The sequence below is a fragment of the Juglans regia genome, chromosome 3, assembly GCF_001411555.2.
Source record: "Juglans regia cultivar Chandler chromosome 3, Walnut 2.0, whole genome shotgun sequence".
NCBI lineage: Eukaryota > Viridiplantae > Streptophyta > Magnoliopsida > Fagales > Juglandaceae > Juglans > Juglans regia.
Genome location: NC_049903.1, coordinates 27,538,859 through 27,599,806, shown reverse-complemented (window position 1 = coordinate 27,599,806; position 60,948 = coordinate 27,538,859). Strand labels below are relative to the sequence as shown.

General features: G+C 35.7%; 3 protein-coding genes across 3 annotated transcripts; 2 read left to right on the top strand and 1 right to left on the bottom strand.

Moving 5' to 3' along the window:
• Positions 1–16,617: 16,617 nt before the first annotated feature.
• LOC109011169 (syntaxin-71-like) lies at positions 16,618–27,991 on the top strand. Its single transcript, XM_018992253.2, has 9 exons — positions 16,618–16,960; positions 17,167–17,292; positions 24,880–25,039; positions 25,168–25,253; positions 25,364–25,432; positions 25,515–25,559; positions 25,650–25,712; positions 25,813–25,889; positions 27,646–27,991. Exons 1-9 carry the CDS (start codon positions 16,805–16,807, stop codon positions 27,659–27,661), a joined length of 798 nt encoding a protein of 265 aa, XP_018847798.1. The 5' UTR covers positions 16,618–16,804; the 3' UTR covers positions 27,662–27,991.
• A 1,368-nt stretch (positions 27,992–29,359) lies between these two features.
• Positions 29,360–30,768, bottom strand: LOC109011176 (NAC domain-containing protein 2-like). The gene is made up of 3 exons (XM_018992270.2): positions 30,594–30,768; positions 30,185–30,471; positions 29,360–30,031 (listed from the first exon to the last, which is right to left on the bottom strand). The coding sequence occupies exons 1-3, from the start codon at positions 30,766–30,768 to the stop codon at positions 29,360–29,362; spliced, it is 1,134 nt and encodes a 377-aa protein (XP_018847815.2).
• An 18,434-nt stretch (positions 30,769–49,202) lies between these two features.
• On the top strand, positions 49,203–52,090 carry LOC109011168 (zinc finger protein JACKDAW-like). The gene is made up of 3 exons (XM_018992251.2): positions 49,203–49,732; positions 49,846–50,242; positions 50,463–52,090. The coding sequence occupies exons 1-3, from the start codon at positions 49,597–49,599 to the stop codon at positions 51,577–51,579; spliced, it is 1,650 nt and encodes a 549-aa protein (XP_018847796.1). The 5' UTR covers positions 49,203–49,596; the 3' UTR covers positions 51,580–52,090.
• The last annotated feature ends 8,858 nt before the right edge of the window (positions 52,091–60,948 follow it).

The following is a 60,948-nucleotide window of genomic DNA, read 5'->3' as shown; positions in this document are numbered from 1 at the left end:
TTTGAGAATTGCCTAAGATATGTGGAACCAGCTGTAAATTGCCTAGGGGGACATCGGCTATTAGGCTCTGTGCTCCTACTTTGAGGTTTGAACAGTATGTTATGGACCCTAAATATACTATGACTAAGCATTTGAGATCAATGTCTGCCTTGATTCGTAAACTAAAAGCTATTGTCAATAATCTTACTAATGAACAACAAGTTATCGCTATGATACATCTTTACTTGAGCTAACATGAGTGCAAATAAAACTAATTTTTGACACAAAATAAGAATATTAAAACTTTTTCTTATATATCTCGTCATTTGGAGCTAGATGTGGAAAGTATAGATGTGCATCGTAATACTCTTTTTGTTGCCCAAGCTGGAAGTGCAAAGCATTTAAGCCCAAGCACAAGCAACATAGGAGATTTGATAGAGTGACAAATAATCTTAGGCCAAATGATAGAAATGTAGCAAAGTGTAGTAGAGGTAAGCGTGCTAGCAAAAACAAGTCCAAATTGACATGCTATAACTGTGGAAAAGTGTTATACTTTGCTCGTGAGCGCACTGAGCAGAGAATGTATCCACTAAATACAACTACCTCATTACTTATGTTTGTTCACATATTTTTGTTGCTCATTGAATCCCTGAATGCATTGTAGATACAAGAGCAACTAAACATGTAACTCGAGATCGAGTTGAGTTCATAGATTATAAAAAAATACCAATAGGAAGACAATATGCTATATTGGATAATAAAACTTGAGAGGAAGTGTTTGGAGTTGACACATACTAACTCAATATGCTTCTAGGGCACTTGTTAATTCTTCATGATGTGATTTATACAACTAGAGATCAATGTAATATATTTTTCAGTTATTTTTATATTGGGACTTGGTTTTATTTTTCATTTTGATGGCCCTTAGCTATTTATTTGGATAGGACTTTGTATGGACACAGTTTTATTTCAAATGGTTTATTTATATTGGATTTAGATAATTATTTATTTTCCTTTATGGTTTCAAATAATGATGTTATTTCTAATATATTGAAATAACATGATAGACTAGACCACACAGGAAAATATATAATGACTAGACTAGATAGAAAATGTCTATTGAGATTTTTTGATAATATAAGCCTACTTGTATGTGAGTTACGTTTAGCTGAGAAAGCATGTAGGAAGTCTTATAAAAAAGCTCATAGGACATCTTATCCTTTTGTGGACCTATGAATGTGAAAGTACACTATGATGCCTCTTATTTTCTTACTTTTACGACTACGTACGTTTAAGTTGTCTATTTGATCTCTCATCACTTTGAAGCATTGGATTACTTCAAGCACTTTGTAGCTAAATGTGAGAACCATAAATAAAGGAGTTTAAAAATCATGTGAGCAAAATGAGATACGCAGGAAATTAACGATTCCTGACACATCAAAACAAAATGATATTGCAATGATGAATAGTATGTTATTGGAAATGGTTCGATCAATGATGTTGAAAACTAACTTTTTGATATAATTTTGAGGATATTCTTTTAGCTACTGCCTATATTTTGAATAGTGTGTCTTATATGTCTGTTCCTTTAATCCTATATGAACTATGAAATGACAAAACCAAATTTGAAACATTTGCAGCCTTGAAATTCTGTGGGTTATGTTCACACCACTTCTCATAAATATGAAAAATTTGGCCCTAAAACAAATAAACATATATTCATAAGATATATAAAAAGCTCAAAAGGATATATAATGTATGGTGAATATCCTAACGGAGGAAATAAGGATATAGAGTCACGTGAATTCCTATTTATTGACAATGATTTTCTCAATATTTGTGAAACAAAGAAAGATCTTGCACTTTTTGAGTTACAAAAACTTAAGGGAGTTCCACCATCGTTTGGTGAGGGTGGAGAGTTACCACATATTGGAATCATAAAAGATACTAGGAGTGTACCACTAGAAAGTGACTCACAAGAGTCTTAGTTACGTATAAGCGAACTTGGAACCATTCGTCATCATCATTTTAAGATTAAAATTAAATCTTTCATGTGTACTCCATGTGATCTTGATGAGAGTGCTTCTTATGAGGAAGCACTAAGTTCATTTACTTTGGATAAATGGTTGGCTGCTATGAGAGATGAGATGAGTTCTATGACAAAGAACCAAGTTTAAGAGTTAGTTGATCTCCCACATTGATAGAAATATATTGGAAACAAATGGGTTTTAAAAATTAAGTTAAGCAAATGGATCAATTGACAAGTATAAGACATATCTCATGGCGAAGAGTTATACCCAATGTGAGTATAGATTATGAAAAAACACTTTTTTCTATGGTGAGGTTTGCTTCCATTAGTCTAATTTTAGTTATAATAGTACATTTAGATTTAGAACTTTTTCTAAATGGATGTGAAAATTCTATTTCTCAGTGGAGAATTAGAGAGATTTACATGGATGAACATATTGGTTTTTATATTGAGGGATAAGAGTGCAAAGTATGTAAGCTGAAACGTTCCATTTATAGCTTTAAAAAACCGTCTAAACAATGATACTTCAAATTTCATGAGACCATTACTTAAATTGGCTTTGATATGTTAGAGGAAGACTATTGTGTGAACGTCAAGCGTACAAGAAAGAGTTTTCTGAATTTGTCGTTGTACGCAGATGACATCTTATTCGCTGAAAATGATATGAAATAATTGACGGCACAAAAGTGTGATTATTCTCTACATTTGAGATGAAGGACAAGAGTAAAACAAATTATGTGCTTGGAGTTAAATTATAAAGGATCGATATAGGAAACTTCTCGATTTGTCTCAAGTGCCTTACATTAAAAAAAAATTTAGAACGATTCTGTGTACATAACTCCAAACCATAGACATTCCAATTCAGAAGTTTTATACATTAAGTCTAGAATATTGCCCTAAAAATGATGAGCAAAATAAAGAGATGACCAAATTCCTTATGCAAGTGCAATTGAAAGTTTGATGTGAGTTATGTTGTGTAAATAACTTGACATTTATTTTGCAGTTTAATTGGTTGGACAAGCAGCTAAAAGGATTTTTCAATACCTTTGTGAGACAACAGACCTAGTTCTTTGCTATCAGCGTGGAGTCATAAGACTAAAATGTTATATCGATGGGTTATGCATTTATGCTTAGTGGGGGAGCTGTTTCTTGTTGTAGTAAAAAATAATCATGTATTGTTTTGTCTACGATAGAGTTAAAGAATATTGCTTGTTCATAATCTATACAAGAGGCTATTTGGTTGGAGAGATTTTTTCAGCACCTGAAAGTTATGACTCTTGCAATGAAGTTGTTAAAATATACAGTGATGATATAGTAGTTTTGGTATATGCCAAAGACAAGGACCCCAAGTACCATAATATAAGCAAACATATAAATATTCGGTTTAACCACGTTTACGATGTTATTGTACAATGTGAGATGATTTTATAACATATATTTTCTAACAAGATGGTAGCTGACCCTCTTACTAAGGTCACTAGTAGAAATATTTTTCAAACTCATGTTAGGAGATTAAGACTTTATCGGATTTAATATTTGTTGTATTAATGATACCTTAGACTTTATTATACATTTGACACTGTTAGTATCTATTGCGTCAACGAGATTATTGTGTTTATCTTATATTATAAGTTAATGATATTAAGTGAAAAGCGCATATTATAAAGATTTTACCAAGTAAAGATTAGTCTACTGATAAAATGTTAAAATTGCATGATTAAGTTGCTTAAGTAAATAAATTGTTTAACCAAAAATGAATTAAACACTTAATTATACAGTAGATTATAGTACTTGAGTAAATTGATGATTTCTAATATTTTACACTTAAAACGATTCATAATGCTGTTGGCTGAACACTTAATCATATTTACTGTAGGGTATTTTTAGAAGAGAGGCTACCAATTGAAGTAAGATCATTGGCATTGGATTAGTCAAATGCATTTTCATCTTTAAATTTAGCAAATATCATCCATATTTGCTCCACATTGAATTAGCTAAATTGTTTTCATCCAAACTATGAGTTACAGTAAATCCATTCTTCTTTTCAAATATGAAAAGAACTATAGTAAGTCTAAAAATATTTTTTTAGATTATTATATTATAGATATGAGATTTTATTCATATGAGATTTTACCATCTATATACATATGAGATTATTATATTATAGATTGTTAGATTGTGAAAATAAAAATGAATATGATTTGTTGGAGGTTATTGAAGATTATGAAAATAAAATAAAAATTAATTAAAAAATATAAATAATAAAAAATAATAATATTTTATTATTATAAGAGTATGATGACTAATCCAATGTAAACTTCAAGTTTTGAATGATTAGTTAAAGTTGAAAAAGTTACATATTAATCAAAATTTTAAGAATAAGATAGCCAATCCAATGCTAATGCTCTAATACTCTTTTTTGAAAACTCACTCGTGTGCCTAGTAGAAGATGTTAGCGGCTGGAAAAAGGGAGTGATCCCTGTGAGTGATACAGAATGTGCGCGCGAGACAAGTTAATGAGTAGTAGATAGGTGAAGGAACCAGACACGAGAGAGGGAGGCAGAACATGGGCTAGTGAAGAATACATGAAATTGAAGTTGAAATTGAAATTGGAAAAAATGGTCCCTGGAATAAAAACGATTTGCGGCTGGAGTGTGGTCCCAGGGGAGGGGGGAGCAACACGGAATTGTGCCGGGGAGAAAAAGAAAAGAATTGTGGCAGAAAGGCACAAAATGAGATTTTAGGGAAAGAGACGAGGTCGCGAGCAGAGAACTGCTTCTTCGTGTGGGGTAAATACAGATAATCGCTGCAGAGAGCTTGTTCTTCGCTGAGAATTTCCTCTGTGAGCTATGACTCTTTGTTTGATTATTTTCATTTCTAAAAAGAATTGTTACGCTAAATTTATAAGCCTAGATTTTGGGGAATAACCCAAATTTGGATTGGAGTTGATTTTTCATTTTTCCATTGATTTCATTTTCATAATCTTATTGTTTTGTGAGGCATGTTATATCTATGAAAGTTTAGAGTTCTACTTTTTAGTCTTGATTTATTGTTGACGTAAGGCACGATTGATGCTTGATTGTGATATAAGACTTCATAATTTTTCATCTTACATTAACCAAAACTTGCTCTGTAACTTTCTACGGAAGTCTGGATAAACTATAAACTGAGCTTGAAACGTCTTATTTTCTTGTCATTATCTCTTTGAATGAGTAAATGATTGAGTAGAAAGGAATTTGAGAATTACACAACAATAATCCATGAATGGGTGAAACCTGAAGCTTAGATGTTTGATAAATTGCTTCTTAGATTTTATTTCATTTTGAAATCATAAGTATTTTCTGACTTCATTTTGCTACATTTAATTTCATACTTTGTTTATCTTATTTTCAAGGGTTTTTACATGGTAGTAGGAATGAACTTGATACTTCATTATTTCGATTTGGACTCAAATGTAGATATGTTTACAGCTTACTTTTGCAATTAGATTACATAAATCCTTTCATATACTTTCTTTATACATAAACCATAAGATTTTACATAGCATTTTCAATATTGTTTTAATACTCTTTTGTTCCTGTGGAATACGATTCTGGATTTATCCTTTATACAACTTGAAATTTCTACACTTGGAAGAACACATATGAAACAATATCAAGTTTTTGACGCCATTGTCGAGGACAATTGGTGTTCATTGAAGCAATTTTGATTGAGGTTGTTGAAGTTTATGATGTTGTAAACCTCTTCACAGTTTTGGTGATATCTAAACTTTTCTTTTTATTTTCAGTTGATTTTTCTCTTTATTTTACAGATTTTTTTACTGTTATATATGTCTGGTTGGGTTAGAAATCATTCTGGTCATCTCATTAGAATATTTAACAATACACACTCTAATTCAACATTTTTTTATTCAGTATCTGATTTAGCATCTGTACCTTTTGAGAACATATCTTAAACTCAAAGCAATATGGGTGAAAATGAGCATGCCGAGAGGGAGATTGTGAATCCTAATAGGACTATTAGGAAATATTTGCACCCGATTTGAATTAGTACACCTTCATGCATCATCCAACCTCTAAATGCCAACAATTTCAATTTTGAACCCGACATTATACTTCTACTTCCACATTTTCATGGTATGGAGTCTTAAAATCCTTATTTACATGTCAAGAAATTTGAGGAATTATGTTCTACATTTTTGCATCATACATGCACGGAAGAAGTCATTAAGCTTAAGTTGTTCCCATTTTCTTTAAAATATAAAGTTAAAACATGGTTAAACTCACTTAGATCTCGATCCATAGGCACTTGGCAGGAGATGCAAACAGAATTTTTGAAAAAGTTTTTTCCAATACATAGGACAAATGCTTTGAAAAGACAAATCATGAATTTTTCTCAAAAAGATTCTGAAACTTTTTTATCAATGCTAGGAAATGTTCAAAGATTTATTAAATTCATGCCCACACCATGGTTACGAGTATTGATGTGTGATTAGTTTCTTTTATGAGAGTTTGACACAAAAAATGAGCCAATTTATTGAAACTATGTGTAATGGAGAATTTTTCAATAGAAAACCTGAAGAAGCATTTGAATATTTTGATTATTTGACTGAGAATGCCCAATCTTGAGACAATGCCGATGCTTATGATAGATCTAAGAGTGTTGAGTCTAGTAGTGACAAGTTTAATTTGAAAGAGGATGATGATATGCATGCTAGAATAACATTGTTGTCCAAAAAAATTGATGCCATTGAAATGAAAAAGGTTAATGAGGTGCAAGTTATTCTTTGAGTGCCTGAAAGATGTGGAATTTGTAAAGAGTTAGGGCATTCCCCTAATGAATGCCCCATTATTCTTGCTTTTAAAGAAGTGCTGTTAGATCAAACAAGTGATGTGAATTTGATTTCTAAACCAAATGCTGGACCTTATTTTAACACTTATAACGCAGGTTGGAGGAACCATCCAAATTTCAGTTGGAAAAGTTAACGCATCTCAATAGACAAGCCGACCTGCCCCCAGTTAAAAAAATGGGACTTGAAGAATCTGTCCAGTAGATGGCTAATATGTTGCAGCAGTTCATGCAAGGACAAACAACAATTAATAATCAGAATTCTCAAACTATAAACGATATGAGGAGCACACTCACAAGACTGACTACCACATTGAGCATTCAAGAGAAAGAAAAATTCCTTGCACAGCCACAACCGAACCCTCAAGTTCAACCTCAACAAGTTCAAGAAGCAACTGAATGTTCCAACATCAAACCAGTGAAGGTCATCACAACCTTAAGGAGTGTATCAGTGGTAGACATTCTTTCTCAAGGGGCAGACATGGTAAATAAGGCTAGTAAGGTTTCTAACTCAACTCAAATTGTTAATGGAGAAAATGAGACTAAAGTAGAGGCAAATCCCTACCCTGTTCTAGTCTCTTTTCCTCAAATACTTGTTCCTTTGCATAAAGCGAAAAATTATTCTGACATTTTGGAAATCTTTAAGCAAATTAGGGTCAACATTCTTTTATTAAATGCCATTCAACAAATTCATGTATATGCTAAATTTTTAAAGGACTTGTGTACTATTAAGATGAAACTAAATATTCCATAAAAGATTTTCTTAACTGAGTAGGTCAGCGCCATTATACAAAACAATACACCACCAAAGTATAAAGATCCTGGGTCTCTCGCAATTGCTTATATAATAGGTAGCTCAAAAATTGATCAAGCACTTTTAGACTTATGTTCAAGTGTGAATTTGTTGCCTTATACCATATATGAACAGTTAGGATTAGGAGAATTGAAACCAACTTCAATTATTTTGCAATTGGCTGGCCGTTCCATTAAGATGCCTAGAGTTATTATTGAGGATGTTTTAGTTCAAATTGATAAATTTTTTTATCTGGTGGAATTTGTGGTACTTGATGTTCATTTGACAAGTCTCTCTTCTTTTCAAGCACTAGTAATCATTGGAAGATCTTTTCTTGTAACAGCCAATGCATTAATTAATTGTAGAAGTGGTGTTTTGAAGTTGAGTTTTAGAAATATGACATTGAAACTAAACATTTTTAATACTTGCAGACAGCCACATGGCTTGGAGAAGATTCAAGAAGTAAATTTGTTGGAGGCTACTCTTGATAAAGAAACTTATTTAGAAAACCATTGTACTAATTTAGAAGCTGATTTGGAGGTTGTTAGTAATTTTTTTGGCAATAATTTTGACCAGTTTAATGTTTCTTTAATAGGGAATCAAAAGGAGACATGCTGGAGGCAAAAATTCGAGCAACTTCCATCCATAGTAGTAGCATTGAGGCCCTCTTCAGATGAGACCCCAAAGTTGGACTTGAAACCACTGCCAACAGATCTTAAATATGTTTTTCTGGGCATTACAACAATTTTTCAGTCGTGGTTTCTTCCTTACTGAAACACAAGAGGGGAGGCTAGTTGAAGTGTTGAGGCAGCATAAGAGAGCTATTGGCTGGATTATAGCAAATATCAAATGTATAAGTCCCCTTATTTGTCCTCATAGAATTTATTTAGAAGAAAATGAAAAAACTTTTAGGAAAATGCAAAGGCAATTGAACTCTACCATGAAAGACGTTGTTAGAAATGAAGTTTTCAAATTACTTGATATTGGTATCATTTACCCTATCTCGAATAGCAAGTGGGTGAGTCCAACTCAAGTAGTTCTAAAAAAATATTGTTTGACAGTTATGAAAAATGATAATGATAAGTTGATTCCTATAAGAGTGACCACTGGTTGGTGTATGTGTATTGATTATAAGAATTTAAATGCAGTCACTTGGAAAGATCATTTTTCCTTTTATTTTCTTGATCAAATTTTGGAAAGAGTTGCTAGTCATGCTTTTTACTGTTCTTAGATGGTTTTTAGGGCTATTACCAAATTAAAATAGTCTTAGAGGATCAAGAGAAGACCACTTTCACATGTCTCTTTGGTACTTTTTTGCATTTAGACGAATGCCCTTTGGTTTGTGTAATGCATCAACTACTTTCTAATGATGCATGTTAAGTATTTTTAGTGATAAGATTGAAAACATTTTGGAAGTGTTTATAGATGATTTTTTTGTTTTTTGGAAGTACATTTGATGATCATTTAGCTAACTTACAAGCTGTGTTGGTTAGGTGTGAAGAAAAAAAATATGCTCATCAATTGGGAGAAATGTCACTTCATGGTTCAAAAAGGAATAATCCTTGAGCATATTATTTCAGCTAAGGGAATTGAGATTGATAGGGCCAAGATTGATATGATTTCTAAGCTCCCTGCACCTAAAACAGTAAAGTATGTTAGGTCATTCTTAGGTCATGTCAGTTTTATAGGAGATTTATTAAAGGTTTTAGTTCCATTTATAAACTTGTGTCTTTTACTCATGCATGACATTGTTTTTAATTGGACAGCTGAGCACCAAAATGCTTTTGACAAACTTAAACAACACCCTGATTGGTCCCTCCCTTTTGAAATTATGTGTGACGTTAGTGATTTTGTCATATGGGCTATGCTTGGATAGGGGCGGGCTAATCGTCCTTTTGTCATATATTATGTAGATAAAACTTTAAATGGAGCCCAAAAGAACTATTCCACAACTGAAAATGAGTTACTTGCTGTTGTTTTTGTCTTGAAAAAAATTTGGACTTACATACTTGGTTCTCCTGTGGTAATTTTCACTGGCCATGCAGCTTTGAAATACCTTTTGACAAAGAAAGATGCCAAACCATGCCTCATCCGGTGGATCCTTCTCCTTCAGGAGTTTGACATCACCATTAAGGACAAAAATGGTGTAGAGAATGTGGTTGATGATCATCTCTCCCGACTCCAGTTCACATAAACTGAACCCTCTTCTTCTATATTTGATTCTTTTCCTGATGATCAGCTCTTGTCTATTAATGTTTTACCATGGTATGCTGACATTGTAAACCTTTTGGTGATATCTCAGACTCTACCATATTGGACTACTCAAGACTTGAAACGATTTAAAACTGAGGTTAAGTATTTCTTCTACGATAACCCTTATTTGTTTAAATATTGCTCGAGTCAAATCATTCGAAAATGTGTCCCAAATGATGAAATATATGTTGTGTTAAATGCTTGTCATACCAAGGCATGTGGTGACCATTTTTCTGCTCATAAGACAGTAGCTAAAATTTTACAATTTGGTTTTTATTGGGTTATCATGTTTAAGGATGCATTTAATTTTTGTAAATCTTGCAAACCATGTCAGAAATTGGGTGGAATAACTAAAAGAAACATGATGCCTATACAACATGTTTTAGTGCTAGAAGTTTTTGATTGTTAGGGCATTGACTTTATGGGGTCATTTCCTTATTCTTTTGGTCATTTATACATTCTAGTTGATGTCGAATACGTGTCAAAATGGATTGAAGCTATTCCTTGTAAAACAAATGGTCATCAAATTGTGCTTATGTTTTTAAAAGAAAACATTTTCTCTCGTTTTGGCATGTCTAAGGCTATTATAAGTGACAATGACACCCATTTTTGCAACAAACCATTTGTTGCCCTCTTACACAAGAATGACATTCACCATAAGGTTTCTACCTCATATCACCCTCAAATAAATGGTCAAATTGAACTTGCTAATAGGTTAATTAAAACCATTTTGGAAAAAAAAAATGTGAATCCTAACTGTAAGGATTGGACTTTGAGATTAACCGATGCATTGTGGGCGTATAGGATTGTATATAAAACTATTCTTGGTATGTTCCCTTATCGATTAGTCTATGATAATGTCTGTCACATTCCTATTGAACTTGAACACCGTGCCTTTTGGGCCATTAAGAAATTTAATTTTGATCCTGACCAGGCTGGATCTTTAAGGAAGTTACACCTTTCTGAATTAGAGGAACTTAGGAGGGATGTTTACGATAACTCTAAGATGTCCAAGGAACGCATGAAGTCTTTACATGATAAGCATATTCAAAGAAAATTATTTGAACTTAATCACAAGTTTTACTTTACAATTCTCGACTTCATTTGTTTCCTGGCAAGTTAAGATCCTGATGGAGTGGCCCCTATCTGATTAAAACAGTTTTTCCTCTTGGTGCTGTTAATGTTGTCAATCCTCAATTGAAAATGCTTTTAAGGTAAATGGCCAAAGACTCAAACATTTTCTGAAAAATTGTTCATCTGAGGCCACCACCAGTCTTTTGTAAGATCCTACTTACCCTGCTGCTGCTTAGTACTTATCTTTGTTTTATTTTATTTTTTTATTTTTGTTTTGCTTAGTTTCTTTTGTTTTACAAATTTTTGTTTATCATCTTTTGCCTTTTACTGTCATTATCCTGCAGCTCAGTCATGTAACCCTCTTCCATTTTTCCTGCATAATTCTTTTAGCTTTTACTTATTAAAGACAATGCTCATTTCAAGTTAGGGCTGGGAGCATAAGTGTTTTTTTTTTAATGATTTTTCTAGTGCTAGCATATTTTATGTGAAATACTTTTTATCGCACCACCAAGAACATTTGAAATGAGCTGATTTTATTTTATGGCTCAACAGGTTTTAAAATTGCTATTTTTCAAACTTTTATACCTGTGAAAAGATCGGTTGGAATTATGAGCTACTTTAGCATTTAAGGATCCAGATTTTAGCTCAAAATAGAGGTTTATCCCATTTTTAGTCGATTAGACCAGGGGTGATTTGCTAAAAACTGCTAACTGCTGCTACACATACACTCAGAATATCTTAGTTGACACTATTATAACATGAATTGGAGATCAACATTGTTGTTGTATGGAACTCTGATGAACCATATCCTAATAGCTTAGAAAGAAACTCCATTATGCTTAAAAAAAAGTATGGAAAGGGAGAATCATGAAAAACAAATGAGAAAAAGGACAAGTTAGATATCAAGAAAAGTTGTGTGTGATGGAAAAGGCTGCCTGTTACCGGGGTTATTACAAAAGGGAAAAAAAAGGACATTTTAAAGTGTAAGAGCGTGAAAGCCGCCACTACAATAGTTTTGAATTAGAGTAAGACCAGTTGGTCATTCTTGGTTAGATACTAATATTGGAACCTTTAAATGGATTTTGATAGTCAAACTTAGAAATCTGACCACACATTTGCACACGCTGGGTTAAGCATGCTTTTTGCATTTTTTTTCCTTTGAATGATTAGCTGGATATTGTATAAACTTCTGTAGAGAACTTATGTTTGATTCACATTAGCTCTAATGCTCTAAAGCCAATGAATTTGACCTGTGGCATAGATTTTTGAATTGAGTAATTTTGAAGTAAAGTTGAATCTACTTACTCTTTTGATTGCTCAATTTGTTATAGACTAGCAAAAAACTAGTTGAGAGTGTGATAAAGTGTTAAAATTGCATGATTAAGTTGCTTAAGTGAATAAATTTTTTAACCAAAAATGAATTAAGCACTTAATTATGTACTAGATTATAGTACTTGAGTAAATTAATGATTTATAATATTTTGCACTTAAAATGATTCATAATGATGTTAGTTGTAACAAGGATATACATGACACTTATATTGTTGAGCCACATCAAGTTTAATATTTCAGTTTTACCCTTATAGTGCTGAGCACTTAATCATATTTGTTTTAGGGCATTTTTGGAAGAGAGGCTACCGATTGAAGTAATACTCTTTTTGGAAGACTCACTCGTGTTCCTAGTGGAAGATGCTAGCGGCTGGAAAAAGTGAGTGATCTCTGAAAGTGATACGGAATGTGCGCGCGAAACAAACCAAGGAGTAGTGGATGAGCGAATGAATCAGACGCGAGAGATGGAGGCAGAGCACAGGCCAGGGTAGAATACACGAAATTGAAGTTTAAATTGAAAAAAGTGATCCCTCAAATAAAAACGATTTGCGGTTGGAGTGTGGGGGAAGAAACACATAATTATGCTTGGGAGAAAAAGAAAAGAATTGCGGCTGAAAGGCACATAAGGGAGATCCTAGGAAAGAGACGAGGTCATGGGCAGAGAGCTGCTTCTTCGTGGGGGTGGAAATATAGAAAATCGGGGCAAAGAGCTTTAGGCTAAATTTCTAAGCTTAGGTTTTGGGGAGTAACCCATATTTGGATTGGAATTAATTTCTTATTTTTCTATTGATTTCATTTTCATAATCTTACTATTTTGTGAGACACGTTATATCTGTGAAAGTTTGGAATTCTACTTTCTAGTCTTGATTTGTTGTTAACGTAAGACAAGATTGATGCTTGATTGTGATATAAGACTCCATAGTTTTTCATCTTATATTGACCAAAACTTGCTCTGCAACTTAGTAAGGAATTTTGGATAAACTATAAACTGAGCTTAAAACGTCTTATTTTCTTATCATTATCTCTTTGAATGAGTGAATGATTGAGTAGAGAGTAATTTGAGAATTACACAACAATAATCAATGAATGGGTGAAATCTGAAGCTTAGATGTTTGATAAATTGCTTCTTAGATTTTATTTCCTTTTGAAATCTTAGGTATTTTTTGACTTCATTTTGCTATATTTAGTTTCATACTTTGTTTATCTTATTTTCAAGGTTTTTTACATGTTAAGTAGTAGGAATGAACTTGATACTTCATCATTTTGATTTAGACTCAAATGTAGATATGTTTACAGCTTGCTTTTGTAATTAGATTACATCAATCATTTCCTACACTTTCTTTATACATAAACCATAAGATTTTACATAACAGTTTTAAGATTGTTTTAATAATCTTTTGTCTCTGTGGAATATGATCCTGAATTTATCCTTGATATAGCTTGATACTTCTATACTTGGAAGAACACATTTGGAACAACATCATCTACTCACATGAATGATCACCTTGGTGCTTGAATAGTGAGCAAGATGAGACAAATTGATTACTTTGGCGCTTAAAAAGCGTGCAAGTAAATATCTTAATGCTTTAGGAGCACTCAAGATAAATTTAGAGAATGTCGTTTTAGCTTGGCTAAAATGAGACTCACAAGATTCGTACATAAAGTATTTGCATAATTTCATGAAGCGTGATTAAAGCAAAACGTGAGATCTTAGGCAGGTGCTAAATGAGTGATTGTACTAAAAAACTCAAGTTTGGCACCTTTATGACAACTAGACTAAGACTCATATGGCGTTTGAATGTGACAAGCCCAATTAAGTGAGAGTTTCACCATAAAATACATTTTATACTGTATGTACTATAGACGATCATATGAGAGAGTGATTGGATGGGTCTATGCTCCATCACTATGTGAGTCATAATGGATCAATGGACGATCTATTCCTATTCCATTGAACTTGGAACTATGTCATAAGATTAAAACTTGACGTTGCTACTTGAGCATGTTATCTTAGGATTACGAATGATACGGTCTCGTAGGCCATGTCTAGAAAAGCAGTCAAGAGTAATTGAATTGACATGAATGTCTAGTGAAGATTATTGAGATTCTTGTTATTTTATGTCTCATAGCCCATATAATTATGTAATTTTGACTCGATATAATCATGAGCATATTACATAACATGAGGTCAATAATTGCTTTGAATTATAAACTCGTAAGGGATTAAGGACCCTTGACCTTGACCTAGTGAGATTAAATAGTCTATAGCATATATGAGATATTCTGAGTAATGTACTATATTAGTAAGATGTTGACTTAATATAGTACTACCTTTCGCTTTATCGTCAACTTTATTTTCTATGGACAAGTGGGAGATGTTAGTAATGGGTACCCCATGACCAACATAGTGTTCACATGGGTGGAGAAGTTACATTCAATTAATTAACTCTCTACAACTAATTAACCACCACATTAGAAAACTCTTTAAATCATAGTTTTTCGTATGTTTTTTAAGAGCGTGAGAAAAGTAAACGTATAAAAAAATTTATTACCTTTTTCTCTACAATTTTCTAGAGCAACTATTTTAAGCTTTTGATCTTGATGTGTGTAATTATTTTGGGAGACTCTAGTAGCATTTTAAGTGACGTAGAAGTGTAATCACAACAATTTGACATGAGATGTAAGACAAGCAAAGATCATGACTTATGAAAGTTTCGGTCTGATTTAAATTAATTTTATTTCACAGGCAACTACCCATAGCACTAGAGAATGCACTTATCATTTTTTGTTTCAATTGATTTTTTGGGCTTTCCAACTAATGAAAGATTCAAGAATGGACGAGATGTCCTAAATGATTGGATCAATTCACCAATTTTCAAATATTTTTAAATGAAAAATGCCAAAGGCAACCGGCTAGGGAAACCATGGGGTAATCTCCACCCACGTGACATAAATAAACGCCACTGTTTCATGTTTTAGCCCAAAATAGATATCATGGAGAAGAGAAATGTCTTGAAGTAAACAAGAAAATCTTACAGTGGGAGTGATAAGGTTTAGAAAACAAACCAACTTGCAGAAAAGGAAAAGAAGTGTAACTAGGAAGAACGTGTACAGAGGAATCAGGCAAAGGCCATGGGGCTGAAAGAGCGAGGGAGATTTGCCAAGGGCTAGATCTACGACGGATCCAACCTCTAGAAGCCTTTGCTCATGGCCATCAAGGGCCAGATCTATGATGTCAGATCATGATGTTTTATGGACCAGGTGGACCTTATGGCCATCAAGTTTATGAGGCGTTTAATTCAGGGGGTTTGTTCTCCTCTTTTTGAGATGGCGAGGAGTTGGGTTTTGGAATGGGAGTTGGAAAATATTTTGGCTGAATATTTCATTGTGGGTCAACCTGTGAAAGTCGAGTCTCTTTGGAGAGATGGTTATAGGCTTCACGCCTTTCTTCCTTTATCTCTCAATCTCTTACTTAGCGCATTTTAAAGACGGGCAAATCGATAAATTTTCTTTGTGTTTGTTATGAGGATCGTGGTTGGGTTGATGCTGCAACAGAAGTTGCCACAACTGTTGGGATGACAACAAGAAGAGGGGGCCTGAGGTACAGTGAAACTGATTCTCTTGAGACCTTGGTTGATGAAGCGACGAAGAAGGAACTGCAATTCGGTCTTTCAAGAAATGAAGGAATGGTGCCGTTTCCATTTAAAGCCACGTGGGACACGATTACGCCATGGTTCTCCCTGTGGTTGCTTCCAGCAGAACTGTTTTTAAATTTTAGATCATTGAGCTAAATGTCCAAGAAATTGAGTCACATTCGGTTATAAATAATGATACTCTACTAACTAGTTTACAAGAGAAATGATACTTGCAGTCGTGAGTGTGCAAGCGCCGTGCAGTCGTTTTAAAAAAAATGAATAAATATGGGATCCATATGAAAATAAATTAATTTTTTAATAGTAGATCCCACTCTTTTTTCAAAGTGAATGCACGACGTTTGCGCATTCTATGACTATATGTAGCATTACTTGATTTATAATCTGCTCACATATATAATAAAAAAAATAAAAATTAATTATATTAAAATTATTTTATAAGTATGAAATGTAATTTTTATTCCTAGATAGTAAACTGGTTGGGCCAGTTGGAATGCTATCATTCTCCATCTCTTGCCCCCATCAAGAGTGGCTGTCTAGTTTTTTATTTTTTATCTATATGATATTTTTTTATTTGTTATTTATTTAATATTTATACGATAAACCAATTTAATATCACTTTTTAAAATAAAACTGATCCCAAATATTGGCTTCTTAATATTTCAACTTAAAATACATAATTCTCCAACCAATATACATTGATATTAAATTTCCTCTTGAAACTGCTTACTGGCGTGTGGTTCTTACCCTCAATCTGACATCTCGAAGGAATCGATCTCTCTTTCCAATTCGTTTTCATCCTACCCTTTGATTGGGATTTAAGGTGAAAATCATAGCGAGTAGAAGATGAGTGTGATTGACATTTTGACAAGGGTCGACGCGATCTGTAAGAAGTACGATAAATACGACGTCGAGAAGCAGAATAGTCTCAATGTCGCCGGCGACGATGCCTTTGCTCGTCTCTACGCTGCCATTGAAGCCGACATCGAAGCTGCACTTCAGGTCCCTTTCATCTCGCGCACACACACCCACACTTTCTAGATTTTACTTAATTTGGCGCTCGTTTGCTTGCTCGGAAAACTTGGTGAAAGAACGTAATTCGGTGGCTAAGTAGCTGATCTAGTCTTAAGCTGAGTGAAGACTATTGGTTTTTACGTGCACTAGGAAGATTTAGGGTTTTTTGAATTTTAAATCGAATTGATCTGCAGAAAGCGGAGACTGCTTCGAAGGAGAAGAATAAGGCATCGACCGTTGCGTTGAATGCGGAGATTCGTCGAACCAAGGCTAGATTGCTAGAGGAGGTCCCCAAGTTGCAGAAATTCGCTATTAAAAAGGTTGGTGTTTCACGCTCTTTGCGATTTCATTGATTCCTATACCGTCTTTTGTAAGTTTTGGTAGAAGCAGTCACTGAAGATTTTTTTAATCATAAATGTGGAGCTTGTTATGTTAAATTCAATTAGATACGGATTTCGTTGGGCCGTGAGGGTGTGCGTACTCGAGTTTCTAGTTCTGGATCTAAATTCTGTCTTTTTTTTTTTTTTTTTTTAAATTTTTTATTGCTTCGTTTCGCAATTTTGGTGAATGCTTTCTGGGATAGCGATGTTTAAGAGAAATAAAATGTATGGCGTTGAAATATTCTCAGTGTTGCCACTGATTACTTGAAATTTCGTCTTCCTGTCTTTGGTACAAACTGTAAAACTGAACTATTTTTTGGATCGGTAAACAGAAATATTTATTGATAATCAGAATAGGCAAGAGCTCAAGCACACGGGGCATACACAAGAGCGATACCTATGCATAATAATCTAGTCATATAAGAAATTCATGAAAGTTTATTCCCTTCCCAAAACTTCATGGCCTAGAAACCTTATTTCCTCCAACCAGAATTCACACTTGCTAAGTTTGGCGTACAACTAATGATCCTAAAGGGTCCTTAACGCTATCCTTAGGACCTCAAGTGATCTCCGTACTCCTCAGTGTTTCAGGAATATATCAGGATATCATCTATGAATACTACTACAAATAAATCCAAATATGGTTGGAACACTATTCCTAAGATCCATAAAGGCTGTTGTGGCGTTTGCCAACCCAAAAGGCATTATGGTGAACTCATAATGACCGTACCTAGTCTGGAAAGCTAACTTAGACAAATCACCTTCCTTAATCCTCAGTTGATGGTACCCAAATATGAGATCGATCTTGGAAAAGATTGTAGCTTCTTGCTATTGATCAAATAGATCTTCTATCCTGGGTAGTGGATACCTATTCTTGATGATCATCTTGTTCAACTCCCGATAATCAATATACATCCTAAGGGTTTCATCTTTCTTCTTCACAAATAGTATCCGCACTCCCCAAGGCGAGGTATTGGGTCTAATGAACCATTTTACTAATAACTCCTGCAATTGACTCTTTAGTTCCTTCAACTCCGTTGGGGCCATCCTAGAGGGTGCTTTATGGACTGGAATAATCATAGTTCTAAATCAATTGGGAACTCAATTTCCTTGCCAGCGGGCATCCTTGACAATTCTCCAAAAAACTTATGAGAATTTTCTTACTACTAGTATGTCCTCCACTTCCTCATGCATCCCTTTTCTCAAGGTTAGGTGTACTAGATAAACCTTAGCTCTTCTAAAGACCTTAGCTTCCATTCCTGGAACCTGAAAAGTTACCGTTCTCGAATGACAATCTATGCTTGCAATGTGCCCAAACAACCAATCCATCTCCAAAATAATGTCGAATCTGAGTATACTGAACATGATTAGATTGGCCTCCAAAGGTACTCCCTCTATCTCCAATGAACATGCTTTAACTATCTTAGTACATAATACTGTTTCTCTGTTTGATAGAGCCACCGTGACTCCTTGGCTCATCGGTTGCGTCTGAAGGCTAGCCATCTTAACCAACGTGGTAGATGCAAACGACTGGGAGGCTCCCGAGTCGAACAACACGCTTGCATAAACAAGCGACACTCTAAATCTCCCTATGATAATTGCCACTACTTACTATATGTAAAGGATTCCTATGAAAGAAGTTAACTAATGCGAGTAATAACCTCATACCTGTGATAACGCCAACTTCCTACGCTTCTACGATGTCCTTATTGACTTCTCCTGGGGTAAGTGTGTATACCATGGCTTCCACAAGCTGCCTTAGACCTCCACTTCCTCCTCTTGGCATCGTTTTTTGCACTGAGGGTGCTTAGGGAAAATCTTGTGTGAAATGTCATGTCTGTCCACATCTGTAGCACACATTCCGGGATTGACGATAGTCCCCTTTGTGAGTCCTATGGCAAACGTTACACATCGACATCCTTTCGCCTGCTCATGAACCTGGAATGACTTGTGGTCGCCCACCGACCCTAGACACGAATTTTTGTGGAGCTCCCGAACTGTTCCCTTCGCCTATTACCGTATGTTTCTTTAGATTTGGGGATACAACCAACGAGCTTCCCCGTTCTTGTTCGGCTATGGACACCTTATGAACCAATTTCTGAAAGTCTGTAATCTCTAGGCAAGCTACTTGCGTCCTAATGTGGGTTTGCAACCCATCCAGGAATTGCCCCGCTCTCATGGCTTCCATAGAGATAAAGGTGAGGGGGAAACCTCCCTAAATTCATAAATATGACGACATACTTGCGTCCTAATGTGGGTTTGCAACCCATCCAGGAATTGCCCCGCTCTCATGGCTTCCATAGAGATAAAGGTGAGGGGGAAACCTCCCTAAATTCATAAATATGACGACATACTGTTCCACCTTCATATTTCCTTGGATCAAGTTAGCGAAGTCCTTTGACCTCTGCTTCCTTATAATCTCTGGGAAATACTGGCCGTTAAATTCTTTCTTGAACCTTTCCCACGAAATCCTTCCCATGGCTCCTAGTTCCATAGTAAGGAGTTGCCTTTGGGTATCCCGCCACAGAGTTGCTTCTCCTTGAAGTAGGTAGCTCGCATATAACACTTTCTGGTCCTTGGTGCATCCGCACACCTCAAACGTCTTCTCTATGTTGGATATCCACCTTTCCGCTCTCTCCGGCCCTCCATTTTCGAAGAATCCTAGGTGACGATGAGCCAAAACTCACTTGTACATACATCCCCTTCCTTCTTTTCTGGGGGATCCTATTGACTGAACTTGCATGTCACGGGAACACATCTCATACTGCTGTTTCAACATATCCAATATCCATTTTCTAGCTTGTTCCTCGTCCCTTCCTCCACTAGATGATCCTCCTTCATGACCACTCGGCGTTCGCTCTCCTCGCAGAACTCTTGGTTGCAGCATTGTAAAATCCTGCCGCATAACCCAAACCTATTACATACTATCCCACCTCACCATCCTAAGCATAGTTCGAGCTTAACACTAGAGTTTTCAACTTATCACACTATATCAACTCCTATTTTCTGGTACTGTCCTATATTTCTAAGAGTTACCCAGAGTCACGCATAAACACACCTCTGATACCAAGTTGTGGCGTCCAGTCCCTCATGAAAGACTAGGTGAGGTTTCGTGATGCCAAGAATGCTGGCCGATCGGTCAACACCCTAGAGAAAAGTTAGGCATGTAGTAATCCCGAGGGAAGTATGCGTGTAAGATATTTGGTTTATGATAATGCAATGGAATCTAAATAGAACACGTGGTAACAAAGTTAGCAAACACGTACTAGAATACTAAACTTCATGAAAAGGGGCATCTCGCTCTTCATTAACCTCAAAATATTACATCGTCCAGAGTACATAAAGTTATTTGACATAAGTGTCTGACTGATTACAAATGAGCACTAGGCTCAGTGTTATACATACTATGAAAGGCACGGGGTAGCTATGGTGAGTATTGGAGCTAAGAAGGGTCCTAGTCTCCTTAATTAGGACTCGAGCAGGATTGATTCCTCTTCCTCAGATGTCATGCTAAGGTCTGTATCTGCATCAAAGTCTATGGTCTCGAGAACGAAACCATAGGTACGTTAGGCGGCTATGACAAGACTGCTAATGAGAGATAATGCCACTGAAGATGCTATAAAAACATTTCATGTAAATACTAGAAGAACATGTATATACATAGAGATGAATCAACCTCACTCTTACAGTTATGTGCATCCTCAAAATCTGGCGAGGAATCACTCTCTCAGTGAAAACATATATATATAGGCATGACGAGAAATCATCTTCTCGGGGTATTGCTCTCTCTTTATGCAAAATAAATAGAAATGCAATAATAATATTATGGCGAGAAGTTACCCATCTCCATATAGTATAAAACCAGTAAAAATTAGTAGGCTTGCACATTGGCATGCCCAATCAATTTTTTGGCCCGACTCGACTTGGCCCGCAACCATTGTCATGGAAAAATAACCCGAACCATTTGGGTTGGGTAGAATCTATCGTGTGTGTGTTTGTTTTTTTCAAATTAATTAATTATTTTTAATTTTTAATTTATATATATATACTGCTTGAAAGCCTTTCTCTATCTCTGCCTCAGCCATAAAACAAGAATTGAAAGAAATTTGAAAATGTACAAACAACAACATAGATCATTTTGAAAAAATGAAAATCACTTTCCGGTGTCTTGTTAGAGCAACTAAACAAACACTACATAGAACCTAAAGAGCAGAGAGACAGAGAAAGGGAGAGTGACTATGAATTTTGCAGTACGTGCTGATAGCATTAGAAAATCTGTCGACGACGAGAACAGAGAAGCTTAGCGTTGGAGAAAGAGAGTGCCATTTTATATGATCAGAACTCGGAGATTTGATTGCACGAACGCTGCCGCAGAGTGAATTCTTGTCTAATGAAATGGATTTGATTGCCAAGAAATGATCCTCACAAACAAAACCCATGATCTCTTCCACCAATTTGTCACATTCGACATACCAACGTACCCAGGAGGAGAGATCCCAACTTAAGGGGCTGGAATTGTCACGGATGTCGGAGAGCTTTAGGTAGCTTTTGTCGCCAGTGGAGGGGTAGACAAAGAGCTGGTCCTGGAGGATGAAGTCGTCGTGCACGAGGACGAGATGAACAATGAAGAGGCACTGGGCGATGGAGTTGATGATTAGTGCAACCGATGTTAGCCCAGTGTCTGGTGCAGATCAGTCCCCAGACACTTCCCTACCTCCTTGATGCAAACTTCCTCACCTCCACCCTAGTCGAAAAAATGGTGATCGTGAAGGAGATGATCCGAAACCCTTTCACCTGCAAGCCCGCCAATGGGATGACGACAGTGAGCAATTAGATGGACTTAGAAGGCAAGGGCTATCATCCATGGGACTTGGAGGCTAGGGTTCTGAGAAAAAAAAGAACAAATTTATAGAGGTCGGTTGAATTAACACCCGAAGAACAAACCGGCACTAGGTGGGCTGGGAGACCGACCTTATAATGACCCGTCATATGTTGGACGGATCAGATTGATTAAATCGGGTCAATCGGATCGTCAGTCCATGTGCACAGGCCTAAAAATTAGTATTCGGCCTATTTCAGCCAAGTAACACTCTTTCACCACATGGTTGCTCGTCTCATAGATATTTGCTCATAGGCTTGCACGTAGGAATACATAGTTGCTCATACTCATAGGCAAACATTTGCTTATTGTGATACCCTATATGATATGGATACGAGTAGGTAGTATATGAGATCCCACATTGCTTAGAAAGGAGAAGTTCTTGCTCTTTATAAGGTTCTAATGGGGCTCCAATTGTGTCATTGACTAGTCATTTTGGAGCATAGGCTATGTGGTTGTTAAGGCCTTTCATTGGAGCGTTACAAATGATATCAAAGCCTATCCTTACTAGAAATTTGGGACTTGAGCCGTGCCACCTATAATGGACAGGCCTGACGAGGACATCGGAAATTAAAGGGGGGTAGATTGCGATACCTCGTATGATATGGATAATGGTAGGTGGTATATGGGATCCCACATTGCTTAAGAATGAGAAGTTATTGCTCTTTATAAGGTTCCAATGAGACTCCAATTGTATCATTGACTAGTCCTTTTGGAGCATAGGCTATATGGTTTGGGCCTTTCATTGGGGCGTTACACTTATAGGCACACATTTGCTCATAGGCGCTCGCACACACACATGCCCTGAAGCTTGTTGCCCTAGGGATGTTGCTCTACCTGGCTGCAACCAACTCGAAGACACATCACGTGATATGCCAAGAGATCCCACATTCTGACTATTAAGTGAGGCCAAGTACGACATCGTTCCACCCCACTTCCAACAAGGCATTATCCTTCTTGTGTGATGTACGTGGTAACGCTTTGCGGAATGGTTTTTGGGAATTCTCCGTCCCGTACCATGAATAGAGGCTTGTGCTGACTACACACACACACACACACACATACCGATATCCAGGGTTCCCACATAGGGTCTCATCATTAGGTATAGAAAATAGTTAAAAACATCGAAAACATTGAAAATATCGGAAATCAATGAGTAAATATAGGTAAAAACATAGTGCTTGAAATATTTATTTATGCTTGAAGAATGGGGGAGAAGTTCTAGAAATAATGTAGTGCCTCTTACACACAACATTCATCCCACATTATCCAGTACTGTCTTAGAAGCTAACCTACCTTCATACGTCAGAAGTTCTCTCGTTGCCTCTCTGCTCTTTGCTTTCTGCAGCAGTTGCCTTCTTGAGTTTTTTAGCGAATAAAGTCTCAAAAGTGAGATCGTCCCACATCTAAGTCCTTTAAATAGAGTGCGATTGTCAGATGTCCTTTTTGACGTATCTCTAACTCCATGTATGCTTGGATATGAGTCCATCATCCTTGTCTTGTCATACTGTAGGATGACAAAGATAGGTGACTAGGGTATGGTCCGCACACCCTACGATCTGTCAACTTCTTAGTCCTTCCTTGAATAATGGTTCTCCACGTGGCGTCGGACCATACTTCTGGGTCTTGACGATAGGACTTGTCGCGTCTTCACCTTTCATTGCAGAGCCATTTCAGATGTGACCTTTCAGATGTGGTGTGACTTTTGCGTATAGTGCTGACACTTTTCCGAGCCCTTGGGCTCAAAAGTTCCCATGTTTGGTTGTGTTAGACCTTGACCGTTGCTCCTCTTTTGCGAGTGATTCTATCTCACCTTGGGCAGGTAGCTCGTAACTCGCCCGAGCTCATTAGTCCCTTAGCTTCTCGTTCTCATCTTTATGCTAGGCAAATTCTGTAACTCGCCTACCTTGGTCAAGAAGCTCATCTCCACCTCGCTCTAAGACATGTCAATCGGCTTTCCACAAGGTGCTTGCTTGCCCAGATGTTGGACAAGCTGCACTCTGTGTCTCCTGCTGCTGATTTCTTAGACCATTGGAGTGTTTCTCATTTTGCCTTTCCTTCAACTCCATAAATGGCCTGTCTCCTTTCGCGTTAGGTGGGGCTCTCAGGCATCATCCATGCTATCCCACCCTAGCAAATAATTTGTTCCTTATGATCATGGCACTCTCATAGTGGAGTAATAAATGATCAACTGACTCCCACTCTTTTTGCATATGCAACACCAATTCATGACAATGATTTGGCAGTTTCTTAGGTTGTTTAATGTGAGAATCTTACCTAAGGAAGCGGCCCATATAAAGAAAATTGCCTTTAGGGGAGCCTTTGTCTTCCAAATGCTCTTCCATGGGAATGAGCTTACATTTTTCATAATAGAGACTTGTAGAATGAGCGAACGGCGAACTTCCCTTTTTAGAAGGTTGCCAAGAAATCTATCTTAATCTCCCCCTCTCATATGAATAGAGTACACAAGATTGTAAAAGTCCGAAAAGGTGTTGACTTCCCAATCTTGAGCATCTCTAGAAAATGTGGGATTCCATTGGGGAATGCAATTGGATAAGTCTAAAAGATCTGCAATCGTGGCTTCCTGCATTCTCACTGTACTGAAGATCTTTGAATTTGTTGCATAATTGATACAAATCTGTTTGCAGGTGAAAGGGCTTTCAGGGGAAGAGCTTGCTGCCCGCAATGATTTGGTTCTTGCACTGCCAGATAGGATCCAAGCCATACCAGATGGGACTGCTCCTGCACCTAAACAAACTGGAGGTTGGACCACCTCAGCTGCTCGTACTGGGATCAAGTTTGATTCAGGTGATTTGTTTACTTCATTTTGATATATAATTTTATGTATCTATGTCTGCTTTGTCATTTTCCTTTAATTTATATGAAGGAGATTTCAAGTGACTGTTGTTTACTTGTTTGTTTTGAGTTGATTATAGATGGGCGGTTTGATGATGAATACTTCCAACAAAGTGAGGAGTCGAGTCAATTCAGGCAGGAGTATGAAATGCGAAAAATGAAGCAGGCAAGCCACTCCTTTTGAGCTAGTAGATTGTTTATGTGAACTTCAGATTGTTAAATGCATGTTTCTTCAGCTGTGGTTTCTGTAGCTTACCTATTTTCACTTGCCTACAGGATCAAGGCTTGGATGTGATATCTGAAGGTTTGGATACACTGAAAAACATGGCTCATGATATGAATGAGGTTAGCTGTCTTGTAGACTAGCATATGCTCCTTTCAATATTTACGCATGTGGGATTTTCTCTTATCATTTAATTGATTGCAGGAATTTGATAGGCAAGTTCCTTTGATGGACGAGATGGACGAGAAGGTAAGAACCATCATTCTCTGATTGTGTTTTCAAAGCTACGAAATTGGAATGTGAGATTTATATCACTTGGTGTTCTATTCACCTTTTCAGGTGGACAAGGCCAGAGCTGACCTCAAGAATACCAATGTTAGACTTAAAGACACAGTGAATCAGGTACCGGAGCTTAACTTCTTCAAGTTTAGCTTTGCATCTATTTTATTTTGCCCGGTTTTAGAATTTTGGCTGGATCTAATACTAGTTCTATGTCTTGCAGCTGAGGTCCAGTCGGAATTTTTGTATTGATATTGTTTTATTGTGTGTAATTCTTGGAATTGCTGCCTATCTTTACAAGTAAGCTGCTATCTTTTTCATAAGTAGTTTAAAACATGCATCACTTCTCTCATCTTTCATTTATCTGGATTATAGTATATGTATTACTGTCTCATTCTGCTTGGGAACCTTTTATAAGTCGTATGATTCCAGCTTTCAAAAAATCTAGGAAATTGTGGGGATCCATATAGTTATATCCATCTGGCAAAATAAAATGAAAAAATTACTAAATTTAGCTTATGCTCAATTAAAATCAAGGAGTGAATCCTAACTTTATGGTTTCTTGATGAAAAATTTTGGAAGTTTGTGGATTGGTTAATTTGTTTGGCTTTAGTTTCTCTGTTGCGTACATTTGACTCATCCTATTTGCTTTCTTTGTGTCTTCGTGCATAGTGTGGGGCCACTGTGGGCCCTTTGCCACCCTTTGGAATTACCAAAATAACCTTTTTAATATGGAGGTCGACTTGATTTCATTATTGTTAAGGAAGAAATATTGTGGAGGTTCATGTGAAATGTTGTTTGAGAGTGCATTCTTTTGAAAATTAAGCGGAAGTTTGCTTAAGATGGCTTTTACTTATAAAAACAAAATATTTTCTTAAGATGGCTATAAGGTTTGGATTGACTATTAGTATAATGGTGGTCATAGAACATATCCATGGAAAAGCTACTTTAATTGAACTTTTATATGCATTGGTTTTGAAATTTATTATTGTATACATCTGAATATCCAGATGTTTGTAACGTGGACTCACTAGCATTATGCACTGATGGCAAAAGTGAGAATAGATGTTGTCCTCCACCATTGAACTATTTCAATTGTTAGTCTTCTTACAGTTTTTCTACGAGGAAAAAGGAAAAGAAAAAAGAATTGAATATTTTTAGTAAGTGCTACACAGAAGTCTTATATTCTGTACATCACTTAAGTGGTATATAAGAATATAAGGTTTATGTCTAAAATTTTTCTTCAGTGGAATATTTCAAAGCTTGCGGAAGCCTGGTAGCAGTTGTAGTCCATTAATGGACTTCGGTATCATTTGTACGGGTAGTTGTTGCAGCCCACACCATCAACCTATTTCAATTGTTATTCTATCAACATTTTCTTAAAAGAAAAAAGAATTTGGATCTCTTTAAATAAAATATTTTAAAGCATAAGGAAGCAAGCCTGGTAGAGGTTGGAGTCCATAATGTCCATTAATGGACTTTGGTACCATCTGTACGAGTAGTTGTTGGGGCCCACCATCAGCCTATTTCAATGGTTAGCCTATTTACAGTTTCTTGAAAAAATAGAATTTAGATTTCTTTTAAAATAATATTTCAAAGCATTAGGGAGCCTGGTGGGAGGATGGAGCATTAATGGAAGGAAAATACTTCTTGAACAGGATTGTGGCCAATAATTTTGACTGATTGTATTTTTTATTTTTATTTAATAATTAAGAAAGTAATTATTAATAAGTTGATATATTTTTTTATTTTTTAAAAATATGTAAAAATATATAAAAAATCGTTGAAAATAAAACAAAAAAAAAAATTTACATTTATCGGTCCACTTTCGCGGACCGAGTAGCATTGTCTTTAATGGAATCATCCGTGGCCTGTGGCATTAAAAGCCTGGCTGGTTTGCCAGGTCTCTTCATAATTCCTGTCACATCCGCATTCCAGTAGCATTATTCTTTTTTCTGAACTGGGCCTGAATTGTTGCTTTCATGATGTACCGGTCGGCTTTATCTTTTTTCTTGCTTTCTATGTGAATTTTTGACGGAATGCGTTTCATTTGCAGCGTGCTGAAGAAGTGAGATGAACTAAAGGGTCATTTGACCTGTTGTGGGCCTGGCTTCTCTTCTATTGTCTTGTGTAAGGGGGACTTATTGTTCTTGATTTATTATTTTGATTGTTTTTCTCCTGTATTATGAATCGCTTGCATTCTCATGTAGTTGGAATCTTTGCCCACATTCAGAATATATGCTCTCGTCTTGCATGTACTCATGTATGAGGACATTGGTCATTTCTGTACGAATGCTATTTAACCTTGCTGTATAGCCTTTTGTTTTCGGTTTAAGATTGAACCTGTGTCCTTAGACAAGATGATATTTCCACACTCTACTCTTAACGGGTTTGACTTCCTAGTTTGAGCACCAGTCAGTTGGCCTTTGCGTCATGTACATGAGGGCCTAAACGGTATGAATATGTTTTCATTTTCTGTATCAGTCAGAAGAATCAATGTCAAAACCAGAGGGCAGCATTTGGTAGATGGTAGGGTAGTTTGCTCTAATGATAGATATCCTTGTGTCTATGACAGCTGTTTTGGCTTGCATCTTTTGGTTTCTACTCTTATATTCCTTCCGTTGCATTGGACACCAGCATTCCTTCTTGTCATCGTTGAAAATCGTCTGTATCTTCCCCATATAGCCCGTGTTTATTACAGGGATGGGCCTTTATTGTTCAAAGCCCGGCCCAGGAGTAAGCCTGAACACGGCAGCTGGGCTCGGAGTTTGTACTGTTATGTTAATTGGTTGAAGTGCCTGGCCTGGCCTGGCCAATGATTGTTAGACTTTGGAGAAGGGTTGTAAACCTTAGGTAATAAAGCTGTATTTCTTCAAAGTCTTAGACGCCAAAGACAAGAAATGAAGAAAAGTAAGCCAGAAGCCTGACCACATCTACCATGTTAGAGATATTGGAACCCATTTCTAAGTGGTCAAGATTAAAGGTGACGAGGCCTTGTATAGTTCGCATTTTTTTTTATGACCATGACAGAGCAGAGTCACTCTGTTTTGTGGGTGTGATTATGCTGGAAAGCTAGCTTCTGGAATTTATGTGTTTTTTAAACAAGTGTTGATATTGTGTTTGGAAAAAGGGTATCCACATATATGATTTAAGTAATCCTTATTACATTAAAATAATATCAATAACAGTGGGCTAGGGACTGGAGAGTCTCAAACGAAAGTTTTATCACAAAGAACACATATGGTTATACTGGTGTGCTGGACTCATGCCCCTCATGTGGGAAGGGACATGTCTTGAAAATCTTATATCCCGGAGGCTGTTGGAAGAGCTCTATGATAGAACGTGGTGGCGGTGAAGGTGTTGTGGTGGTGTTGTACATGTCGATGGATATATAGTCATGCTTGGAAAGCAATAAATCGAGACAATTCTTCCTTAGAAAAAGACAAAAGAAAGGAAAATAAATTTACAGACAAGAGGGCCTGGAGATGGAGAAGGGAGAGATGGAAAGTGGAGGGATTCCTGACAGGAGACCAGTATTGTTTTCCCTTTTTCAGAGAAAGTGACATAAGTTCTTCAAATAATATCTAAATATAAGTTATCAATGCGTAATACAAAATACCAAAGAATATATATTTATATAAAAAACCCATATCTATTTTACACACTATTAATTCACATAACGAAAGGAATGATCACCAAACAACTTATTCAACAGCAAACAATTAATAGATCACAATCCAGTACTCCCCAAAAGAACCCTAGGAAGTTATTTACATATCCTTCTCTCCATTAGTACCCTGTTCGCAGTGTGTAAATACCAAGTGATTATCAAACTCTTGATATTGAACAAGCTGGGAAGTACTCCATTGGTCAGCTTCCAAATTATTATCTTGAAGATGGTCTGTTCCACAGAATTTCATAATTCCTATGCTATGATCATCACTCCCATTGCAGCTTATCTTGCTTGGTGGGAAGAAACCACCCCTGATCTCATCATCATGATTTCCAGCTTCCAAGGATATTATTCTCTTTAATGGGTTAAGAAAGTTGTTGCTGGAAGAAGAAACGTCGAAATACTGCGATTCCTTTACAATATTTGTATCATCTTCAAGGAAACTGGAAGGGCAGGATGTCCCATTAATGCTGCGAGTACTTGGGAAGCTTATGCAGCTTGAGGAGGTTGTATTATGCATGGAATTGGAAGGAATCTCCTGAGAGGCAAAGATGTATGGCAGCATCGGACAATCGTTGTATAAATAATTTCTGACTGCAGCAAACAGATTAGGGTTCATCATGTTCATAGAGCGTGGCTCTTCCAGTACTGGTTGAAAGTAGGGCTCTGTTGCAGGTTCATAACTTGGAGTACCATTTCTATGGTCTTCCCTAGTGTTCCTCAGCATCCCGCTCTTTTTCCTAACTCGGCATAGAACCCAATCATCTAGCTGTATAAATTAAGAACAATTAAAATGTTTTAACATAATGAAACCATAAATTTCCTTGCTATCATGGATTAAAACTCCGAACATAACTGAGAGATAGAAATACTGTGAGGCATACTTCGTGTTTCATTCTGTTTTTTTGTTTAAACTACTTACTCTCATTGACCCTTTTCGCTTGGCAGTCCAAGTCATGGAATCGTGCAATCTATACTCGTGCATGATCCAATCTGTCTTAACTCCTTTGGGAGGACGACCTTTGTAGAAAACAAGTGCTTTCTTGACACCATTACTCTTTGTCCCACACGAAGTAAGTATGGGTTTGTCTGTCCCTGTAGCCTTCCAGTAACCTGAACCTGCTGCTCTATTAGGTCTCACTCCATTTGGATACTTCCTTTCTCTTGGTGTAAAGAAATACCATTCATCCTCTCCAAACAAAGCTTTCTCTGCCAAAAAGCAGGAAAAAAGTGGCATTCCTTTGTAAGTAACTTAGCATAAAACAAACAAAGAAGAAAGTAAAAAGGAGTACGATCAGATATATATCAGTGGTACTGCAACTAATACAGACTTGGAAGCTCCCATGGATTATACTTGTACAGATCTATTTCAGCTATGATAGAAGCTGGGATTGGGCTTGAAGTTACTTGGTTTCTCAAGTAGTGATGGATGAGCTCCTCATCAGAAGGGTGGAATCTAAATCCAGGAGGAAGCTGAATGTCTGAATGGGGGGGTTTCTCCTCCATGATGAATTAGGAGAAGTTGGTCGATCTTTGGAGATGGAGAAACCAAGGGGAATCAATGAACTTCCGGTATTATCGATCAAAATGGTTTGTAAGTTATAGAGCAGCACTGTACACTGTTTATATATACGGTTAATATCTCTCAGCAGCCAGAAAGGGACATGAATAAATTATATATGGTAATAAGATAGGATTGGATCTGCTAGCTGCTGGTAATTATTACATAAGGCGTGGTAAATGAGAGGAGGAAAAGCAACCTATACATGGGGTGGATTGGATCAGGGCAGTAATTATATTAGCTAAGCTAGCTGGGTTAATTGCATGAGATTTAGATCTCTTAGAGTTTCTATTCGAGTTTTAAAATTTAGAGCGGGAGAGAGATAAACACATCTAGTATAAGTCATGTAACTATTTGAATATTTAATTATGAATTTTTTTAAAAGTTATAAATGCCTTAAGGTTCTCTTTATATATCTATCTCTCGTTCACTTTAAATCTTAGGATTTGTATAAAAAGTTTAGGAGATCCAAATCCGATTGAATGAACGAGGGAAAGCAACCCATTTGTCTCATGTTGTAACTTTTTGAAGCCACACACAATGATCTTCAAGGAGTCGATTATATTATATATATATAAAAGCCAGATTTTGACTGCATGGGTCAAGCTTCATTCATTTTTTATTTTAGGTAAATATGTACGTACGTGTGTATTAAGAATACTTTTTTAATGGACATGAATAATACGTACCTTTCTTCAGGAATATGTACCTTAGCTTGTACGTACAAATTAATTAAGAGGCTCCTCTTTTATAAATCATGTCTTTCATCCACTTGTGGCAATATTCATAATTAGCATTATTTTAGTGTGGAAAATATATTTTTTTTAAATAATAAAAAAAATACTTTTTACAAATAAAAAAGTTTTTTTTTTTTTTAATTTTTTCAGCTTAAAAAGATTTTGTAAGAGAAATAATAGTCGAGGGAGGCCGTGGTTATGGTTATGGTGTGGTGACCCGATCTCAGCCATAATTGTAGCACTGCATCATGGTATATAAAATTCATTCTTATATTATATATATAGTTTGTAGGAGAAGCGTACTTGGGTAAATAAACGTCTATTCTTATATACTTTTTTAAATTATCATGCCTCATTTGAATATATATATATATATATATATTTATATATGCGCAGACACACACACATGATACATATATACGGATATACCATGTCTTCATCATGAAATGCTGCATAAACTCCCAAAAAAAAGAACATGAAAAAACAAGGGAGATCAGGATGGTGGAGGGGGACATAATAAGGCGCCAACATGCTACCCAGGATTCCGCTTCATGTCGTTTACTCCATGGAATGTCTTCTTTGACATCCTTAATTCTTTGTCTCAGGGTACCATTTCAATACAACTCGACACGAGTCATGTTACATTCCCAGCTAGCTGGTACGTACCATGTCATTTACACGTAGTACTTACTGCTTATCTCACATATATATGTATACTATATATTCCTGTTTACTAAGACTGAAAAAGAAACAAACTACTAGATCGTGAAGGTAGATCAATCTTGTTCAAACCGAGGCTTCTGCTTCGTCTGCAATAGGGTAATGACTTCAAATCCAAGGAGGTTTTTTTGTTCTTTGTACAGACACAAACACGTACAGAAAGAAACAAAGGGCTTCGTGTTAAGACAATATCCCATAATCTTATTAAAAACTTAAACCAGCGATCGAGTTAATTCTTTGGAGCTAATTACAATGTCATATTATAAATTGCAAAGCTTCTTTTTGTCACTACTACTATTCGATTGTGCATGGGACTTAATTGACAACTTAACCAACCATAATCTTTCAACAAATCTTCCTCTCCATATAATATATGTATATATGTTGATATTTTACAATATCAAATCGAAGTGCTGCACTCCCAATCGTCTTTCTTTTGAAACAAAACCCATTTCTTTAAGAATTTAAGCATTGAATAATTCTATTTGAAAATCTTTATACTACGTAATATCTATGTACATAATATAATTTGATTCGGAAGATAAATTATAAAATTTAAATCTTATAAATCAAATTATGTCATATGGACGGTCATGTGTAATGTAAAGACTTTTAAATAGTAATAATACTCATCTAAAATAAGAAAAGAAATACAAATGAAAACCTTTAAAGAAACAATAATTTTTCTTTTACTTTGCATCACAATTTCAAAAAGTTTTAATAATTTACACTCTAAACTACAAATATATATATAGATATATTCTAATTTGCACCAACAATTAAGATTTAGCCAATACGATAAACATGAAAATATTGGTTACAAATCCCAACATTAATAAATTTGAATGAAGCTAGCTAGGATATATGCCAAATGAAGCTAGCTAGCCTAATAATGGTAGTTAAGAGTTCAAATCATAAGTACTTTTTTGTAGCCTATTGGGTACATGTATAGTAAAAAAGAGTTGATAGCTTTGTGAATGAAAGTTAATTTCTGAGAAAAAAATGACTATTTGGAAGGGATCTCTCCAGCTCACAGTGCGGTCGCCAAAATCGATCGAATAATATTGGTGCTATCAGCTTGCTCCCTACTATGTCGTCCATTTGAGGCCGAGACCGTGCATGCAGCAGAGTGCGGGGAACTTTCCCCCTAGTGTTCTCCCCTCCTGGAGAATATGTAGAAAGGTCAAGGGGTGAAAAAAAATAAATCGGTAAATCGGATCAGACCGAAGTGGTGGGTTTGGTCAAATTCTGGGTACGGTTCAGTCCGGTACCGATTCTATTTTTCTTAAAATTGGTCAAAATTGATCCGGTTCCAATTTTCTTTTTTTCTAACACCGGACCGGACCGAACCGGACTGTACCAGTTCATATATATATTTAAATTTTTATATTGTATAAAATATTTTTTATATGATTTTTTTATATTATATATAATTTATATATATAATTATATATAAAATAATTTTGTATTATATGATAAATTACTCATTAATATAATATTAAATTTTAAAAATCTTATATAAATAATAATATATTATCACTATATTATTATATACTATAATTATATACTATATTATATATACTAAATAGTCGACCTGAAAAATTAGACCGAAACCGGTACTAAAATCATAAGTACCGGTTTAAGGGTGTAACTGGTGCGGTATCAGTTCTTCAAATCTTAAAACCGGTATATACCGATTCGGTTATAAAATATGTCTAAAATCGGATCAAACCAGACCGGTTACACCCATAGGAAGGTGATGTTTCCCTAACCCTCTTGGCTCACTCTACAGAGGTTGCATGGGGAGATCCCTTGCCCAAAGCAGCCAAATGGCTGCCATTCTTGAAATACTAGCTAGTTGAGGTTTTGTCCATTCTGGCTGGTCGTGTTTGTGTTTGTGACGTGTCAAGTTATGAAAATTTGATTATATGGGTCAACCCAAACCCGAGCGGTTAAGCTAAACATGTCAAACCCTAACCCGACTCATTTAAATAACGGGTCGTGTCATTTCACCTATTTTGACCTGTTTAATAATTAATTAGAAATAGATCAACAAGACACAACTTATTTCAACTTGTTTCATATAAACATGTTGAACTAACATGCATAACGTATTTGGCATGATTAACATAATTTCACATTAAAATTAAAATTTATATTTATTATTAGTCACAATATCTAAAAATAATAATAAGACTACTTACTAACAAAGAATGCCAATATTTTTCAAGTTTTATCCTATGATAAAACTAATATTACAAACTCTACAATAACAAATATGAGCATAGGTCAAGAACTTCAATTCCAACAATAAAAACATAAGCATATTGAGAAATAATATCAATATTACAATTCAAAGATAATAAAATTGTAATTTTGAAATAAAATCTAAACGGGTTATTGTGGGTTGATTCCTAAGCAGGTTTACCTGACCCACATTCATTTATATCAAACTCAAACCCGTTAATTTCATTTCGTGTTTGTGTTGGATTCGTAGGTCGTATCATATATCGCCACTCCTAATCCCCGCTATTCTCTTGTTTTATTTTTTTATTTTAGTTAAAAATAAATTATTTTTGTTTTCTTTTTAAATTACCTTATATATATATATATAGCTGTGTACCAATATTGGTCTATGACATATTTTTTCTTCAAGAGAATTTGTAAAAATATATAGCAGATTTTGCAAGAACTAAGATGTAGCTAGTAAATTGTCATATATATATTCCTAAAAAAGGAGTTAGCCCAATCTAATCAAACTGAGAACTTAACATTAATAATTTTAAAACACGAGTATATATGAGACTATGCAGGAACATTAATCTTTTCATCTGGATATAATGAAACAATGCATGAATATTACTATCTAGCTGATAATTAATATTCAGGAGGAACACTGGAAATCTGTGCACATATAATATGCATGTGCCGACTGACAGCTCCAAGCCAATTTGTGGCCATGGCCAAGTTCAATATTAATTGTATATTAATAATATATATTAAAAGAATGTAAAGTACTTTGACAATACTACTGACCTCATGAAATTAATCTTTAGATGGTCTTTCTTACAATTAGATCGAGTGCATTTCTTCATGGAAATAAATGATTTCTCACTAGACTTGCTTTGTGGAAATAAACTACTAGAAGAGTAATGCTACATACAATCCCCATTTGGGGATTTGTATGTGCAAGACTAGTCAATTTTATTTTTAATTATTTTAAATTACAATAATATCCTTATCAAAATGATATTTTTTTTCATTTAATGAAGGGTTTGCATATGGAGACTACAAATAGAATTTCTCCTACTAAAAATAGTCGATCCCATAATAATGTCTAGTACTTAGTGGTCAGTTGCATCAAATAATAAGGTAGCCGACGACATCTACTATTGTTTTGTTGCTCTAGTTGATGTAGCTTTATGCCGCGTATGTAGCCATTTATCTCAACGGGTGGTTCTAGTACTTCTTGACCATCTCCACTAGCTCCCTTTGATTTAAATCAGATAAGAAGAATCGGAGCAATCAAAATACATTGGGCAACAGTCGGGATTGGGTTTGCAAACTTTTGTAGCATTTGAAGGCTGGAAATAGTGGTTGCTAGATTTGGTAGAGTAGAGGCGGCCAATGAGTTGGATGATACTCATGTGGTACTTATTGGCCTGGTCTCAACATTGAATTAAGGCGTTGGGATGTGATATTATTAGTACGACCTACTCAAACTCACATCCCTAGCTGTACATTTTTAGAATAATGATACATCACCAACTATTTTATAATTTAACTACAACTTCGTATTAAGAAATTATTTATTTTTACTTTAATTCAAAATGATTGCCCTAGTAACAGTCTAAAGTACAAGAAAAAAATAATTATTTAATACTTAGTCGTAAACCAATTGTGATATAGTTGTTATTATATCATTTTTCACATTTTTAACATGGCTATGTGTATTTTCCTGTTGTTTTTCATTGTCTCAAGATTCATTTAAGGCATGTTTGCGTACTTAAGACCCCTTTAAGTCACGAGAGGGCATAGATTTTTCTGTCAAAGCTCATGTATTTATTCCCAAGCACACAGACATTTTCCAGTAAAAACAATGTAGTTTTTATATATATATATATATATAAACAATGTTTTTCTAATTATTAATACTAAACATAGTGAACAAAACTCTTATCTCTAATTTCAAACTTTTTTTATTAATAAACATGTACCATATATATTCCCAATACAAAAAATCCGAGTTTTAGGAACGAAACGTTTTTGGGACAAAAAAAAAATATCATCTCAAAAAGTGATTTTTGGGACAAAATTTAAAATTCTTATCGTTCGAATGGTAATATTTAGAGACGAATGAAATAATTTGTCTCTAAAGAGTTTGCTCCAAAAGGAAATGCGGGAATGTTTCCCGTTGAGTTTTTTTTTGTTCAAACGGAAAATTGAATGCTTTCGAACTTAATTTTAGTAGTTCGAATGGAAAAATTACAACTTTTCTTGTGTTTTTTTTTCTCCAAAAATAATCGTTCATATTATTGACAGATTTGGTCGAAAATCTTATTTGTGGCGATAAAAATCATTTTCACAAAATAAAAATTAAAAACTAAAGCTTAGCACAAACATATATATCAAATTTGCACATGCCCACCCAAAGACCAGCCCTTCCCAAACCTTAAAATAAAACTTAACCTTATATTGATGAAGAATAGAGCAAAGTTAAAGGAGATAGTGATAGAAGAGATGAGCTTCAGGCAAAAAGACTGGAGATCATGCTATCAATTCAGTGAATTTGGAAGTCTCATATTGACTACTTAGCAGTAGTTGTATGGGCATTAGAAGTAGCAAGATGGTCAATCCTTGCATGAATATAAGAATCATTTTAATTTTAAATTTTATTTCTTTGTTTTTATTTAACATACAACTTTATAACTTTGTTTTTAGATTAATAATATTGGGACAATGGGCTTTTTACTTCATGGAAAAATATCTTATTGTCAATGATGGAATGAAATAGATTACATTTGAACTTAAAAAATGAAGCCCTGTGAATATTGTCTAAAACAACCGATCGAACGAAAAACATTTGTTCAAATGGTATTGTTATTGTTCAAACACATATTAGGGACAAAAACTTCATCCAAAAAAATCTGTTCGAACACTTGAAATGGTTTTGACAAATTTCTTCCCAAAAAACTTTTGGGGCAAACCTCTTGGGACAAACTAAGGACAGAATTTTTCATCCCAAGATGAAATTGAAACTTTTTGGGATGAAAAACTTCGTCCCTAAAAGGCAATTTTCTTGTATTGTCCTAAATTGATATGTTGATCTTGAATTTTATTTATAATGGATTTTGTATTAAATATGACATAAATAATATAAATTACGAAAATAATATAATTAATAACACTATAATAGAAACCTTCTTTTGGAACGAAATTCTTCATCCCCAAATATTAGGATTTCGTCCAAGAAGACAATTTGGAACGAAAATTTTTTGTCACAAATTTATCCCAAAAGAATTGTTGCGAAAGATATTCTCGAATGACAAAAAATTTTCATCCCACAAAATATATTTTGGGATCAAATTTGCCCGACCCGTTAAAAAAATTCAGGACGAAAGCATTTCGTCCCTAAAAACCATTCGAGCGACCATCTTTCATTCAAATATAAAATATTGTTCGAACGGTTATGATATGAGGGTGTTATTTGAACACTTTAGTCACATTCAAATAGGTTGAGAAACGTTTGAAGGGGATGGTAGGTTGTTCGAATATTAAAGGCATGCCTGAATAAGATTGATTTGTGTTCGAATGTTGAGACTGTATAAGATTCAAAGGTATGCAGTTGTTGTTCAAGTTGTAATTTGATTTTTTCGAATAAGAAAGTTTATAATTCGAATGCGGTTTGAATAAGGGTGATGGAACGTTCGAGTGATGTGAGAATAAATGGTTTAGACATTTTACCTTTTCATTCGAACATAAAAGGGTAATAATATTGCTGTTCAAATAAGAGTGATTAGCATTTGAATGCTTTGTTATATCCGTTTGAATGTGCATTCGAAGATGTATGCGATCCGTTAGAATATTGAAACCTTGTATGGTTCGAACAATTTATGTCACGGTTTGAACACTATTGTTATCAAAATCCTCACCTTCGAATAGAAGTGGGTTCGTCCAAATAAAAAGTGTACACGTTCAAATTGGACGACGTTCTGTTTGAATGATTTCGAATGACTTTTAATGACATTATGTTCGAACACTCAATTATCTGGAAAATCAGTGTGAATAAATACTTGAATCCTTCCCCCCACGCACACACATCGTTCAAACTTGAAATCCTTCTTTCTCACACCTATTCAAATACCTAACTGCCGTTCACCACCGTCTTAGCCACCATCACTGTCACTCAGCTTCCTAGCTACCAAAATGTATGTTTTTCACAACTGTATTTAATATAGCTTATTTATCAATGGGGTTCGAGTCCCGTTTGTGGATCCGAAATAAATGCATTATTGTCCAGCCACCACACATAGTGGATGATTGTGTGAATGAGGGAGTGAGTTCACAAACTCATTACCATAAATATTTAGGGGACAAAACCCATCAATCTTTAAGATTGACAGGTTTTAGTCTTGGGAACGAGTTGACTCAACCATTGATGTCTTTTTGAGTCCCGCGTTCAAATGTCTCCTCTAAACGTTCAAACTCTTAGGTTATGTTTGGTTAGTGTGGTGATCTCAGATCACCTCGGACTATCTCACTATTATTCATTACTTTTTTTTACTATTATTCATTACTTTTTCACTACTATTCACAGATAATTTGATATCACCTCAATATTCAAATGTAGCCTTAAACTTTTCAAACACTATTACTTAATGATTGAACACTAAATAGTTGAGTTTAAACTATTACTTAAGGTTGAATATACATTCGAATGTATGCTCTGTCCATTTGAACCATATATGTTGGTTTGGGTCACGTCATTCCTCACTATGGCTAATTATATTTTCTGAACGAGGTAAGGTTTCATTCAAACGCCAACCCAAATATGTGTCCGGGAAGAACTTTTGTTCACATACTGCTTGTTGTTCGAACGAAGAGCACATTAGTTCTAATAGAAACCTGAATAACTCTTCAAGTTATGTCTTATTTACATACTACTTGTTGTTCGAACAATGTTTAAGTTACTTCGAACACCAACCCAAATATGTGTTTAACTTGTCCATTTTTCACATACTACTTGTTGTTCGAACGAAGACTATATTTGTTCAAACAAAAACTCGAATAAGTTTTCAAGTTACACTTTGTTTACATGTTGTTTGTTGCTCGAAAACTGACTCGAATATGTGTTCAACTACACACTTTTTCACATACTGCTTGTTGTTCAAACAAAATTTACATCCTTTCAAACAACTAGAATACTTAGTTCAAGTTACTTCTGGTTTACATATTGCGTGTTCGAACGAAGTCTATATTAGATTGAACACGAACTCAAGTTTCAAGTTTAATATAGTTCGACTTCTTTCTCATGTTCAAATGACATTCTCTTCTGTTCGAACACAAATAAGAATACAAAATCTACTTAAAATACCAATGTATCAAAATGCTTAGATTATTTATTGATCTTAACTATCTTTTCTTAATTTGTAAATTTTATACATCATGTCTACTTCTAGATTGAAGTGTGCTAGCTCATCAGAGGGAACATCGTTGACTGCACTGAGAGGGCTATTAAGCTTAGTGACTTAAACGACATCATTTGGGAGGGCAAGACCATTGAATCTATATTCACTGATAAGGGATGGAGTCCCATCTATTACCAGTTTTGTGTTGCCTATTTTGACATGGTGTACGAGTTTTGTAAGGGAGTCAGTGGGATGGGTGCCACAGATGAGGCATTCACCTTCACCGTACGTCGGGTGATTATTACATTCGCAACTAAGTTTAGTGCATATCTTGCATTGGAAGCGGTTTAACAAGAGGATGGAACTGAGGAACTCATGGAGCAAATTGTCCCAGAGGACAAGCTTTCCAATGAGGAGGTACGTCGGTTTATGGTCGAGGATACAACTCCTCTTTATTATGGCAGCAAGGTCATCAAGTAGGTTTATGCACAACATTCTTTCGGATGTTGGCACTAATCCTGAGGAAGCATATGATGAATCTGAGCATCGATTGAACTAGATTCATATTGTGATTGGCAATAGACTATCCGATTTATCTCCACCTATATTACCTATCCCGGATCAGAGATGAGTCTAAGTAATTGTCCAAAAGTAGTCTACTATTTGCGCTGATGATCTCTAGACTACTTCTATCTGTGGGAGTGGATGTAATTTCATTTGAGTATCGGCAATCACAAATCGACCAGATATATATTGTCAAATTGGGAAGAAGCGCAGTCCACCTTCGTACTACGCAGCAGTCAAAGACATACTACTACCACCACAATAGTTGGACATACAGATGAGATCGCTGATATATTGTGCATAGAGGCCCATGATACATTTACTAATATTGTGCTGACAAAGATTTTGAAGCCCAGCCCAAAGCCTAGGCCCATCAATCCCTAGGGTTAGGCCTTCTTCATTTTCCCCCATTTTCTTCTTCTCTCCCTCTATTTGGAAGACCAAACCGACGCCCCCTATCTTCTTTGTCCCTCACGCCGTTGCCGCTCACCTCACCGGACATCGAGTCGCACCGTGAGTGGCCAAATTTATTTTTCCATCTTCAGCAAGCTCTGCAGCCCCATCCCCCCTTCGATTTCTCCCTCTCACACACTCTCTTTCACCCTGTTCGTCGTTGATCCAGCAAGTTGTGGCCGCCGTCCATCACGCCTTAATCCCCATACCCAGTTGGTAAGCATCTACCGACCCCCTCTCCTTCACTTCTCATTCGTATCTCACACTCTTTCCAAACACGAAAACCCACTCGGGATGAAAACCCTAGTTGCACGCTACCACCTCGTCGTGTCATGCCCTTTCAACACCAGTGACGATGAGCATTCCCCTGTGAGCTCGTAGTTGCTGGTAAGTCATCCATCGTTATCTTTGTTCCTCAGTCCCTCATTTGATTTCGCTCTCTCTCTAGCGATTTTCCCTCTGTCTCTCTCATAGCTCCTCCATTGCCGGTTGCCCACCGCCCAGCGGTAGCCATGGCGGGCTCTCAGTCTTGACCTCCATCCCTCAGTTCTCTCTTTTCTCTCTCTCAGATTCTCTCTACTCTCGTTCTGTCTCTTTCCTAGGGTTCTGCCGTAGTCCACCGCTCTCAGGAACTCATTGGTGGTCGTTCGACCCCCCCACCCCCCACCCCCTTCCCTTTACTTAGCCTCTTCCCCCCATCTCAAATCCACCCAACTTGAGCCAAGATCCCTCTTTCACTTAGGGTTGCGCCACCGCCAGCCACCGCCAGCCACCAAGCATCTCCCTTCCTCAACCCTCTATTCAAGTCGGACCTACTTCCCTTAAGCTTTTCCCACCCATAGGTCCCCATTAATTTGTCCAGATCTGCCTCTGCCACTACCGCTGCCATACTCTGCCCCTCCCAACACGACCATTATAAGTCGTGTGTTACTCTGTTTATATGTTAATGTTTAGATAGAGTTTAGAATTGACTAATTGTTTTTCCCTCTCACAACGGCATGCGCATGCACACACTCACGGAATACCTTAGGCAGAATTCTTGATCATCCAAAAATTTTCATTTTGCGTTGTGAGTAAAATTCTTAACTGACCTTGGAAATACTAACAATGGAAATATTGGTCTTGTGTTTGCCGTAATGTGAATGTGAATGGTTTAGTGGCCGGGGGCCTAAGAAGTGTTGGGAAACAAAACTATAGTTTGTGTGAATTGTCGACCTAAGGCAGGGTGAAGCGTTGAGAATCCCGTGTAGTTGTGGAAAACCTAATTCTTTGAAACTGTGAAAAATTATGAAATCCATGTGTTGTTTGTTGTATTATATGATGCCATGTGATCCAATAACTGCTTGCTGCATAACTGCATGTTTATTATTTTATCTGTCATTATTATTGTGCTCTGCTGGTACTAGTGTCATGAACTGGAAAATTGAGTTTTTGTATCAAAGGATTAAAGGCTGTAATTTTTGCGGGTGTGTACATATCACGACCCCAAGCCGAGATGAGGTATTATCTCGGTAGAGCTCTTCTGATCACTCATGAGCGTATAAAACTATGTGACGTCCCATGGGCTATCGCTGGGCGACAATAGGCTTGGTCGAGATGGTAACGCTCTCGGTACGACTCCATGGCCCCTCTACTGGCGGAGGTTAGATGATGTCTGGTCACGTACACGCCGGGCACGTAGCTGTGCATCCCTCGTTATGAAGTCATATGCACGGTCGTTACCTGTGATATGACGAAAGGAGCTAGAGTGTGCGGATAGTCTCTAGGGGAGATCATGGTGCGTACCGTAATAAAATGAATGCTTTCTAAATGGAAATGCGATTTTGGCATGAGTGGTTTCTCTGTAAAATTTTTGGGTAAAGAAAAACAAAACTTTTGTAAAATCATTTTCTCACATTAGCTATGTGTTTGTATATTTTTCTGCGTTAGTATTTTTGGATGTCAATTATGTGATTTTACTTGCTGAGATTGTGAAATCTCACTGTGGTGTTTCCACCTGCGGTTCTGTTCCACAAGACTGTAAACTTTGTTACAGAAGACGAATATGGTTTTAGAGGACCGACCCCACCTAAGGAGTGATGACGTGAGAATTTTTCCCTTTGAAGTTTGATTAGACTTTATGCTATTTATCTAGCCGGATGACTATATTAACTATATGGAGGATTTCTTTGTTGGGATTGTATATAATTTTCTGGTACTTTAGCTTTTGGACTGTCTTTTTTATTTTTGCTGCTTTATAACTGCACAAATTTATTACATGTGTGCACAATTGCACAATGCGTTGGGGGTGGGTGACCCAATTGGCCAGCACCCTAGCATCACAACTCTTGCTAGATCACGCGTGGGGGTCGAGGGCGCCATAGAGATACGTGTTGTCATGCTAATATTCTACCCGTATGGCAATTTCGGTTGTAAGTTTGAATGGAATCTCTAAGTTCGAACAACATGTTCGCATTCGAACAATATTATTTACGTTCAAACGACAAAATTCCTATTCCAACAGTTCAATACTTTGCACCCAAAATATATGCAAATCTCCTACAAAAATGTCCATTCGTATTGTTATTATATGTTCAAATAGGAATTTATGTTAGTTCGAACGGTCGACCATCACTTTGAACAGTAAATTTGTTTGGGGACAATAGATTTTTATCTCAAATCCTTTCGTTTGAACGTCACTTCTCATGTTCGAATGATATTAATCAGATTGCTAGGATATTCTAGGATGAACGAAGAATTTCATCCCTAAAAGTGACCTTTTGGATGAAATTAAATTCATCCTAAATTTCTTTCGCTCCCAAAGGTCAAATTTATTGTAGTACTATTTGTATGTTACAAATTCACCACCTCAAAGATAAATTCCTGAATCAGTCAGTTGTTGATCATGTCGATCTTGCTGACATGACATTAATTCTCTGTTCTCTATTTCACAATTCACAATCCTATCTCATTCATACTGTGTGATTAAAAAAAATTTGTCATGGGCACAGTTTGGAATTCACATATGAATATACATCCATAAATAATTTATTTAATATATATATGCATATATATATATATATAGTTTGAAGATCTAACTAACACGAAAACAATTAATTTAGCGTTAAATTTTTTTAATAATCAAACGAATCATGCAATTCAATACTGATCTTTAATTTTTTTAATAATTCCGTGCAAGACCAATTAAGCAGTTGACATAATAAACAAAGAGGATCGATGTGCCGTGTAGGGTTTTGATCTCTATGTCTATCGGGGAGGTAGATGGGAATCTTCAACTCCATGAATGGATCGATGCAAAGGATGTCCTTATCTGGTCGGACATACATACATATATATATATATATATATATATATAATATAATAAAGTAGATGATCATCATTCTCTTTCCGCACCAGCTGGGAATTAAGGTAATTTTGATCTATGGAACTAACAGTACTTAGGGTTTCGTGCATGTATTTATTGTAAGCTTGGGTGCACATGTTTGTGTAAAAGAGATAGCTAGCATTGGATACTGAATTGGGATGAGGAAGCATCAATTGCTTGGTGGGAAGCTCCGAGTGCATGGAGCCAAAACAGTTGAATTATGTAATTATACGCAATTATAATATTCTTTTTTCTTATATATAGTTTCATCAATTATTGTGTTGATCATGAGAGCAAAAGCAAGCTAGCTATCTAGCAGATCATCTGCAAGCTCAAAGTCAGCTAGTTGGATAAAGACATGGTCGATCGTGCATGGTAAATAATAATTAATGAGACATTACACGTTGCTCCCTTCTTATAATTGCATGCAGCTAGCATGCATGAGAAATGCGAGAATGTCATATATATAAGATTGTGCGTGATTTATTTCTCTCTCTCTCTCTCTAATAATTGCGAGGTTGAAAGCTGGTTGATTGAATCAGCTAGCAAGATGATTATACAGAAGTTTTTTTATGAGTTTTGGGTATGCAAGCATGCAGCAGGACAAGATGATATTGCAGCTAGCTAGGCATGGTTCATGACTCGCCCCCAACTCTTTAGACTCACGTTTACATAAACACCATATATATCCATGTTGTTCAGAGATTAATAAATGGAAAAGAATGCAGGCCATTGCATAGAGCTAATAAAAGAGCATATATATATATATATAACATTGTAGTACTACTACTAGTATTAGGGTACTGGCCGCTGCAATAATGTACGTAGATATCTGTAAATTTCTGTCTTAATTGATAATTAATAATCTTTTTACAAGTCCACATATATATTGATATATAGCCAATTCTAAGCTATTATTTCAATTACTGTTTTTTTTGTTTTTTTGTTTTTTTTTGCTTATCTTACTAACTAGAAGCGATTGGAATTTTATTTTTGGCGTATTTGAGTTAGTACAAATATTGCATGGCTAGCCAAGAAATCTCTGCTGTGCATTAATGCAATTTCCCGCCCCTTCGACCAATAGTCAAAGAAATACAATAATAGAATTACAGTTTTGAGCATGCTGCATGCATGTACGTACCCGGCCGGGTGATCACTTGCAATCTCACCAAATGCATGCACCAATATTATTTGTACGTACGTAACTTTTTTCTAAGTCCAAACAACTTGAAAACATTACATGATATTCCATGCAGCAAGTGCATGTTTGAAATTATTACGGTAGGAAATATAGTTTATAACTTTAAAACTTATAATTTAAGTAATAAATTTTACTATTAAAAATTTATTTACTGTGTGGTAACCATATATTTAAACTACTTTCAAAAATGTTATATTTGTTTGTAAAAAAATTAAAAAAATATTTTCTGAGATAGTAGCGAAGATTATTTGATTTTTTAAAGATTATGACGATATCCTTAAAAATTTGAAACTTATATTTGTATTTTTGCTCATTGATGGTCATTTTAAAACTCGAACAACTCTGCATTATCCAGAAAAGTACGTTTGAGGAAAAAATCAAAATGATAATTTTCTTCAATTTTACTTTTTTATCTTATTTGAGATTAAAATATATTTTAATATGTATCACCCAAATAACTTAAATGTTTCATTAAAGAGTTTTTAAGGCTATTTAAGCCCTTATTTTGACTCTTAACGCAATCCCGAACAGACCCTTAAGTTTTTAAGCTGGCTTGTATCCCAGTACAATAACAATATTGAAGGATTAGGGATACCGATGCGGCCTAATGTAAGTGGGTTAATTTCATGATGGCAATTTGTGTTGTGGATATATTTCACAAAGGCATTGTCCTCTTTTTCCTTCGATCAATTAATTGGAAATTAAGACAAGGTCCATTACAAGACTGTCACAAATGAAGGCTATCAATAAAATTGAGTACCTCATCTTCTAAAAAAGATACACTACAAGAAAAATAAACATTTATAACGGATTATTTACAATAATAACGACTATTTACGATAAAAAGTGACTCATGATTTTGGTAGAAGATTATCATTTTTGCTAGAAATAACTAGTTACAAATGAACAGTTTTTTGATAAATTAAAATAGATTGATTACATGGGAGATATATTTGTAATAATTCCATTAACCAAAATATTATATGATCGAAAGCATGCTTGCTATATATATATATATATATATATATATATATATATATATATATATATATAGTACTACGCACATGTTCCTTGAACTTAGAACAAAAACTATTGGCCGGGACCTACAACTAAAAAATCAAATTAATTTATACTCTTTTATAAGTACTGCGTAATCACGTGGGGATCCTACTATAGTAGATACACTACTATAGCATGCAGTATCATGCAGATTGTAGACACACAATTAATTATTTTAAAATTTTAAAAGGAACCTGTTTTCTGTTCATGGTTGGATTTTTATTTTTTGGTTTGAATTTTAAAATGTTGCTGATTAATTCATCATGAATAATATTAATCAGTTATCATTATTTTTTTTTATTGTGATTTTTCCTACTTTTTCAATATATAAGCTGGTTTAATCAGCTTTTAAACGGAACAAACCCTAAATACTGATCGGAGATTAATATCTAGGCCGGATGTGATAATTTTTTTTTTTTTTTGGTTTATGAGGTTACAGTTAGTAATTAAATTACAATTTACATTGAAGATCATAACACAATGAATAATTATATAATTCATCTCAATTATAATTTAAGAATATTGCTAATTGCGATCAAGGTTTTAAATAATTTTTCAACTTTAATACTTTCTATAATTCGAAAGAGTACTAGTATTTTAAGATCTCTATATTACATGCACAATACTGTATATGTGATATAATTTAATTTGAAAGATAAATTTTAAAATTTGAATTTTATAAAATAAATCTTATCATTAAAATGATGTAAATTATGCATGGGTTCTAGATCAATGTTTTTAATTTCCTACCATACTGGTCGGTACGGTCGAAATTTTTTGTACCAGCCTAGTGGCCGGTACAGGTATCCTATGTGTTTCATACCGACCCAAATACCTGCCGTACTGGCCTGTATTTCGGCTTGTACTGGCCGATATTTCGGCATTTAATTTTTTTTTTTTTTAAATTACAAGCTTATTTTTTTATCTCCCAATTCAGATTAGATTATTTATAATTTATATATATGTATTTATATATAATTTATTCGTATATAGACTATTATTTTGGAATATAATTTATATATATTTATATATATAATTTATTCATATATCGACTATCTTGAAACGATATCGGTATAGAAATATTTCGTTCCAGTGCCTTGACTGGTACGTTATCCGGTACGATATTCAAAACATTCTACGTCATCCGGTACGGTATTCAAAACATCATTCTTGACACCAAATTAAGAATAGAATATATATATATATATATATATATATATATATATATAACCAATTCAAAAAGATTTAGATATAATATGTAAACAGCTTGGTACCTATATATAATTTTTGGATCAAAAAATTATATTTGTAGTGGTAGAGTGCACAAATGTCATATAATTCTTATGAAAAAAGTAAATAAATATAAGATGAATATAAAAAAAATACTAATAGACTCAATACTTTTTCAAAATAATTATATCACTTGCACACTTTAACACTATATATAAAATTACTGATTTGGGACCATACTATAATTTAGAAATAGATATCTGCATATAGACTGTGTTGCGTGTAGAAAACATATGAAAGCGTAACATCTTTTATCCGGCCATGTGGTCCAGACTCGAGACTCCAAATACGAAACAAGCTTACAGATCACGAGTAGCATGAGTACTACTAGCCATGAGCCATCCGATCAATGGTGTGCTAATTAACAAACAAAAAATCTACTCAACCTCTTATTATTCACGCAACTTCTATATTCTACATTATTTTTAATTTTTATTATTTTTTTCTTTTATTAAATATTTATTATATGAATAATGAATAAAAAATTTGAAATAATTTAAAAACAATAAACTCAAAAAAAAATTTTAAAAAAATTTAAAAAATTTAAAAAAGTGTAAAATATGAAGTGTGGAATGTGGTGGAGGTTGTGTAGCAAAGGTCATTAACAAATACGTGTATATACAAAATCGTATAACCATCATTGCAATGGAGATGTATCACTGCCACAAACGTACTCATACTTTTCTGGGATGATGATCAATGGTGGGTGGTGCTGCATGCAGAAACACAGTCTTATTTTGGGTCCCACCTGAGTCGACAGAGGTATCACGGACGGTCCTATCGATACTACTGTCTCGTGAAACCCAACTCAGCTTCCTCTCACTGTGTCTGTTGCTGCTGCTGCTGCTCTCTCTCTCTCTCTCCCAGGACCTCTAGCTAGCTGATCCACAACATGCTAAATAGGAGGGCAGAGCTTTAATTATGGCTAAATCATTTCGTGCCCGATCGAGGGATGTAAAGGCAATTGCCTTTTCTATGACCATTTTTCTCCAATATTTTTTTATCGTTGCGCGCCCAGCCCGTTAGTAAAACCATCCCCCATCGTTTAGTCTTTTTTACATGAACAAACCCTTGGTCTTTGTTTCTCTTTTCTATAAAATAATGTTATCGATGCATGCAGATATTCGATGGACTGTTTTTATAAACATAATTATTGGAGTATGAGCTAAAAAATGCTGCAAAAAGACACAAAATCCTACACATTCTAGCAGAAAGGAGCCACCTCACTGTCTTGCACACACTTCTACAACACAGAGAGAGAGAGAGAGAGAGAGAGTGTTTGTGTGGTGGCCCATCTAAACCTGTGGCTGACCGACTTTGAGGATACGAGCAGATAAAAGAGAGACTATGCATAAGAGAGACTACGACTGCGAAGATAGTGAACCGAGATAGAATATAAGATGAGATATTCTCTTTAGCCATCATGGTATTTGGTGTTTTCTATTCGAGATCAATCAAACAAACAAAGCAAGTAATCCAGATCTCTTTCAGAAGAGTCCGCGCTAGCTGTAGCATTTTTTTCTCTTTCTTTTGTGGAGGGTTGTTAGATTCAAGCTTAAGTTGGGTTTTCTTTTTCTTGTCTTTTGGCAGAATCCGAGCGTCAAATATTTGAGTATTGCCAAAGATTTCTTTCTATGTTCGGGAAACCCTTGTTTTCTTGTCCAGTACTGCAAGCGAGGTCTTAAGCAGTTTAGCTTTAGAAAGCTAGTTTTTTTGCTTTAACTAATTTCCAAATAAGCCGTAGAATTCAAACCCAAATGATGTCTGGTGACTCTTTTTCATTACCCTCTGCAATCGGAGCGTTTGCTCAAGAACAAACCACAAACCCTAACCCTAAACCCGATCCTAATAATCCAGCTGTCAAGAAGAAGAGAAATCTACCAGGAACACCTGGTAAGGCATGCTTATAATGTTTTCTCTCTCTTTTATTCACTTTCTTCTGTTGTTATTATTATTATTGATTAAATATTTGAGTTCATTTATAGTTTTACTTTTCTTCTTAACAGATCCAGATGCCGAGGTTATTGCTCTTTCACCGAAGACTCTCATGGCAACGAATAGATTCATCTGCGAAATATGCAATAAAGGCTTCCAGAGGGATCAGAATCTACAACTTCACCGAAGGGGTCACAACCTTCCATGGAAGCTCAAGCAAAGGACCAACAAAGAGGTCCGGAAGAAGGTTTATATTTGTCCGGTAAAGGCCTGCGTCCACCACGATCCTTTGAGAGCTCTCGGGGACCTCACCGGCATAAAGAAACATTACAGCAGGAAACATGGCGAAAAAAAATGGAAGTGTGAGAAGTGTTCAAAGAAATACGCAGTTCAATCAGACTGGAAAGCTCATTCGAAGACCTGTGGAACTAGGGAGTACAAGTGCGACTGTGGAACCCTTTTTTCCAGGTTTTCTTCACCATTCTCTCGTTTTCTTTCTTTCTTTCTTTCTGAGTCTTGGATAATGGATATGATGTAGTAGAAATAAATGCTCACGTAGAGTGTTCCATGACTTTGGGAACAAATTAAATGCAAACTGACTAGAAAAAGAAAAAAATCGATCGAATTTAATACGATCCTATGATAATTAGGTAATGATGAATAGTGGGGTTTGCTTTGATTTGAACAGGAAGGATAGCTTCATCACCCACAGAGCATTTTGTGATGCCTTAGCTGATGAGAGTGCAAGGTTTACTTCACTTTCTGCAACCAATTTGAATTTCAGAAATGATTCACTGAATGAGACTGTGGTAGATCCTCAACGAGGTTTGCCTCATGGATTGTCGGTCCGTGGAGTTCAAGATGGTGGTGGAATGGCCCCCTTTTTCCCGGGGTTTCGACCAGATTTCAACAGCATGGCCATTGGCAGCTCTCTTGGCATGGATCATCAGACGCCCAGATTATCACTTTGGCTTAACCAGGCAAATTCTCAGTTTAATCCTAATGAAATGGTGGCTAATCCTCATCTATACGCATCCTCAAGTAATTCTACTGGTTTCCCTGAAATAGTGCAAGCGACGTCGGCCAATCTCTTTGGTTCATCTTCAATGGCAAACTTCGGAAACTTCAGTCAGTTTCAAGGGACGTTTGACAAGAGTGTTCCGAGTTCAGCGAACGCAACTCTCTCTTTAACAGCACCACCTCAAGAAATGAAAGAGGAGGGAGGGAACAAAGGAGATTTGGTGGAAACCCTATCCCCACTTTACTCAGATAGCCTAAATAAACAATCAAAGCCGGCTTCACCCTTGTCCGCCACTGCACTTTTGCAGAAGGCAGCGCAGATGGGTTCTACAAGAAGCAACCCATCACTCTTTTGCAGCAGCTTTGGAGTTATGAGTTCCTCTTCTTCCAGCACAACGAGCTTCAATACTCTCAACCAAAACAGAAACGAGCTGCACCAGGTCTTTCAAAATGCAAAGCAGCCAGAGAATTTCACAGAAACTGGTACTGTGCCAATGGCTGATGGAATACTGGGCAGTAGTTCAAATTCGATATCGTTAACAAGTCCATCAAACAGTTTTGAACATCTCATGATGCAAAGTACCAGTAGTGGAATACAAAATGAGGCAGTTCCATTAAAGAATCATCGAGGCTCCAAAGGTATTGATCAAAACAGTCTAACTAGAGACTTTCTCGGCATGGGAGCAGGGAGAGAATCTCAACGGCCCTTCTTAGCACAGGAGCTAGCAAAGTTTGCTTCATTGGGCTCAGCTATGGGTCTGAGCCAATTCACTGGCAACCGCTGAATTCACTTATCAGTCAAGGTGGAGGACATGTTGTTGTATCGAAAAACCTTCGCTGGAAATAAAAATCGGTGGGGACGGACTTAGACTCGAGTGGAAAGCACTAAATTCAAACTCAGAGAGAAAGCAGACGCAGTCCTCAGTGAATGTGTTTGCATGTGAGAAAAAGTTGCTTGTGAATGGTCAGAATTGGAGGTTGGGGCCCAGTGCATGTCTGAAATGACTGAACGGAGAGAGAACTCTGGGTCATGGGTTTTCTACGTTTTTGCTGTTGTTCGTCTTTGTTTAACTGCACTGTATGTAACTTTCTCTCTTCCTTTCATTTCTTTCTTGAAAAAGAAAAAGAAAATGAGAAGACTGCACCGAAAAAAGAAAACTACTTTATGTAGTTGACCGTCCGTCAAAGTAATCCGGCCGCAGCCTCGTCAACTTTGGTGGGTTTAGACTTTAGATTAACTTTCTCTATTTACTATTTACTTATATATATACTAAAGCTAGTCTGCAATTTGTTCAAGGATTAGTGGCACCGTTGTCTCTAGCTTATCTTATTAATTACTTTAGTATTAAGAGTTGAGCCCAATAGGTTAGGCTTCATACGTTACGTAAGCCTTTTGGATTTGACCAGGCTAGTCTATCATATCGTAAAGTTAAACTAAATATAAAGTATGATATTTAGTCATTTCACTCTCATGAACAACAATATTTCGTAAACAAAATTATTTATTTATAATTAATTTATTTTTTATTAAAATGATTATATTTTATCGTAGATAGTTATTCTTGTCACAAATAATTCGTCATAAATATTTATTTTTCTGTATTGATTTAACACTTCTCTTTAAAAATATGGATGACTATGTACAAAATAGCATGGTTGGTCATAAGATTACTAGCTATGCTATGCTGACTCCACATCCTCGTACCTTCAATGCATGATTGTTGCCATGGAGGATAAAGGGATATAATTTCCTATGAAAAATATTCTAACTACAAATAGATTACACAAAAATTATAATTTCAAAAATTGATATGGTTCGTTAGATTATAAGATTATTTTTATTATAAAATAGATCGAACGGAACACATAAAGTTATGTCAATTTGTATAAATATTTTTGTATAATCTCTTTGTAGCTACAATACTCCTCATTTCCAATTAGTGCAGTATCTGGTGACTGTTGATTGTTACGAAATCTTAGACAACAGATTGAGATAAGTCACATGAGGATACTATTCTCACTCTATATACATAACATAAATTTTTTATATCCATAACATGATTAAATTAATTATGTTATATAATCATATGTTTTTAATAACAAGACACATTATATTTATTAAGAGTATCATTCATCCTCTCAACTATAATATATATATATATAGTAAATTAGAGAAAAATATCATCCAAAAACAGTAACTGCAAACTGTTTGATTCAAATAATAATGATATATTTTCCAAATCAATAACTTTTTTTTTTCTTAGAAATGTTTCTTAGGATACCCCTTAGAAGTCGGTTTGACCTCTTGACTTCGGTTGCAGCCACTATAAAAGTTTTTCAATCATCTGTTTTTATTATTTGCTTGAAAAAGTAGAAATACATCTAGGAGAAAAAGAAGAAGAGAAAAAGTAGAAACAGAAGATAAGGTAACAACAAGATCGAAACTAAGACAGAATGTTTAGGGTTCCAATGCGATCCTTGGAAACTGCAAGAACGCCGTTTATGTTTCAAATATGTTTCCATAACTAGTTTTCATGCATGCATGATCTACCATGAAAAGAAAATCCAGGAAAACAGATATATATATACATGATATAGCTAGATACGTTTTGTTTGACAGTGTCGCCGAGGGGAACCTTATTCTTTGGATATAGGCCTTACATTCTAGCCAGGTGAACCTAGTCTGCTGCATTAAACACTGTAATATATATATATATATATATATAAGAATCTTGAGTCCCAATAGCCTTCTGTTGGTCAGCTTTGGAAGCCTACATGCAGGAAGATGGATTAATGGAAGAGTGCCCACGAAAGAAAGAGTATTTTAAGAGCTTAAAAAGAACTGAAACTTTATTGTAATGAGTTTCACCTTTTTATTGGTACTTGGCAAGAGCAGCGTTTTTTGAGAACTGGGTCGGACTCTTATAAAGTTATATATAGCTTTGAAGTTTGAATTGTTGATATATTGTAACCATTCTATGACTTCTTGTTGCAGACTACAGTCTATATATAAGATGACTCTTACCGTACAGATTCGCCTAGCCTAGCCTAGCCTAGCCTAGCCTCGCCTCTGTGCCATTCATCGTGAAATAGAGGGAGGAGATCAAAAGCTAGCAAGGCCGTCTGAGATCAAATATATAATCCGCCTCGTAGCTTTTTTTTATAAGAATCATAACATTAATAACCAGAGTTTTTAAGACAATTATTAGGCCAAAATATTGCTTGAGAAATAAAATTTAGAAAACCATCGTACCACATGATTCAATAGATTCTACAATCCAAGCATGTCGGACTAAACCATGAGTAGCTTCATTCCCCAATGTACTCGTATATTGAATATTATAATCATCAAAAGTAGTCAAGCTTCTTAGTTTCTTGCAATAATACCTCCAGACTTGACGAAGATTCTGTTGAAAAGCTTGAAGATCCCTTATCATCAAAAGACAATCACTCTCAATCACCAACTTTTTAATGGCCATCAAAATACATAATTGCAGACCCCGGAATATAGCAAGTAGTTCAATATCTCGGGTGCAAAAACCTCAGCTTCAACTTTGCTAGTAGCCATGACAACTTTCCCATTCTCATATCTGAATATTGCACCAATCCTAGCTTTATGTTGATCACTAAACATAACCTCATCAACATTTAACTTCAAGAAACCAATAAGAGGTAGTTTCTAGCTACATAACTTCTTAATCACTGTATTTGGGGTTCTAGTTTGCAGCTGAGAACATCCATTGAAGAGAAATAACATGTTCTGCCACCAGCCACGGCTCAAGTACCACTTGTTCATACAACTTATTCCTCCTATAACAAATCCCAAGCTATAAAGAAAAAACTAGTCAAAGCCTCAGTATTACCTATTGCTTTAATCTGCAAAGCAATCTGAAAAAATGAAACAGTTCTCTCCACAATTTGCATGACAAGCAAAAATACATCCCACTGATTTTTAATGGAAGGACAACTGATCAAAGTATGAACCAAATCTTCACAATTTCATTACAAAAACAACACACCTCTCCACTAATGATTTTCCTCTTTTTTAGATTATTTTGTATAGGTAGACCATCCTTACAAGCCTTCCAAGCAAAAACTTTTATCTTATTAGGAACTTGCATCTTTCATATTGCCTTCCACAAAGCTTGTTGTAGACTTGCACTCGAGCATTCCCCCACAGATTTCTGTACACCCTGCCTTATTGGTCTATATGCACTTTTCACACTAAAAAGGCCATTTCTCTCAAAAAACCACAACCATTTATCTAGGTAAGTACTAGGGTAGATTATAATCTTCAGATTTTCAGAAGCAGTATTTGGATTGAATAGAGCTCTTACTCTTGCTACATCCCACCAGTTACTATCCCTGTCCAGTAAGGAATCCACAGTATCCTCCACATTTAATACACCAGTATCTGAAATAGCCAAGGAAGCATCATTAAAGCCAGGAATCCAAGGCTCCTTCCAAACTTTTGCAGTCTTTCCATTACCAATTCTCCATCTATAGCCTTTGAACAACCAATATTTAGCCTCCCAAATTCCTTTCCATGAACAGGAAGGGTTACTTCCCAATTTAGAATTAAAGAAACTATTTTTAGGAAAATATCAAGCCTTATATATTTTGTGTAATAGAGACTTTTGAGCATTAAGGATTCTTCATCACTGTTTAGCAAGTAATGCTAGATTAAGGATTTCAAATCTTTAAAACCCAGCCTTCCTTTATCTTTAGGCTCATACATTTTCTCCCAGCTAACCCAATGAATTTTCCTCTCTTCATTTTTCTGACTCACCAAAATCTAGCCATCATAGATTCCAATTTTGAGTATAGTGTAGAAGGTAATAGAAAAAAACTCATGGAGTATGTAGGGACAGATAAAGCTACAACTTTAACCCTTCTTGGATTTTTATTTTATTAATATCATATTTGTTTGAATTAATTATTGGATGTATATATATATATATATAAATTTATTGTGAAATTTGAACCACAAAATTTGTTTCAGGTCCACATTAATGCTTCAAATTAGTACTTGATATTAGGAAAATACCACAACAAAATTACTAAATCAACCGATATCAGATTATGGAGGGAGCGAATGAAATATTCCACTTAAATACAACCAAGCTCTAAACAATAAGAAATGAATTCCCTTTACAAGATCTTCAACAAAAGGAGTAAAAATCCATACAAAAAATTCTATAAATGTTTCTGTAGCATAGAGACAAAAAGAGGAAGCGGCACCAAAATCCCAAAACACCCAATGAAAATGACAACCAATAAATCAATTTGTACATAAAAGAAAGTGTATAAAAAATGAAGCATGAGAATAGAACAAATAGAAAAAAAAAAAAACACTCAGCAAAGAATTTTGATCCAAAAAGAACATGCAAAAACAATTAAAGGCAAGACCGGCTCTCAAATTCACACCCCTCACGGTTGCTTTGAATCTCAAACAGCCTTTTCAATTTACAAGTAAATAATCTGAGCAAAATATCTATACGTTGGCATCCACACATCTACCACAAAAAAGGAAAAGATCTACCCTCGGTGGGAGTAGAGTTTTCCAAATCCAAAACAAAGCATGATAAGTAGAATCAAGAAAAGGAAATAACTGGTAGATCAATTGGGCTGTGCGAAATAGAACATGAAAATACAACAAACAACCAAACCAGAACAAATAATTAGCTCACGATTTGGATCGAAATTCTCTTTTCAATAACTACAACAAAATAAATAAAATTCTCTAAGAACAAATCTAACGAATTTTTATTTTAAAGAGGGATAGAGAAAAAGAGCTATACCAGAAAGCCAAAACAGTCGACGAGAATTACAATGAAGAAGACGAAACAATTGGCAGATCCAATTGAGTCGTGTGAAATGAAACATGAAAATACAACAAGCAATAAAACAAGAAGAAATAACCAACAAAAGATTCAGATTCACAACAAAACAGATCCAAACGAGCAACAAAATGAGAAAAATAACCAACAGAAGATTCAGATCCAAAACCAAACAAAATACAAGCAACAAAATGAGAACAAATTATAACCAATAGAAGATCTAGATCCACAACAGAACAAAAGGAAAATAAAAGAATAAAAAATGTGAACCGAGAAACACAAGCTACGACCAGAACAACTGAGAGGCCATACCCACAGCACACTAGTAGCAAAAATGATCGAGAAGAACCGAAAAATACATGGTGGGAACTGTGAAATAGAGATTGCGACAGGAAGTTTTTCTTTGAGACCTCACAACCAAGATATTTGGAATCAATAGGCAGAAACAAAATAGACAAATCTCCACTGTAGCGCTCCCATCAACCGGCCAATACATCTCCTCACCCTCACAATACATCACACTATTATACTATAGAACAACTGAATGTGTAGGAGCCAATGAGCCAGAGCACAGTTCGGTCCTCAAACGACTAAATAATCAGTGCTTAGGAACAAGAAAGACCACAATCAAACCCATATTCAGTCACAAATGGATGGAATCCAGAAACCCCAATACAAATATCATCACAGTTAGCAAAATTGAGGGACAAAAACGTAAAAATGTGAATAAAGCAAAAGCAATCTGAGAGACAAAAAGGGGAAACAAATAAAATAGAGGAGAAAAAATGTAAATATGCGAACAGAACAAAGCAGAAGGACAAAATAGAAATGAAAAGCGGTCAAAAAATTACTGTCCGTGAAACATCTCAAGAATTGAAAGGCTCATATGATGTTTCCTCTAAGTCATAGACCTTCTCATGCACAGCTGTGTAAGAGACCAAAATGCAGTTGTCCACTATGAAGAATTAGCTAGTTGATTCTTATGTAAATGAATGGTCTACTTTTTGTCCTCATCTGTACATGGTGTAGTGCTAGCACATTTCATGGCACCTCTGCCATTCTTTTGGTTGTATTCAGCCGTGTATATAATTCTCTAGGATTGTACAGAATATGGTATTGAATGAAATCATTTTTCCTTACAGAATTCTGTTGTCTCCTTCCTCCATGCTATCAAAGTTTCCCTTTTAGCATGGTATCAGAGAGCCAGGTTGTGTAACCTGCATCTTTTCATCATTTTTCAAATCATTTTCTATTCCTCTTCATCTACTCATTTGTTGCTCATTTGCTCCTTTCTTAAATGGCTGAAGAAGAGTCATCTTGTAGCAATGCAAATGCAAATACAAATTCACATTCTGAGGATCCTAATAGTCTATTTTTCCTCCACCACATTGACAGTGCTAACACTAAGGTGGTCACACCCCCTTTGACAGGTCTTAACTATCTCTCATGGACCAGGTCCTTCACTCTAGCTATATCCATCAAGAATAAACTAGGATTTCTTGATGGATCTATACCTACCTTAGAGCAGTCCAGCCCTTTGTATACGCCATGGATTAGGTTTAACAACCTATTGTTGTCTGGATCCTCAACTCCATATCCAAAGACATAGCCTCAAATGTGTTATATATCAACTCTGCACAAAAAGTGTGGAAAAAACTCAAAGATCGATTTGCTCAATCTGATAATGTGAGGATATTTCATTTACAACATCAACTCAATTCCATTGTTCAAGGAAACCAGTTAGTGAGTGACTAATTTACCAAGTTGAATGCTTTTTGGGAAGAGTTGAATAGCTATCGTCCCCTGCCTCACTGCTCCTGTGGACATTGCATTTGTCATGCTCTAAGTGATGTTGGTAAGGCTCAACAAATAGACTATGTTTTTAAATTCCTGATGATTTTGAATTACTCTTTTGACAACATTAGAGGATAGATAATATTGATGACTCCCATGCTAAGCCTGGACAAAACCTTCTCCCTAGTCTTGTAAGAAGAAAGGCAAAGGCAAGCTTGTACCATCATGTCACCTACACCAGAATACTCAGCATTAGCAGCATATCATGGTCCAAACAGAAAGGAGGATCGAAATGACCTTATTTGCAATCACTATGGGAAGAATGGGCATACCAAAGACAAATGCTATAGGATGATTGGGTTTCCACCAAACTTCAAGTTCACTAAAACAAGGCCACCACCCTCAAGCAAATCAGGCCACCTCTCACAGTAATGGCCAAGAGAAAAAACCTGTAGTTTCTCCTCAACTACCTCTCACTCAAGTAAAAATTTAGCAGCTCATATCTCTTGCCAATGCTCAGGCATCACAGTCTCATGATCACTATTCTGCCCCATCCACCGAGAACACCACAAGCAAAACTGCTTATTCCAACATGGCAGGTATAAAACTATCCACCCTCTCCAATTTTCCAACTGTTTATGTTTTTCCCGCTAAAAAACACTCATCATTGCACGACTCAAACTTAAACACTACAAAATGGATTGTTGACATTGGAGCCACAGACCATATGGTCTGTTCTTCTTCCCTTCTCACATCCATCTCTCAAGAGACACATGCCTATGTCTAACTTCCAAACAAAACTCAAGCTAGGGTCACACATATTGGGAATGTTAAGATTTCTGAATGCCTCACTCTCACAGGGGTACTTTGTATCCCTTCATTCACCTTCAATCTCATTTCTGCCAGTAAGCTTACTCATGACTCATCTTTGTGCCTCATTTTCTTGAAAAATTTCTGTTTCATGTAGGCCCTTTTTCCTTAGATGACGATTGGGCTGCTAAAATGCACCAAGGCATATATTTCCTCCTTCGAAGTTCATTCTACAGCATTGTCAGGACATCTTGCCTCACTAATCCTGCTTCCATCCATCCTACCTCAAGCATAAAGCTCTCAATGCCAACACACAACATCCTTTTGACCTTATTAGGACATATTTCTCATCAAAGTATGAATGTAATCAAGTCTATTGCTCCTAATGTAAAGTTTGATGAACACATTAAATGTACTATTTTTCATTTGGCCAAACAAAAGAGAAAGCCTTTTTCATCAAGCAATTATGTCTCATCCTCTATTTTTGAACTTGTCCATTGTGACATATGAGAACCTTACTCACAAGCATCTCTTCAAGGTCATCATTACTTTCTAACAATAGTTGATGGCTATAGTAGAACCACTTGGGTCTTCTTAATGAAATTCAAAATTGAAGTAAGGCCACTCTTGCAATCATTTGTTCATATGGTAAAAACCCAATTCAATGCACAAATTAAACAACTTAAATCTAAAGCTTTGAATTTAAAATGACTGATTTTTACAGCCTCCATGGCATTTTGCATCAAAGATCCTATGTCTACACTCCACAATAGAATGAATTTGTTGAGAGGAAACGTCAACATCTCCTATCTGTTGCTCGAGCTATCTTGTTTTAGGCATATCTCCCAATCAAGTTTTGGGGAGATGTTGTCCTTACTGCAGCTCACTTAATCAACTGTGTCCTTACACCCATCCTCAATAGTAAATCACCATTTGAGGTGCATTTTTCCACTACACCCTCATACAACCATGTTAAGGTCTTTGGTTGTTTGTGTTTTGCCTCCACCATTCAACACAATAGGACTAAGTTTGATCCAAGGGCCAAAATGTGCCTTTTTCTAGGCTACCCTACAGGAGTCAAAGGTTACAAACTTTTTGACTTAAACATTCAAACATCATTCATTTCCAAGGATGTGGTTTTCCATGAAAATACCTTCTATTTCCAATCTCCTAACACTGCCTCTCCTCACAATACCTCTAATCTGACTTTTCCTCCAGCATCACTAGATTTATCACCTCACCCTTATACTACCCCTTATGCTATTGATTCTTTTATTACTGCTCATCCACTCAATTATAATGACAATGATAATTCCAATAATAGTGTCCCTCTCCTCCAGTCCCTGCACACACAAATGACCAACCACAATCTGCTAGCACTGATGATCAATCTCAGATAACACCTTCCAACAATGATGAGCAACCTCATGACATCCACCTAAGAAGATCTGATCGAGTAAGACAACCACCCACTTATTTGAATGATTATCATTGCCACTTAACTACCAGTCCACTCTCAACTCAACTCACACAACACCCAACTCACTCAATCACAGCTCATCCTATTCAGAATTACCTCTCCTATGCCCAACTCTCTCCCTTTCACAAAGCATACTCTATTTCTCTATCCCTTGCACATGAACCTAAATCTTATAATGAGGCAGTATTGTATGAGCATTGGAGAGAGAGGCCATGAAATCTAAGTTGAAG

Bases quoted from the DNA above. Each gene is read 5' to 3' on its own strand.
- LOC109011169 (XM_018992253.2), top strand. From the start codon at position 16,805: ATGAGTGTGATTGACATTTTGACAAGGGTCGACGCGATCTGTAAGAAG. The intron at 16,961-17,166 runs GTCCCTTTCATC...ATTGATCTGCAG, and splicing joins ACATCGAAGCTGCACTTCAG to AAAGCGGAGACTGCTTCGAA. The intron at 25,040-25,167 runs GTGATTTGTTTA...AGTTGATTATAG, and splicing joins TGGGATCAAGTTTGATTCAG to ATGGGCGGTTTGATGATGAA.
- LOC109011176 (XM_018992270.2), bottom strand. From the start codon at position 30,768: ATGGAGGAGAAACCCCCCCATTCAGACATTCAGCTTCCTCCTGGATTT. The intron at 30,472-30,593 runs GTCTGTATTAGT...GCTTTTTGGCAG, and splicing joins TAATCCATGGGAGCTTCCAA to AGAAAGCTTTGTTTGGAGAG. The intron at 30,032-30,184 runs GTAAGTAGTTTA...TAATTTATACAG, and splicing joins AGCGAAAAGGGTCAATGAGA to CTAGATGATTGGGTTCTATG.
- LOC109011168 (XM_018992251.2), top strand. From the start codon at position 49,597: ATGATGTCTGGTGACTCTTTTTCATTACCCTCTGCAATCGGAGCGTTT. The intron at 49,733-49,845 runs GTAAGGCATGCT...TCTTCTTAACAG, and splicing joins AAATCTACCAGGAACACCTG to ATCCAGATGCCGAGGTTATT. The intron at 50,243-50,462 runs GTTTTCTTCACC...TGATTTGAACAG, and splicing joins TGTGGAACCCTTTTTTCCAG to GAAGGATAGCTTCATCACCC.